The sequence below is a fragment of the Dendrobates tinctorius genome, unplaced genomic scaffold (assembly GCF_039654945.1).
Source record: "Dendrobates tinctorius isolate UK_male_01 unplaced genomic scaffold, ASM3965494v1 ptg000064l, whole genome shotgun sequence".
NCBI lineage: Eukaryota > Metazoa > Chordata > Amphibia > Anura > Dendrobatidae > Dendrobates > Dendrobates tinctorius.
In genome coordinates, this window is record NW_027361732.1 from 1553329 (window position 1) to 1625417 (window position 72089).

Sequence of the window (72089 nt, forward strand, 5' to 3'; positions counted from 1 at the left end):
ACACAGGCCAGCACTGTAACATGGGCATGCAGGAATTTAGGAGTGTCCTGTCACTGAACACCAGCATATGGAGTGCGCTCTAACAGTGTCTGTGTGTGTTGTACGGAGTGAAAAGTTACCTTTATGAGCTCTATACAGAGGGCTCAGCTGGTGGAAGATGTGGCACCGAGAGCTGAAGCCTGAGAAAACAGCTCATGTGAACTGTACACCACTCACGCCAAGAGCAGCACAGGGTCATCTCAGGACAGGACGCCCATTACTTTCTTGAAAAACATTCAGAGACGCCTTGAATAACCCTTTGATTTAGCACACCTATAACCCAGGTTACCGCTATCAAGACCAAGACTAAATCCTGCTGTAAATACTGAGAGCTCCTATTCGAGGCGAGAAGGTTAACCCTTTGTGGGCTTGTTCTGGTATATTAGAGACTTGTATTACACATCCCTGTTCTACATCAAACTCTTAATAGGGCATGCATTCTGTCCATGTGAACAGCAGAGAGGCTCACGCACTTGTAAAGGAGGACTCCACTTAGACAAGAGCGGAGGGAAATGCCTACAGATCTATAGCTGCTCTCTATTTAATGATCTCTTCCCCACTGTTAAAAGACACGAATTGTAAATTAGAATTAATATAGAGAAATGGTCATAAGTAAAGTTGAGCAAACTTTTCAAAATTCGGTGCCGATTACCATCGGCGGCGAATATTGTATTTGCAATATTCACCGAATGTCAATGGAGTCAATGGGAGTAGAAATGAACTAATGTTTGGAATCGATCGTCAAACAAATTCGGCACAAATAGGGTACCAATATGGCAAATTCAGATTTGGCGACAGATTCCGAACATATTCACTCAACTCTAGTTATAAGGAATTCATTTTTTTTTTTTTTAAAGTTGATTTTTTTTTAGAAATCTAAAGTCTGAAAGGTATTCTACAAACCTCCAAAAAAAAGCCCGACATCTGGAAATTATAGTAGTTCGCACACCACTACTGAAACCAGCTAGGATGTCCAATATTCTGTAAAGCCCAACTTGGTAACAAATCAGCACACGCTCTAGTTTCTGTGGACAATTCGGAGACATAAGGAGTTTCCAGAGATGAAAGAATCTGTTCTGAACAACTTTAAACATTTAAAGCCATAAGTGGCCAAACTTGCATTGACCAAATCAGGGTTTCTCAAACTTTTTTTTCTCCTTCCGGTGTCTCACCAGAATACCCTCTTTGTTAGTGGTGGAAGTCCATGCTAAAATTAAAAATTCTGCATAAAGGGGTTTTTGAAAAAGTTCTACCTACAGCCTCAATTTGTTGCAAAAATCAAAACTGCTTTACTAAGACAGCCCAGGTCCAGCGCAGAGTCCCCACAGCTGCCCCGTAGTTTGTTTGCAGTGCTGACGACACGTCGACAGCGCTGCAGCCAGTCACTGCACTGAGCGATTCTCTGGCAGTGTAGATGGCACAAGCCGCTGAGCTCACAGACTGCAATGCCGAAGTCACATCAACCCCACTGCAGCAAAACACACCGCAAGCAGCGGTAGGGGCTCACCGCTGGGCACAGGGAGGGTTAGAATAGCAGTGTCCAATTTGTTTTTTCCAATGGTACCTGGGGAGAATGCTTTTCTGAAACTGGAAAACCTTTTTAAAAAAGGGATGTCCTTTCTAAATGTGTATTGTATCATAGGGCTACAGAGGTCTAAAATAAATTGAGTTATTCACCCTCCCTGGGTCTAGTGCTGCCACTTCTCTGGTTTCTGTTGATCAGCCGCAGAAGTGAGGTTATGGCTTCAACACTCGCAACTGTTGTGGCCACTCAATGGGCTCATCAGCTCTACTGATGTAGACAGCACAAACCACCAAGCTTAGGCTAGTTTCACACTAGCGTACGGAGGAGCTGCAGAGGGATGCAGACTTCCTCCGTGAAGCTCCGCCGACGGCCGCACTTCCTCCGGTCAGCTCCACCTCCGTCAGCATGCGTACCCTATCTTTAGCATTGGGTACGCAGGCCGTGCCGATGCGGATGCCTCCGCATGTGTCGTTTTGACTGTGTAGCAACCTGCGTAGAACGCAACGTGTCGCATTTTGGTGCTGTCGATGCACTGTCAAAACAACGCATGTGGAGGCATCCGCATACATCTGCACGGCCTGTGTACCCAATGCTAAAGATAGTGTGGCCGTGGGCGGAGCTTCACTGATGAAGTCCGCATCCCTCCTCACCTCCTCCATACGCTAGTGTGAAACTAGCCTTAAGGCCCCGTCACACTAAGCGACTTACCAGCGATCCCGACACCGATATCAAGGTGTCACCGATATCAATGTGATCGCTGGTGAGCTGTCACACAGACAGCTTCACCAGCGATCAGCACAGCGATGCCGAGCGCCCGGCATCGCTGGCCATCCTGTAAAAAATAGAATCAAAATAAAAAATATAGTTATTCTCACCTTCCGACGTCCCGTTCAGCCATCTCGCCTCTCTCAACGCTCCGGTCCTAGTGATCCTTTGCACGAATGACCGCGAGATGTCACAGTCTCGCGGGATAACAAAGTCTCGCGGTCATTCGTGCAAAGGATCACTGGGACCGGAGCGTGGAGAGAGGCAGGATGGCTGAACGGGACATCGGAAGGTGAGAATAACTATATTTATTTTTTTTATTATTTTTTTACACCTGATCGCTGGTCTCCCGCCTGTCACACACAGCGATGCGTGCTGGCCAGCGGGAGACCAGCGACCAAAGAAATGTCCAGAGATTTCTTCCAGCGATCCCGGCAGGGGGGCCGCTCACTGTCACACATAGCGATCTCGCTGGTGAGATCGCTGTTACGTCACAAAAGTTGTGACTCAGCAGCGATCTCGCTACCGAGATTGCTTAGTGAGACGGGGCCTTTAGTGATTGGTTGCAGCAGTATAAGGGGGCTGCAGGCATGGCGTCAGAGATCAATAAAGACTGGAGCAGCAGCAGAGAGGTAGTGCTAGACGCAGGGCTGGTGAGTAACAACTCTTAATTCAAACCTCTCTAAACCTATTGTACAAAAAAATTAAAATTACATTTACTTTTTATTTGTGAGCTGAATAAGTACAAAAGTGAATTATGAAGGTAAAATGGAAATGGCTGCAATCAAAGGACTATGAAGCTTAAATATACTCTGTATACACTACCTCCCAAATGTAGCCTCATTAACAAATATAGGTTTTGAAAGATAGATCGATGGGGCCTCCACTTACTGTGCCCCCAAATACACAAGCACTACTGATGCCACCGTAATGAACTTCACAAACATCATTTTTACATCTTCACAGCAGCTCCCTGCAAGGCATGCAATAATGCAGCCGATGAGCAAATATATCAGGGTGTGTAACGGAAAGGCAGAGAGGACATATATAAAATAAGGAGATTTTCACCAATATTTCATGAGCCCAATTTTGAACAAGCATGTAAGTAAAAAGCAGTCCGCAACATTTGTCATCACTAAAGAAAAACTACCACATCCGAAAATTCAATGAGAGCCTTGTGTACAGAGTTAACTCTAAATGCAGGAAATTTACCATATAATGTATCCACAAGTGAGCCCTTCCCAGATCACTACACAATGGGGAGTGTGTTGCATACATAAGATCTGACAGCTTCAGTTACTACACTTTGTGCACGGCAGGTTCCCCCGGCATTTAAGGAGAAGTGGAGCGACTACAGTGTCTCAGCGTTCGTACAAAACAGGACGTTGGACTCTATAATTGCTTTAAACCAGAACAGAATTGCTCTGTGCAGCAGCTTCCTGCTGGCTGTGGTCCTCCGTAGCCTTTGAGGAGCTGAATTCACTAGAACACTTACATTTTTTTTTTCGTTGTAGAGGAAAAACCTAGAATTTGGTACCCAGCTGCTGCCTTTGCAAACATTTTAATGAAAAACAAAAATGGTATAAAGTTTAACAATAAAGTCTAACAAAGAAAATACAAAGCGTTTCACTCTTTTCCAAAACAATAAATAAATAACTTAACTTTTGATATAAAGGGGTGCTAAAGAGGACTGGCCTCCTCTTCTAGTGATCTGTTTAGTCCAGGGATAAACTTCAGAAGTCTCTTTCGAAAACTTTTGTGTTTTTTCCTGGGTAAAGACACAAAGGTACTCTGCTCTTTGGGTTTCTCCCAGTTCGTAGCAGGACTAGTACACTTGACGCTAGAGCTGCGAGTTAGTGACGACTTGTAAGGCTTGATTGTGCTCTTGTTGGGAATGGCGTGAATGTCATCTGTAGAGTCGGAGTTGAAGTAGCAGGTCTGGTACACGGGATCCTCCGTATCCTCTGCTGTGCTCAGGCAACTTGCGCTACTGCATATACTTCCAGTGGCCAGGGAGCTGGGGAGTGGATCTTTGGTACATTGCGGAACTGTTCCATAAATGTATGACCTGACAGATTCCAATGTGTCATAAACGCTGGGGTCCTTTACAACGATGCCTACAAGACAGAATAACTGCATGAGAACATGATGAAACAGAACCACATTATGACAGTTGCTTTACTTGAGCTCCACGTGTCAGCCTTAAACTCAGGTCATGGTATATTAATAAATGTCTTCTGTGGTGGCAAGACATAAATAAGCCTTTTGTGACAACCCAGCCAAGGACGTAGTAAAACAAGTTTTTAACTATTAGAATCTGGTTCAGCTTAGTCTAAAAACATCCCAACACATGGGCGCAATGTATGGACACAAAGTCCATTTGTTTGGAAACCGTAAATAACTGACTTTTACAAACATTCGTCTTCTGCTTACGACAAGAGCTAGAAAATGCTCTCCACTTAATAAGTAAGCCACTGAAAAACTAACAAGTCTTCCAGGCCCATATGTAACCTTTGAACTTGCAATAAAAGTTTTTCTGCATGTGTCTCCTCATGTTGTACAAGTAGAACAGCAACAGATAGACTAGTGTGAAAATCTCCATTAATAGCGGTTGCCCAAATTTCAACGGCATGAGATTCCAGAAGCAAAAGACATTTAAAGGGGTTGTCCGGGCTTTTCACATAATCTCAGTACATATCTGGGCTGCAGAATTATGACAATAAGTAATTTACTTTCTGTCACTAGTTTGCACGGTTTTCTAGATATTCCGAACAGAACGTCCGGGGGGGGGGGGGGGGGGGGGTGTGTTATGGCATTGAAATGAGAACTAGTCGTAACCTCCCACTGTACTCCAAACATGCCCTCTATAGCTACAACCCCACCCTCCATAAGCTACAGGCCCTCCCCATCCACATGAAGAAGCCCTCATCACACAGTAACAAATCCTCCGCAGAGAGCAGCCTCACTGCAGAGAGCAGCCTCACTGCAGAGAGCAGCCTCACTGCAGAGAGCAGCCGCTCCTCCCCCAGACACACTCTGAACAGTGTTCTATGGAAACTGAATCTAGTGAGGAGGGAAAATCCTCCGGTATTCTAATCTGCACAGGGGATGGCAGTCACTGATGTAATCTGTTGTGTGACAAAGCCTCTGCTGTGTGAATGAGACAGCTCTGTGTCACTGATGTCTTCACACAGCAGCAGATTTGGTGCAGTGTATGTGTGAAGCTCCAAACTCCCAGCAAGCTCCAGTGACCAGCACCACTCACTGCCCACTCATTGGCTGGCAGTAAACTGCACCAGCACGCATCTTTATCATCATTCCAGCATTGGAAAGAACACAGCAGTGATCCTGTATTTGTGAAAGCAGCACAATACATACATACACCCCCCAACACTTCACACTGTTACAGCTGCTGATTGGACAGGCTGCTCCCATCAGTATTTGTGTCATTAGAGAGACAGTGCTCACACATACACTGCACCAAATCTGCTGCTGTGTGAAGACATCAGTGACACAGAGCTGTCTCATTCACACAGCAGAGGCTTTGTCACAAAACAGATTACATCAGTGACTGCCATCCCCTGTGCAGATTAGAATACAGGATGATTTTCCCTCCTCCTCACTGGTTTCACTTTCCATAGATATAGATAACTGTGTCTGGGGGAGGAGCAGCTCTCTGCACTGAGGCTGCAGGAGGGGAAGAATTCGTTACTGTGTGATGAGGGCTGCTTCATGTGGACAGGGAGGGCAGGATTGTTGCTACAGGCGGCATGTTTGGAGTAGAGTAGGAGGTTACGACTAGTTCTCATTTCAATGCCATAACACCCCCCCTTGGACGTTCTGTTCAGAATATCTAGAAAACCGTGCAAACTAGTGACAGAAAGTAAATTACATATTGTCATAATTCTGCAGCCCAAATATGTACTGAGATTATGTGAAAAGCCCGGCCAACCCCTTTAAGTTTGGTTAGAATTTTGCATTTCACATTATGAGGATATCTTGGTCTGCAGCTTGTAAACAAGTAGCAACTAATTACTGGTGGGAAAAATTCAATAAATGTGATCCAAATCACTCCTACATAAACAGGAACTTGCAGGGCATTATTTCCCCCCACCCCATCTTCCTGCTCCCCCTAAAAAAAAAAAAGCCATCAGAACCCTGCTAGTTCGGTTCCGGAAGTTTCCAAATGGACCTTAGTGATCAGGCCAATTTTTTTTTTTTTTTAAATCAGACTTGTGTCCCTTCATGTAGTAATAGCTCTGGAATGCTTTAACATATCCCAGTGATTGAGATTTTTTGTGTGACACATTGTACTTTATGACATTGGTAAATTTAGGTTGATATGTTTTGCATTTCTAAAAATACCAAAAATATGACAAAGTTTTAAAAGACGTGCAATTTTCAAACTTTTAATGTCTATCCCTTTAATCCAGATAGTCATACTACAGAAACACATTAATAGTTCCTGCATGTCTGCTTTACATCAGCATCATTTGTAAAAGGTTTTGTTAGCATTTTAGAAAGTTTACAAATGTACCAGTAACACTTCATTTTTATAAGGAAATTTACAAAAAACTCTGAATATGTCCTTATAAAGTTTAGAAGGGACTCTGGGAGTCCTATATATTGGAAACCCCCAAAAGTGATACCATTTTAAAAACTGCACCACTCAACATATTCAAAATCGTTTCAAGTATTTCATTAACCCTTGAGGTGCTTTTCAGGAATTAATGCAAAGTGGCAAAAATGAAAAAAGTTTATTTTTACCATCTAAAATTTTGATAACTAACAGGCCGCTATAGCTGGCAGGCAATAAGGCCGTTATTTGGCCATGAATTGCCATGGCAAAAGTCAGGACCGCGCAATCATGATCTCAGTATGCCAATGGGGTTAAAGGGAGATCCCACACTGTTAACCATTTAGATGCTGTAGTCACTATTCACAGCATCTAAGGGGTGAAATGGCCATGGTCAGTGCCAACACTAATCATGGCTGATGCAGCAAGTTGTCAGCTATAGCGTACAGCTGACAGCTACAGGATTGTCACCCGGAGGAGGATGCTAATCTTATATTGTAGGTCAGTAAATAGACGTATTGGTGGTCATTAAGTGGTTAATAGCCTAATTTGATGAGTCGTTTTACAGAAAATTAGGTTCAATGCCCTTATGCTACATAGCTGTATCCAGTCAAGATTGTGGTCAACCTCTGACTAAAGTTGAGCTTTCCACACTATTCCCATCTATATGGCAAGACTATCTTGGCAGTCGCTACTCCTCCTTGACCAGATGCTACAAATCGGCATTCAGCTTGAGAGGACAATACAACAAAATGTTACATCAAAATGGGGTAGTATGGACAACTTTGTAGACTACAAGAATCAAACTATCCATCACTGATGCTGGATGGAAGGCTGGAAAAAAAATCTGACAGGTTCTCTCAAAGGTTGATAAGGATATTCATAGTGCCAGCTATTAAAACATATTTGGCCACACCCCACTTAATACTTTTATATAATCCATAAAATAGAGCTTTAAAGAAGGTCACTTACCATGTAAGAGCCGCTGCTCCTGCACCATTAGTGAGCGATATTCTTCCCATTTTTCATATAATGTTTGCTACAAGAACAAGTAAGACCCTTCAGTTCAGCGTAATAGTAAAAGAATAAGTAACATGTAAAAGTTAGGCAACAGGGCGCTTCCAGCTGTCCTACTGAATCTATTGCTTTCCTGGATCACGTGTACCTGCAGCTGTAGAATTCACAGCCTCAGGCCACTTCTGACATTAGGTTTATATATAACGGAGATTATAGAAAACTATATACACGTTCATTAAAGCTATTGTTCAGACATACTAAGTCAATATTGGAAGCTCCGCAATGACTGAAAAAAAGGATCGCAATATACAAGAAATTCCCATGGCAGCAACTGACAATCACTGACCTTCAGATACTGTAGCCTGGCCTCCAACTCCGCTCTTCGGATAGCAGAACCATAGACCGTCTCCAGCCTGTCAGACAAAACATGGAAGTGATGACTGTAGCACCACGGTGCCAGAGATTATTTCACACTGATACAAAGAACAAGTTACAAGGCCACCGCAGCAGCCACACAGCACTGAAATCCTGGAAATATCAGAGGGAAATTTCTTCTATTTCACAGACTGGAACATGCAATAGGATCGAGTACATCTCATTACATGAGCAGCAGCGTCTCTCAGTAAGGGTGGTTTCACATTAGCGTTTAAGGCCGCAGCGTAGGCCTGCGCACGGCTGCCGCTAAGCCCCGCCCTTGCCTCGCCTCCGCCGGTAGCTCCGCCTACGGGCGCATGACGCTGCATGCGTCCCCTATCTTTAGCACTGGGGACGCAGGCCGTGCGCAGGTATGAGTTTGGCGGCGCATGCGTCCTTTTGACGAGTGCGCCGACCAGCGCCAAACGTAACCTGTTGCAATTTGGTGCGTTCGGCGCACCGTCAAAAGGACGCATGCGCCGCCAAACGCATACCTGAGCACGGCCTGCGTCCCCAGTGCTAAAGATAGGGGACGCAGGATGCATGCAGCGTCATGCGCCCGTAGGCGGAGCTACCGGCGGAGGTGCGGCAGGGGGCGGGGCTTAGCGGAGCCGTGTACAGGCCAACGCTGTGGCCTTAAACGCTAATGTGAAACCACCCTAAGACCAGCTGTGTAAGGAGACTTATTGGTAATGCTCCATAGAGAAAACATGCAAACTAGCCCTCTCCCACAAGAGATAAATACTTCACTACATCATAGGGACTTGTTGAAAAGCTTTTGTAATGATTGCTACCTCCAATATTACTTGGTATATTCATGAAGCTGGACACCCATCCACAGACAGGCATGGCTAGCTGAAAGTCTCCTTTACTGGGTAGCTACCTTCAATAGCTGTCAATATGTGCCTTGACTGCAAGAATATAGAACTAAGGGCCCCGTTACATGCAACGATATTGTGAATGACATCTTTGCAACGTCACCAGTTTGGTGACTTTGCAGCGATGTTGAAACGACATCGTTGCATGTGACACGTAGCAATGATCAGTTGGCTGATCGTTTTCTATAACGATTGTTAATCGTTGCCTAATGGTCTGGGCCATAAATCTATAGTTGGTCTCCCGCTGGGCAGCACACATCGCTGCGTGAGACAGCGAGAGACCAACGATCAGCGAGCTCCCAGCGCCATACAGCAGACACTGGGAGCTGGTATCCAGGGTAAACAGCAGGTAACTAAGCCGCGTGGCGCTTCGATACCCGTTGTTTACCCTGGATACCAGGGTGCTCACTGGTCCTGATCAGGTATCCAGGGTAAACAGCGGGTATTGAAGCGCCACTTACCCGCCCCGCTCTTTACCCCGGATACCAGCGTGCTCACTGGTCCCGATTGCTGGTGAGTCTCCCTATGTGACAGCTCACCAGCAATCAGCTATGTCCCAGCGATCCCATCCACGTCGGATCGCTGGGACATTGAAGCGTGTAATGGGGCCCTAAGCCTATAGGCCTCCATACACATTAAGAGCTCTCTCAGCCAAATGATACTTTGGCCGATAGCCATCTCAGCCAGCTCCCTCATACACAGGAGTGTTCATTTGGTTGAGAACTCCTGTCATCTCTGCCCATGGCTTATCTCCAGGGGAGAACAAAATGACTGTCAGTCTGAAAAGCAGACACGTCTGATCTACATCTTTCCCGACAGTCAGCTGGCATCTGAATACAATGTCGGCCGAACCAGTCGGTATCAGTTGGTGCAGCCGACATTAGACTAATGTGTATGGGGGTTTTAATAAAGACACTAGTGCGGTGCAGACAAACTACTATATTGTTATAAAAGCATTTGGTTCTGTAACTACACAATGAAATATTCTTACCTAATTTTATTCCCAGACGCTTTTATTAGTTCTACGATCTCCTTGTGCCTTACTCCTTCCATATTGAGGCCATTTACACCAGCAATGATATCACCTAAAAAAGAAATAAAGGTATTGGTACATACACATCAGTCACATTACTTCTTAAATTTGGTAGCATCATCTATAATCCTATCATGTAACCATATACCGTACTAATAACCTACACAAAACAAACAGCACAAAATTTACTGATAGCAGTTGGCGAGACGGCATAATTTCCACCGAGGGGAGACGCAATATAGGACAAGGTTCAAGCAGTAAATGCTAAACCTAGCTACTGAAAGATGGGGGCATAATTAGATTAAGGCTGGTTTCACATTCGCGCTTTTTAAGCGCACGCACGGCCGGGGGTAGCTCCGCCCCCGAGCCGGCTCTCTGCCCGGCGTGCCCGCCCCTTCCTTGTAGCGCCGCCTCCTAGCGCACAGCGGCGCCTGCGATCGGCGCACCCTATCTTTAGCATAGGGTGCGCAGATCGTGCGCAGGCCGTGCGCTAGTTGCGCTTTGACCTGCGCCGCGCACTTTTGACGGTGCGCCGTGCGCGCCAAAATCAAACTTTTCGGATTTTGGCGCGCACGGCGCACCGTCAAAAGTGCGCAGCGCAGGTCAAAGCGCAACTAGCGCACGGCCTGCGCACGATCTGCGCACCCTATGCTAAAGATAGGGTGCGCCGATCGCAGGCGCCGCTGTGCGCTAGGAGGCGGCGCTACAAGGAAGGGGCGGGCACGCCGGGCAGAGAGCCGACTCGGGGGCGGAGCTACCCCCGGCCGTGCGTGCGCTTAAAAAGCGCGAATGTGAAACCAGCCTTATGTAGACTAATTTAAACGTTCGTGTCTGGCCCTTTCCTTTTCTAGGTTGTAGTCAATAACTGTCCCCTGCACTTTTTACAAAACAAATAAATTGGACTGGGAAGCCTGAAATGACCCGTGCACGCTGGGTCATGTTCGCCATCTTTTCTGTGTTTTTTGTGATTGATCTAGGCTGCTGTGCACACTCACGGCAGCCCCGCCCTGCCCCAGGCTTTATTTATTTTTGCATCCATGTCTGAGCCTGCATTGCCCTTCATCTGTGTTTGCTGGTTGGGCAGTGTGTGGAGGTCAAACCTGAGATGTCTGTGTTCAGACCTGGTTGGCCTTAATCTGCACCTGCTCCATCTGGCTGCACGGGAGTGATGCAGATATGCTTCAGGTATGGATTGCATTTGATATGGTCTTGCTTTTAAAACATTTAGGAGGCCGCAATGGCACAGTGAATAAATAAAAATGTAGAGTAGGACCCCCCATATGAGATTGCCTTGGCGTGGCGGGGTGGCTCAATATATTGATCAATATTTTGCTAAATGTCTCATTTTGAATGCAGTAAGATATGTGCATATGCACCTCATGTTATGCGTTCTGACCACTGGCAGTGCTGGCTCTTCTCTTTTTTAATCTGAAATTTATATGGATTCCCCTGAATTTCTGCAAAATTTGGCAGCTCTAATGAGAGCAGGAACAGAAGTAGTGCATGATCTGTCCGTCCTGTGGACACAATTGGAGGCTCCTTTCCAAGTCCTTAGCTCCACTGACTCATTTCCTGCACAGAACATGCTGTATAATATAAAAAAACAAAAGGGACTCAAACAAAAACAGGCAAAGAACAGGAGTTTTACATTAACACACTGCTGCTCAAAGTCACAGAATCATTAGCCAAACACTATGGACGAGGATTCTTAGAAAGCAGGGATTGAAACGGATTTAAGGGAAAATAAAAATTAGAATTCAGTAGAAAAAACAATAGCAAACAATACAGTGGGGGCATATCCATCACATACTTTATGCAGCCATTTACTAGGACTCATCGCTTCAAGGCTATAGAAACATGCAAAAAGTTATAGACTTTGGTCGACCACCAAAAATATGGGCAATGAATTAAGGTCAGAAGACACTCTAATTGGACTTTAAAGATCCTCCACAACTAAAGACCCCATACACATTAGAGAAAAAGTATGCGGAAGCTGACAATTTCAACAGGATTGGCCACCACCTAATGTGTTGGGGCTTTTCGATTATCTAATAAGTCAGGAAACATAAGGATAGGTAGGATGGAATTCAATTGCCCGATCCTTTCGTAGAAAACAAACGTGTACTCACTGAAGGCAGGAGTGTATGGGAGGGGGATCAGAGAGAAAGCCAAATGGTAATTTGGTCACCATCTATGTGATGTGTATAGCCAGCTTTAAGCTTCATTCATGTGCGCAGGTTTCTTTTCCATATGAGCTTGTTTATATGCACCTTTACACAGGCCGATGCAAAGTGTCCAGGGATGAATGATCATTAATATGATGCTTGGTCCTCATACAGTATAAAATGTTGATGGTAACACATCTCCTTTTAAGACGTGGAGACACGCTGCTGACAACAATGATTGCGGCCCAGTTTACAACAGCCAACGATCGGGAACAAGCATTTGTATAAAAGTTCATTTGGACGATTGTCAGTCCATGTAAGAGGGCCTCAAAAAGGTGCCCATAAACATGAGATAAATGCTGGCAGCTGCATATATAATTCTAATAGGAAAAAACTTGCTTGATTGTCCTTCAAGTGTATCATCGTATACCGAGGTGCACCGACATGGGAGATATTGACGGGAGTTCCCAGCTGAACATCCCTTGTGCTATGCAAAAGCATCAAAAGGATAACTGGTGACCCAATATATGCCATTGTTTGTTCCAATAGGATCACCAGAGTTCAGCATTATCATACATATTCAAGGGCAGCACGGTGGCTCAGTGGTTAAGCGCTGCAGCCTTGCAGCGCTGGAGTCCTGGGTTCGAATCCCACCAAGGACAACATCTGCAAGGAGTTTGTATGTTCTCCCCGTGTTTGCGTGGGTTTCCTCCGGGCACTCCGGTTTCCTCCCACACTCCAAAGACATACTAATAGGGAATTTAGATTGTGAGCCCCATCAGGGACAGTGTTGAAAATATGTGCAAACTGTAAAGCGCTGCAGAATATGTTAGCGCTATATAAAAAAAAATAAAAAATAAAGAAAGATATTCCCTAGGGAAATATCAGATACCAAAAAGCTAAAACCTTTGGCATTTCTATTAGTTAGAATCATAGAGTTGGAAGGGACCTCCTGGGCCATCTGGTCCAACCCCCTGCTCAAAGCAGGATTCGCTAAATCATCCCAGTCAGATGTCTGTCCAGCCTCTGTTTGAAGACTTCCATTGAAGGAGAACTCAACTTCTCTTGGCAGCCTGTTCCACTCATTGATCACTCTGTCAAAAAGTTTTTTCTAATATCTAATCTGTGTCTCCTCCCATTCAGTTTCATCCCATTGCTTCTAGTCTTTCCTTGTGCAAATGAGAATAACGATGATCCTTCTACAATGTGACATCCCTTTAGATATTTGTAGACAGCTATTAAGTCTCCTCTCAGTCTTCTCTTTTGCAAACTAAACATTCCCAAATCCTGCAACCTTTCCTCATAAGACAGGGTTTGCAGACCGGTCACCGTTCTGGTCGCTCTTTTCTGAACTTGCTCCAGTTTGTTGATGTCTTTTTTAAAATGTGGTGCCCAAAACTGGACACAATATTCCAGATGAGGTCTGACCAAAGAGGAGTAGAGGGCAATAATGACTTCACGTGATCTAGACTATATGCTTCTGTTAATACATCCTAGAATTGCATTTGCCTTTTTTGCTGCTGCATCACACTGTTGACTCCTATTCAGTCTGTGATCTATTAGTATACCCAAGTCTTTTTCACATGTGCTGTTGCTTAGCCCTATTCCTCCCATTCTGTATATGCTTTTTTCATTGCCCAGATGTAGTACTTTGCATTTTTCCCTGTTTAAAACCATTCTGTTAGTTGCTGCCCACTGCTCCAGTTTATTTATATCTTTTTGAATCCTCTCTCTCTCTTCTCTAGTATTAGCTATCCCACCTAGCTTTGTGTCATCAGCAAATTTAATCAGTTTACCCTCAATTCCTTCATCTAAATCGTTGATAAAGATGTTGAATAATACAGTTGCACTAGAGGACTTGATAGAAAAGTTGGCCAAAGTACAGGCCTGCGCAACATCTGAACAATTCAATCTGACATTACATTAAGCAATAAACTTCCCAACAAATGCGTAATTATACAACAAACTATGCCGGGACCCAGGCTGGTTAGATAAATGACCACAGGTCGCCCGGTCCTGCTGCGGAGTTTTCTGTGTGATAAGTTTTTCCTTTTCCCACTTGCTTAGCACTCTCACCGACATCCAGTACACTGTCTCTTGCCATTCTCTTTCAGAATTATGTCAGATCATATGGTCAAATCCACAACTATTCTATTTTATACAGAGTTATACATAGCCAACTATCACACATTATAGACTTCTACGAGGACTAAAATAATTAATTGCTATCTGATGCTTATTATCAAAGCATCATTAACAGGAAGGTGCAGTTTAGACAGGAAGTCATGTCATCGGTTTCCTAAGCAAAACCACTCGCATTTCTTATAAAAATCAGCAGGATGACGATAACCCGAGGAAATTCAAGATAAAAGTTCACGATCTCACTTTTTTTTTGAGCGGAGTCAACTGTGAAATAACAGATTTATCCAGAGTAAGACCACACTCACCAACTTTCAACCCACACAACATAGCGGGACTTCCTTCGTGGACCCGACAGACGAATGTGAACATCTCCACGGTGTTTCTGTCCTTATGATGTAGTCCATATGTCTAGAGAATAAGGAAAAAGTCTGAGATCAATCACTAGTATCACAAGTTTTGCATTTCCTAAAAGGAAACCTGTTAAACTTTTAACCAACTCTTCTCCCAAACAATTAACATGGCTGTGTAGCCCTATAATAGATTGGGGGTGGGTGAGGTGGGGGGTCATAACATGACTGACCTAAGTGCTGCTTGTGCAGAAAGAAATTGTGATTTGAAGCCCATCTGGAAGTGTATTGCAGTATGACGATGCACTTACAGCGCCGTCGTCTCAGCTATATTCCATAAAGAGCAGCTCCCTCCTTTGGATTGACAGTTCGTTTGCTCTGGTATACGGCCACTGACCTGTCAGCCAGCGGAGGGTTCGGCTAGTTCCAAAGTTCGGCCAAGAAGGTGTTAGTGAATCATCATGCCCCAATGAATTACAAGACCACTTCAAAATGCAACTTTTTGCTGATGAATCACCACTTTTGGATCTTAAAGGGATGAGGTGACTAGTCTTTTAAAGAGCTATATAATCATGATTAGGGATGAGTGAATAGCTTTGGATAAGTGATTATCCAAATAGGTATAGCGCTTTCCGAATAGCTGCATCAGTAACCTGGAGCGCTCCCAATAATCAGCAGTACGGCGCCGCAGCTGCATGTGTCAGTTGTTTCACAGTCACAACAAATGCATTTATAGCCCGTTTGTTGGGCTCTCCATGCATGTGTTGTGACTGTCACATAGTCGCGACACATGCAGCGGCGGCACCGAACAGCTGATTATCGGGAGTGCTCCAGGTATCCGGGTTACCGATGCAGCTATTCGGGAAGCGCTACAGCTATTCGGATAAGCACTTATCCAAAGCTATTCGTTCAACGCTAATCATTAATAGTTTATGAAGAAGGGGTGTTTAAAAAAAAAAAAAAAAAAAGTGTACCTTTCAGACATTAAAGTGTTATTTCATATTATACAAGTTGTGGTGTCCATAGAGAAGGAGCCCAGCAGAGGTGAACACCACAATGGGGTAACAAGTGCATGATCATTTGTTGTAGAACCCAAAAGCTTACACTGCTACTACATTTGGTAATGTCATTAGAGACAAGGATAAGGAAAGATTAAGTAGATGGATGGATAGGTCAATCAACAGAACTAGCTGACCATGGTGCCAGCTTAACTATGTATGTAAGACAGGGAAGAGTGGTTGGAATTCTGCATAAAAATTAGGGATTAAACGAGGATAATCCTTCAGACGTCAAACAGAGCTGTAAATGGCCACACGAATATGGAAAAAATGACAATATGCAAACACTTTGTCTGGACCCTTCCCAGTAACCATGACAGAGGCTGCACATGAATACAGTGCCAGGTGCTCCTGTTTGCTTAGCAGATGACAATCCAGGGACCCAGCTAAGTGACCGGCTATGGTGACTATTAACCACTTGTGTGATCCATCATTACAAGGAGCATTATATAAGACAGTTTACAGATTATATAATATAATATAATATATTATATATATTGGGCATCTATTTAAAAAGGGATGTACAGAAACCGCTTAGAAAAGAGAAAGCATCATCACGCACCATCGACAAGAGGACATAAATGTGACTACGTAAATGAAGCCATTTCACTTAAAGGGTTGTCCAGCCTAGAAAACTCAAATCCGGTTAAGGGCGTGATCACATCTGTGTCACAGATTGTGTTTTTATTTTTCTTTAAATTAGCAGAACACAGACCAGACCCATCGAGTACATCCTTTTCTAATACTCCACATCTGCTCAGAAAAGGACATAAGCGTTTCACCTATTTCAGGCTTGGATCTATGTGAATGGATCTGTGAGACTATGAGTCGGGAGTGCTATCCAATAAAACATTAGTTGAGCACTTATTGCCATGTGTTACAGGTTTGTTCCCAGCAGGGGCAAACCTCGTGATCTGCTAACTAGTGTTGGTGTCCAATTTATTTGCACGTCCCATTCTATCGGCCATGACAATGATCTGTGACAGCTGCATGGGAGGGGAAATACCGCACCTTACCTGCCGGCAACCACAACTCTTGATTAAACCATCCTGAAGTGACGTCACTATTTGCATCGTGACAGGCATGTGATGTCACACCAGGCTGCATAATCAAAAGAAAGTCCATGGATGTCAGTGGTCGGTGGAACGGGACGTGCGAAATTAGGATTTGTCTAGCAGGGAAAGCGCCATTAAAGGGAGTCTGTCACCTATTTTTTCGCATATAAGCTGCAGCCACCGCCATCAGGGGCTTATCTACAGCATTCTGTAATGCTCTAGATAAACCCCCATTGTAACCTGAAAGATAAGAAATACGAGTTAGATTATACTCACCCCTGGGTCCGGTCCGATCTGGCGCCTCCCATCTTCTAGCGATGACGTCCTCCTCCTTACTTCTGCCACAGCTCCTGTGCAGGCGTATTATATGCCCTATTGAGGGCAGAGTAAAGTACTGCAGTGCACAGGCGCCGGACCTCTCTGACCTTTCCCGATGCCTGCGCACTGCAGTACTCTGCTCTGCCCTCAATAGGGCAGATATACACCTGCACAGGAGCCACGGCAAAAGTAAGGAGGAGGACATCATCGCTAGAAGATGGGAGGCGCCGGACCGCAACACCCATCTGACCGGACCCGGACCCCCGGGTGAGTATAATCTAACGTTTTTTCTTATCTTTCAGGTTACATCAACTACATTACAGAATGCTGTAGCTAAGCCCCTGATGGCGGTGGTCGCACCTCATAGGCCAAAAATGAGGTGACAGATTCCCTTTAAGCATTTATCAATTTAAATTATTTAGAAATGAGCCAAACTAGTTGATGGGCACTCATTAGGGGCACTGTTGGCAAAATTAGCATGTTTAGCGAAATATCAATGATTATGAGGACATCCATGATTATTGGCTCTAACTGTATCACATAAATTTGATCACCTACAAAACGTTAGAAATAGGAATGGCAGAAAAGTGCATATATTGGGAATGGCAGAAAAGTGCATATATTTAGAAGTACAGTGCGTGACTCCACACTTCTCACCTGAATCTCAAAACCAAATGTTTCACAATCTTCTTTTTCTAAAGTGACTATTTTCCTAGAGGCGAAAAAAAAAAAGTTATTTTATATCTGTTGAGTTCTTCACCCCCATCCCAAACATCTTCACAGCAGTTTGCCACTAACCAAGACAAAGCATGTGTAGTGTTTCCGGCACAATACAGCCCATTGTTCTTTATAAATGAGGCTCTGAGCTGCACATTTAGAAAGGCACAACACCCACCAATGGTTAAATAGCCCTTTATTCCAGGGTCTCTGCAAAATCTAGAGAATCCTACCACTGACCGAACAGAATACTGTATACCAATATTCTGTACGGGGAAAACTTTGGCTGACAACGATCCTCCATAATAACCCTTAGCAGTGTGCACGACAAGGCCACATCCTATGTGCAACAGAAACTGACAAGCAAACATGAAAAGCGTCTGCCATATGTCGTACCGAAACCAGGAATCAATAAACTGTCACCTCTTGATAACTAAAGCAGCCCAGACAAAGGACCATAATGGGAAAGCAATGCAAACAAGGACTGTGAAATGTTCTTCATAGCAGACACAGAAAATCATCCATGCAACATCGGAAATGGAAGCGACAGAAGCCTTCCTTACCTGTGATGCTCCGCTACCTGGCTTACATTCTTCCAACCCATTGGAGAGCCCTAAATAAAATTAAAAAAAAGTGAATTTATGAATAACACATTTTCATACAATACATATTAAATTTGCAGAAATTAATTTAGGGAAAGCGAGTAGAAAGATAAACAAGCAATCAAAAGGGACACCTCATTTTCTGCACAGGAGGCTGCACGGCGAGATGTAAAGGAGACAAGTCTAATAATGCCAATACTGGGGGGCACATGGGTACTGGAGACCCTTCTTGGACTCCACTGATTCCATGGTAGAATAAGGATGTAACCTTTAAGGCCTCCACACACATCGGACGCAAGTAGTGTATGTGGGGGACGCCAGACTCTCCCCTGAAAGATGAGGTTAGAGAGGATTCTTCACTTTGGATAGCCAAACACTTATCGTTTTGTTGTCCGGGAGGTAAACCACTGCCGGAGTAGTCTAAAAAGGTCAGTTTACATGGACCAACCGGCGGCACAAATGGGCCGTTGACTGGTAAAACTTTACCGATCGGTGGTTGTTTAAAGCAAACAATGTGCATTGATGGACCTGAACTAGACTGCTCAGGGCGCCCAGGCTGCCATATTTCTTGGCAGTGTGAGTCCTGCTTACACAAGACAATGCACCACCGAGTAAGATTTGTTTTTCTGTGCGGAACAAAACATTTCACCCAATGATAATCGTGAAACAAGAAGATTTTTGTAAGAACTCTGCTTCACTTTTATCTTCCGGTGTAAACGCATCTTAAGCCACTAAACCGAACGATCATTTGTAGGGATGAATCAGTACAGATCGTAAACGTCAAAACCGTTCCGCTGACAGCTATCCAAAGCTTTTAAAGGTGCTACCCAGTCCTTAAGCCCCCGTCACACACAGCTATGGAGTCACAAGTTTTGTGACGCAACAGCGATCTCACCTGCGACATCGCTGTTGCCGCGGGCTGCTTAGAAACCCGACGTGTACCTTGGTTACCAGCTCCCTGCACCAGCGCGCTGGTAACTAAGCGACGTGCATCGCTTGTTACCTGCGCGTCGCTGGTGCTGATCGCTGGTGAAGCGGTCTGTGTGACAGCTCACCAGCGATCATGCAGCGACTCACCAGCGATCCTGACACGATCATATTGTTGTCGGGATCGCTAGTGTGTCGCTATGTGGGGCCCTTGGGTCATCAATATCAGATTGGAATCACAGGAGATAAATTTTAACCCCTTAGTGAACAGGCCAAATTTTTTTTTTTTTTTTTTTAAATCTGACCAGTGTCATTTTGTGATAACGCTGAAACGCGTCAACATATCCCAGTGATTTATAGATCGTTTTTTCACGACACATACTTTATAATGGTAAATTTAAATCAATATGTTTTGCGGAAATTTGACAAAAATATAAAAGAAAAAAGAATAGCAACCTTCAAACTCAAAGAATATCTAGTTAATCCAGATCCCTCCCATAGCAGAACATTAATAAATAACATTTCCCTCATGTCTGCTTTACATCAGCACCATTTGTATAATGTTCTTTAAAATTTGTTTGCATTTTAGGTGGTTTAAAAATGTAGCAGCAAATTTTCCTTTTCCCAAGGAAATTAAAATATTTTTTTTAGGGACCTATCCAGGTTTGAAGTGACTTTAGGGGTCCTATATATATATTGGAAACCCCCCCAAAAGTGATAACGTTTTAAAAACACCCCCCCCCCCCCCCCCAGCATATTGAAAACTACTGTCAGGTAGTTTATCAATACTTCAGATGCTGTTCAAGAATGAATTGAGAGTGGCATGACCGGAATGAAAAAAAATGTATTTTTGCCACTTAAATGTCGCTGACTTCTGAACAGGTCACTGTAACCGGCCATTATTTGGTCGTGAATTGCCATGGCAAACATCAGGACCAGACAATCATGATTCTCAGGGTGCTGATGGGGATAAAGAGGAAGCCCCCCACACTGTTAACTATTTATATGATGTAGTCACTATTGACAGCAACATCTAAGGGGTTAAACAGATAAGTACGGTGCCAACACTGATTGTCGCTAATGCAGAAAGTTGTCAGCTGTAGTGGACAGCTGGGGATCCTATTCTCATCTCAGGTCAGTAAAAACGTACTGGCGGTCATTAAGGGGTTAAGTTCCAGAGGTGGCCGGACGGAGCACATTGGTTCTGCAGAACAGCAGTTAACAGAATCTGCACAATGTGCAGTGCAGCGCCATTCAACATGCTTCACATGTGGCTGGTAGGGGAGCTTATGATATAGGATTGTTGGGGTGCTAGATTTTAAGGACTGTGCCAAGGATAGGACATTAATACTTTGCCCCTGGACAACTCCTTTAAAACATATCCATACACATTAGATAGCCATCGACAGAATGTGTGTTCAAAGTCTGCCATCTCCCCTACACCCAAGAACAGCTGCTCTGTTCTTTATGAAAGAGCCGCAGTCAGACTCCGCTGGCAGCAGCTAATTTCCAGGAAGAATTCAGGCTGTCTAGCAGCCAGAAATCATGCAACTACGGGGACACAAACTAAATCTGAGCACGCCCAGAATAGTCGGAGAACACCAGAGCATGCTCGCTCATCACTAGTCTTTAGACTGTAAAGCTGACCTTACAGGTTAGATGAAGGTCAGCCAAATCTGCCTTTTTATTGGGATATTATCCAATGTGTACGTTAGTCGGAGAAATAGGTCATATGACTGCTATCCAAAGTCTATATAAGGTTAGGGTACTTTCTAACAGAGCGGTCACAGAATTACCGCTGCAATGTCCAATCAATGCAGTGAGGAGTTTCTCAAATATGCTTACTGCCCTCTCCCCATTGACAACACATGTGCATGCAGCCGAATCCAGCCAGCAGCAGGCTTACTGAGGAGGGGGTGATGGGTCAGCATTCAACTACCTGAAGTGTATAGAAATAGATTCTGGCATAATTGTTATTAAACAAATGTAACATTGATCAGCTATGAAGGAAACTGTATTGCTACAAATAGCTGAAACAAGTCACTTATTTCCCCAAACGCCATGGCTTGTGCCTCTTTGCGTGGACCCTTGTAAAGCGACGGCTTTGATGGTGTGGTTACTGTTTATGTTACATCAGCATTGATTTAGTCTAAATCGTTTATGATCTGTAAAGAGCGGAGTAAAGCGGCTGAGACTTCCAGCGCTCATACAGCGCCCGCGCATGAATACAGTATTACAGGCAAAAGGTTCCAATCCTTTAAAATAAAGACATTAATTGAAAACGGCACGCCAAATAAGATCATATACTTAGACGGGTAGCAGGACAACAATAAGGAATTCAGTAGGTTAATCTGGGCTTAGACATATTAAATACATTACCTGCAAATGGAAGTTTACAGTCAAATAGTTAATGAGAGGGCAAATTAACACTGAGGCTCCTACTGAGACTGTTAGAAAAGATAATCTCCATCAACCTAAGGAAATGAGACACCGATACAGAACATGAATCTCATTACAAGATGCTATCTGCATCCACGCTCTTATCAATGTTTGCTCTGTTGGTAAATAAATGCCAATTATTGCTACTTACGTGATAGATAACCATCACCTTTTACACTGGCCAAACATGGTACAGCCATAAATGTTGCAAAATGACAGGAAACTGCTGAAATACAATTTCCAGCAAATTCTGCCAGCTAGTGAGTAATGGCCCAGTCTCACATAGCGAGATCATTAGCGAGATCGCTGTTGCGTCACCGATTTTGTGACCCGCCAGCGATCTCGCTACGTGTGACACTGAGGCAACCAGCCCACCGCTGGATGTCGCTGATCGTGCTCAAACGTCCTGGGCCATTTTTTGATCGCTGGTGTCCCGCTGGCCAGCATGCATCGCTGTGTTTGACGCCGACGAGCAACCTCGTTGGCGACGCAGAACTCAGGGACGCAGGCTGGAATAGTTCAGAATAGCTGCTGTGTGACAAGGTACCAACGACCGCTGAGGTCGTTACACGGGTCGCCGGATCGTTGAGTAGATCTGTCCGTTTGACAGCTTACTAGTGACCATATAGCGACGCACCAGCGATCCTTACCAGGTCGTATCGTTGTCGGGATCGCTGGAGCGTCGCTATGTGTAACGGGACCCTAAGGCTATGTGCACACAGTTTAGGGAGGTTTCTTTCCCCACTGTACTTGCTCCAAAATCCTCCTTTATAAAGGGCTTTAAGAACACTGAAAAGGAGTGTTTCTTGAAGTGGTATCCATGTCAAAAAACTGTGTGAACACAGCCCAACACAGAACACATACAATATATAGTTTTTAATAACTTGACTACAGCCAAGTACAATTTGTACATTTCAGACTCTTTTTCCTATTATAAGCGATTTATTTTTGTCCAGAAAGGAGACGAACTAAAATTATCTTCTGGAGCAGCATTATAGGTTCTGCCAAAAACGCTAGAATATAAGAAATATGATGGATGAGGTTACAATAGGTCCCTCAGATGTGGGCTACGATTAAACAGGATGCACCCAATTCGTGACACATGTGAACCTGGCACAATGCACTAATGAGGTTAATTTTCCGGTTGTACACAAAAACGAAGGTCTGGAAAACCTAAAATGATGCGTCATTCACGGTGGTCACACAAAGCACTCCATTTTAAAATCTGAATATTTAAAATCTTATTGAAAATTTCCATATGCATAAAGCAAAAACGAACAAGAAAATTTGCATCTACGTAACATTCGACGTCAGTTGCATTCTTCCACTCGTTCCATATTCCTCCGTAACAAATGTCGCTCATGCCAGCAAATGAGGGGCGCCCTTTGTCCCCCCCAGTACTCGCTCATAAAAGTCTCTTTCACATTGTCTGGGGTAAATTTTAACAAATCGCAATTCATTTCCAAAGACAATTTATGCCATTGTACGACTCGAGGTTGAGAACTCAAAACAAGGGTCATTCTGTAGGGGGAAAAAATGGGCCCATTCCAAGTTCAGTTATTAGATCTGAATAAGAACCTCAATCCTTAAGACTGCGTAGGGGTGAAAACGTGAGAGTATCGGAGCATTAAGCTTCACACAAGCAAGAATGTGAAATATGTATTAGTGTGCAAAGTCAACTTAATATTTGCAGCAAAAGAACAATTGTTGCAGAAACTTGTGGAGCTCACCGAGCCGAGAAACTGATGTGAACTCGCAAACACCCTGTACCAAAACCACTTCTCGCTACATGACTCAGAGCTGGCTTCTGTTTATAGTCCATAAAGCAACAAACTCGCTCAGAATAAAAAAAGAGGAACTGTACAATTCATCTCAAATGTTCAAGAAACTCTTGTAGGGAAGTATTTGTTACACACCTAACCCGTTAAAGAGTTTATAATATTAAGGTTAAATCCGACCCACAAATAGTGGATCTAACGACACTCCAGACAAAGCCAGAACTTGGCTACATGTCAAAAGTGCAGTCAACATATCTGATGCCTTTTTTTCCCCCTCAACCAATCCATTCTGGAGCCCCATTTGTATCTTCCCAATATGGGTGCCACAGTGTGATATCTTCGTAGATGGCATTCTTCAGTCACATTCATGCCACTGCCCTAAATGACATTGTTGGTAGTTATGACCGTCACAGAATTAAATGGATATTACCCATTTTGCTGTCTCCCGGACACCACCATGATCTTCTGATGTATCCGGCTATTTGCTCATGTTTGATTTACAAATGTGGTGTCTCTTGTTGCAACTGGAACATGAAAAAAATTGCTTTGTTGCATTCCCACCCAGTACGGAGCACTGTTCTCATGTTCTGAGGCCTGTTGAGTAAGTGGTCAACTCAATGGGAACGTGCACCCTTCTCTATACACATTCCCATTAGGAGCTGTACTGCCTGGACTTTGCATACTTTATATTATTGGTGGTCTTAGAGGGCAGCAGAGGATGGGGTGGAGGCACGTCTGACTTCCAAGAATGTTCCAGTACGGAGACACAGGCATAGGTGGCCATTATTTGAAAGTGTAGATGGCGTTAATTTGGACATTTAGGCTGAGATTTTCACATTTTTGCTTTAAGTAACTTGACATATTACCCCTATTACCATGCATCACCTTGCTTGGCTTTACTTCATTCTTATCTGTTTTGCATATTTCAGAAATTTTTTTTAAAGGCGTTCATTCCCTGCAACAAGTAGGAGCTTCTGCCGAGAGCAGCATTTGGCTTGGCCAATATATTACCTGGCCGGCCATACATCTGAATACAAAAAAACCCTCATTTCGTTGTGAAGAACATTGGTTTAGCTTCAGTATAAATATGGGTGCCATGAGGAGACATCACCTTTCACAAAACTGTCTAAAAGCATACTGTCTTTTCTGTCCACAGCAACCAATCAGATCTCAGCTTTTATTTCTTAAATTGGTCTAATACAATGAAACCTGCTCTGTAATTGGTTGCTATAGGCAATAGAGTCAGTTTTCCTTTCAGCCAGTTTCATATATTTCCCTAAACTGTGCACCATTCTGGGAGTTACAAGTCCAGCGGTCGCCTGCTTTCAGGTGTGAAAGGGACAACTCGCCTCCAGCCTGGAGAAAATAAACATGCCGGCTTTTAATAGTTTTAGCCACAAAGAAAAACAAAAAGGGACAGAAGTCTAAGTTCAGATTTACTTGCTCTGACCAGTTTTGGAGACTAATGGTTCCTAGGAACACTAGAATCCCCCCCAAGATTGTCTTCCTAATACCCAAAGAACAAGAAGTTTTCTCTGCAGGCAAAAGGATTTTTAAGCTTGCTGAAAAGTTACGTTCTACAGCTTAATGACCACCGATTAACTTCTATACAGTCGATTGTCGGTAGTTTAATGGCCACGGGTTGGCAAGTATAAAACCACTCTTTGGTACTTCCTAATCCTCTAGGTTTATAATATTGTAGGAGGAAGAAAGTACCATCAAGTGATCCAGTCTAACTTCCCTTAGGCCTCCTTCACATGTCTGTTTCCAGTATGTGTGGCATCTGTTTTTTTTCATGTATGACACACGTACCCATTATAACTATGCTGATAGTCTGTAAAAACATGACGTGTGTATGTATCAATACAAAACACATGGTGACACGTCAGCTTTTTTTTTCCAACAGCATGGATGGGATGACAATGGCCAATACAAGTGAATGAAAAACACGTAAAGCACGTTCTTTCATCCATACTGGAAAAACATGGATGGAAACCATTGATGGCACCAACATTGTTTTTCCACGAACATCTGATGGAGGCCTTTTTGTCAAACTTTGTAGACCACAAGTGACATATCTCCAGTTTCTACACACCAACATTATAAAGAAGTGTGAACATAAAAGCCGAAAACCCATAGATACTTCCAGATCACCGTAGGACATAAGGGGGCAACTACACAAGCCACTTCATTATCCAGACTGGTTTGTCTTTAGGACACATCGCTACTGTTTGCTGCGGGGGCCATTACTATAGATACTGCAAAACCAGTTTGGATCATCATAACCAGTCTGACATGTGTCAGTAGTAGACCTAAGAATGAGGAAGATTGTGGTGGAGGAATCTGGTGTGACCATTAAAGCACACAACAGGTGCACTAGACAAAGATCCAAAAGGAGATGAAACTTCCTCAATGTGGAGAGTTAGCTCAATTTTCTTTTACTTTATATTTAGAGAAGAGGGAACTATGATCATATAAATGAGGATCTAATACTGTTTGCGAACTATAAAATAACAGCCATATGGCGACTAGAGAACTTGTAATTGTGGCTTCTGGTTCCTGACCTGGTCATAAAGCTCCACCGTGCATATGTTCAGGAGACCTGCTCCGCTCCTGCCTACCACTATCTAAAGCTCAATCACCTCATTGTCCCCAACTTCATGAACCATCTGTTCCCCCCAAAGGAAATCAGCTCATACAGCTTAAACAAAGCAATAATTAAATGATGGCACTTTAGAGAGACAGGGTGTGACTATTGTGCCACTACTTGCCTGGGAGACCCGAAGCACAAATGGATTATTAAAAAGATGACGGAAAAAAAGCCAGAGACGACAGTATGTTAGGATAATGTCACTGACAAAAGAAAAGCAATTATCGCAAATTGGATGGAAGAGAAACATCAAGCAAATAGACAACGACAGGGGACACAACATATCATTAGCCGATTAGCCACTACGCAAAGCTGGCTAGCACCAAATGTTTTCACAGTGGTCGCTGGCACAGAACACATGCATCAGTCACTCAAATGTAATGAAATGAAAAAAATGTGACCTTTGCCACCACCACACTTGTAAAACCCACACAACCCCTAAATATGGATAACAGGCAGCATTACCCATTAACTCCCTAATTAGAACACACTTCAGTGGAAAGAAATTGCTACACGTGGCAAAGCCTTGGCACCTGCTCAGCATGTGCCACAATGAAGCTTGTGCTCTAACTTATGGTTTTCTGATTTACACAATTGGTATTAGCAAATGTCAATTTACGAAAGCAGCTTCCAGAGAAGTGGTCAATGACGTATGCCCAGACGAGAGAAATCTCTTCCCCATGAGTGACGCAAGTTCACTTCTCATTTCTGACATCTCATGACTAGACTTTCAAGAAAACAAACTTGGAGGTGGTCCCACACGGTAGTGGGGAACGTTCATCAAGCCAAATGCGCCAAAACACTGCAGTAAATGGTCTTTCATGACTTGCACTATATTACGTGTTCTATTAATGATGCACTTTTTTTATATGTTGGCTACAAGCCAAGGAGAAAATATGAAGTGCATTTTTGTTTTGCGCATCTTGAGTCCTTCGTTTTTTTTCCCCAAACCCAGCAAGTTTTAGGTGTATAGTTTTGCAACAAGTTTCTCCATTTTGATAAAAATTTATAATAAATGCTAGAAAAACACTACTATTATGGCCTTCTTTTAGGACGCAGTCAGACGGCAGTATAAATTGGACCGGGATCCGAATGCATTGCATGGACTGGGCGGCTGTTCTCCTGACCCGAGCGAGACCGCTGCACAAAAATAGATGAAGCTGTCACGCTTTGATCGGGAGAGCCACCGGCCAGTCCGTGGCATTGCGGTCCGATTTATATGCCCGTCTGACCGTGCCCTTACAGAAAGACATGGTTATATGCCAATATCATAAAATGTAGACATCCGATATTAAGTAATTTTACCACTGAAAACCAATGACACGGCACTTACCTTAAGACAACTTCCACACATCCATGTGAGTGCTACAATCCGAGAGAAATTTTTCAACAAGTTGAGTTTGGCTGGGTTTTTTTTTTTCTTGATTGCAGATTTTAAGCTGTGGTTTACAGCACCAGTACAGGTTTCTGTACATTCGACCTGAAGAGGTCACTGAATGGACCTCAAAACGCGTTGCCTCTGTATGTACCATAAATAAAGTACTGATATTGGAACCAATTTCTACAATCTACTGGATTTCCTCTATTTGATGGTTGAACTATAGCAGCGCGGGAATCTGGTGTTTTTTTCCCTCTTGGGATCTCCTCTTTGACTAATGGAAGCAGACGCTGTTTGTCTACACCATCCTGCTGCAGCTTCATTGCATGTGACTAAGCGCACACAGTAATGGCTTTACACAACTACTGAGGGTGAGTACTCTGCACAATTTAATTTATATCTAATATATAAAGTGTAAGTGTGTGTGTGTGTGTGTCCGGGTTTGGCATCCGCACCGTCGCAGCTACAGCCACAAAATTTGGCACAGTCACGTCTGGACCCCGAGAGTGTCCTAGGCTATGGTGTGAGGCGAAGTTTTAACCCTGCGCGTTCCAATTCAGCAAACAATTTTGCCCCTAATGGGGAAAAAGTGTGTGTATCAAGCCCCGCCCCTCATTATGATGTCATAAGGTTGCCATGGCGACGCTGATGTCATCATAGGTTGCAAGCCCCGCCACTCATTATGATGTCATAATGGTTGACTATGGGATGGAGGATGTGTGATGGGTATATGGGCACAGGACTATGGGGTGGAGGATGTGTGATGGGTTTATGGGCACGGGACTATGGGATGGAGGATATGTACAGTTGTTGCCAAAAGTATTGACACCCCTGCAATTTTGTCAGATAATACTCAGTTTCTTCCTGAAAATGATTGCAATCACAAATTCTTTGGTATTATCTTCATTTAATTTGTCTTAAATGAAAAAATATGAAAGAGAATGAAGCAAAAAGCAAAACCTTGATCATTTCACACAAAACTCCAAAAATGGGCCAGACAAAAGTATTGGCACCCTCAGCCTACTACTTTGTTGCACAACCTTTAGCCAAAATAACTGCGACCAACCGCTTCCGGTAACATCAATGAGTTTCTTACAATGCTCTGCTGGAATTTTAGACCATTCTTCTTTGGCAAATTGCTCCAGGTCCCTGATATTAGAAGGGTGCCTTCTCCAAACTGCCATTTTTAGATCTCTCCACAGGTGTTCTATAGGATTCAGGTCTGGACTCATTGCTGGCCACCTTAGAAGTCCCAGTGCTTTCTCTCAAACCACTTTCTAGTGCTTTTTGAAGTGTGTTTTGGGTCATTGTCCTGCTGGAAGACCCATGACCTCTGAGGGAGACGCAGCTTTCTCACACTGGGTTCTACATTATGCTGCAAAATTTGTTGGTAGTCTTCTGACTTCATAATGCCATGCACACGGTCAAGCAGTCTAGTGCCAGAGGCAGCAAAGCAACCCCAAAACATCAGGGAACCTCCGCCATGTTTGACTGTAGGGACAGTGTTTTTTTTCTTTGAATGCCTTTTTTTCTCCTGTAAACTCTATGTTGATGCCTTTGCCCAAAAAGCTCTACTTTTGTCTCATCTGACCAGAGAACATTCTTCCAAAACGTTTTAGGCTTTTTCAGGTAAGTTTTGGCAAACGCCAGCCTGGCTTTTTTATGTCTCGGGGTAAGAAGTGGGGTCTTCCTGGGTCTCCTACCATACAGTCCCTTTTCATTCAGACACCGATGGATAGTACGGGTTGACACTGTTGTACCCTCTGACTGCAGGGCAGCTTGAACTTGTTTGGATGTTAGTCGAGATTCTTTATCCAACATCCGCACAATCTTGCGTTGAAATCTCTTGTCAATTTTTCTTTTCCGTCCACATCTAGGGAGGTTAGCCACAGTGCCATGGGCTTTAAACTTCTTGATGACACTGCGCACGGAAGACACAGGAACATTCAGGTCTTTGGAGATGGACTTGTAGCCTTGAGATTGCTCACGCTTCCTCACAATTTGGTTTCTCAAGTCCTCAGACAGTTCTTTGGTCTTCTTTCTTTTCTCCATGCTCAATGTGGTACACACAAGGACACAGGACAGAGGTTGAGTCAACTTTAATCCATGTCAACTGGCTGCAAGTGTGATTTAGTTATTGCCAACACCTGTTAGGTGCCACAGGTAAGTTACAGGTGCTGTTAATTACACAAATTAGAGAAGCATCACATGATTTTTTGAACAGTGCCAATACTTTTGTCCACCCTCTTTTTAGGTTTGGTGTGGAATTATATCCAATTTGGCTTTAGGACAATTCTTTTTGTGTTTTTTCATTTAAGACAAATTAAATGAAGATAATACCAAAGAATTTGTGTTTGCAATCATTTTCAGGAAGAAACTGAGAATTATCTGACAAAATTGCAGGGGTGTCAATACTTTTGGCCACAATTGTATATGGGCATGGGACTATGGGATGGAGGATGTGTGATGGGTATATGGGCACTCGACTATGGGATGGAGGATATGTATGATGGGTATATGGGCACTGGACTATGGGATGGAGGATAATTATAATTTGCTATAACCAACCACAGTTAGTTACTATGCCCGGGCAGCGCCGGGCTCTTCAGCTAGTTCATTATATCTGCACTGGTAAGGCCCTATGGGCGCGCTTTTGTGGTTTCTTTTATCTTTATCTTGTGGAGATGTGAGCATCCGCATAATAAATCTCACTCATACAATGTATTGGATGCGGTAAATCCATATGGTCCAGTGAACTTCAGTAAGTTGCATCTTTTTTTCACGCACTAAGCTTTATTAGCATACACAATATACATAAAAAAAAAAAAAACAGACACAAAAACGCAGTCAGCCTGCAGAAAAACCCGCAGCAAATACGCAACGTGTGAACACAGCCTTAAACGTTAATGTCTTCAGTGTCATCTATTATACACAGATGCCCATAGACTTTAATGGCAGAGTCTGACCTGCAAAATGGATGAGAATAGGACGTGCTCTATGAACAAAGACACATCCCTTTTTAATATTGATGTGTGTATGGGTCAATGTGATCTCTGATACAAAACAGATTGTACTGGGACAGGTCACAAGGATGTGTCAGGGTAGCCTTATGATCGAAACCTTGCAAGTATTAAGACGACGGCATGAATCCCTGCTACGTCTCGTTTCATGAGAACACGTTGTGATAATTGACGTTTCTGCTTAATCAGCCACAAAACTGCTTAGTAGGAAAGGCCAGAGATCTGATGCTGATCTGTCAGAAACAGGTGGAATCTCAGAAGAGAGAAACAGCACAATTAATAAGTCACCAAACGTCCACACTTAATGTTTACTTACAGCTCAGGGATCCTTAGGAGAAGGTAGGAATACAGAAGAACTACAGAATAAAAGGTTGTTCTCCATAGATGCCAAGATACCACTGCAAGGATCAGAAGAACATGCCCCCCCCCTTAATTAAAAGTGGGCATTTTAGTTTTACATGGGTCATTAAAGTTTTGCACAAATATTAACAAATCAGGATTTCATTACACCAGAAGGCCCAAATCTCACAATTGGGAGGAAAATACATTTATGCTGAGCTACAATACATGACTGTTGGCCAATACAAAATGTCTGAAGATGCCGTACATGGCATGCTCCTGCAGTGTCCAAGACAGCCATGGAGCAGCTCAGGACCACACTTCAGGCTGTAAAGGTCTTCTCTGACGATCATTCTGTAACTACACCAGTGACTGACTCCATCCATTCACAGATGTGTAGGCTCTTTTCTTAGCAGATGGTGGAAGCTATTCGCATTAACACTCAAGTTCTATGTGACTACTGATACTAAGCAACACAAAAAAAGAGAAAAGTGAAGAATGCAAAGGAGCATTCCTTCTCCCAGCTGCTTGGGAACTTTATACAGAGACATGACAAGGGAGTGTGATCACAATGTGCTATCCAACTGTACAGATGGATCAACTACAAGAGAATTCATTCCTGGTAGATCCATTACAATACGGAGCAGCTGACCCGCTCACCCACTCCAGGTCCTGCATCATCTGCAGTCGTTGGACACATTAGTAATTTAATGCCACTTTTAACACATCAGTCTAAGGCCTCTTTCACACATCCGTCTGTCACCATCAGTCAAAATCTGCCATTTTGCTAAAAAACGGATACGCCATTTTTCTTGGCGGATCCGTTTTTCCCATTGAGTTGCATTACCGGCGGATCTTGACAGATGGTCATCCGTTGGATCCGTTTTTATACGGATCCGCCAAAATTTTGCCTCTCTCTCGGCACGGTTTTCTTTAAATTTCTGCCTTATCCGGATCTGTCAAAATAACGGTCCGGTGACACCCGTTTGTTTCCATCCGCCAACGGATCCGGATTTCAACTGACCTAAAAAACGGATGTATGAAACAGGCCTAAGCAAACTCAAAATGCTGTAACAGATATACTGTATATTATAAATAGCTGAAGAGCCCCGCGATGCCCGGGCAGTAACTAATTGTGGTTAGGGTATGTGCACACACTGCAGATTTACCTGCGGGTTTTTTCCTGCGGAACCGCAGGTAAAGTGACCTGCGGTTTTACACCTGGACAATAGGAATAGGTGGCAAACCGCAGCAGAATCCGCAGAAACAATTGACATGCTGCGGAAAAAAAAACCGCAGCTTTTCCGCAGGTAAACCGCAGCGTGAGCACTGCGGTTTTGAAAACCCATAGGCTAACATGGTACTGTACCAGGTCTGCGGAACTGCTGCAGTTCTGCAGGGCCAAAACCGCAGCAAAACCGCAGCGTGTGCACATGGCCTTAGTTATAGCAAATTATAATTATCCTCCATCCCATAGTCCCGTGCCCGTATACCCATCATACATACCCCCGATCCCATAGGCCCGTGCCCATATACCCATCATACATATCCGCCATCCCATAGGCCCGTGCCCATATACCCATCATACATATCCGCCATCCCATAGTCCCGTGCCCATATACCCGTCATGCATATCCTCCATCCCAGTCCCATGCCCATATACCCATCACACATCCTCCATCCCATAGTCAACCATTATGACATCATAATGAGTGGCGGGGCTTGCAACCTATGACGACATCAGCGTCACCATGGCAACCATTATGAAATCATAATGAGGGGCGGGGCTTGATACACAATTTTTTTCCCCATTATATAGATAGGGGCAAAATTGTTTGGTGAATTGGAACGCGCAGGGTTAAAATTTCGCCTCACAACATAGCTTAGGACACTCTCTGAGTCCAGACGTGTGTGTGCGGATGCCAATCCCGGACATACACACACTTGAGCTTTATATATTAGATATACATACACGCTTAATTCTGTCGCTTATACAGCACTCTGGCAGATGCCCAGGTCCCCCATTGTGACTTGGCTGACTACACGTCATGCAAATTAGTAAATAATTAGTCCTTCGTTTGATAATAAAATGAGCCCAAAAGAAACCGGCTGGACGCAACGTAAAGTGAAACTTGATTTTCCAGTTTTGTGTTAAGTAAATAGCCAAACGTTTGCATAACTGACAGCTTTTTATCTAGGTGCCAAAGGCTGGATCCAGCCTGAAATAATTACGATCTCTCAGATCAGACTTCGATTTCATTATCTTTCATGATAAGGCACTTACATAGCGGAGTTCTAGACAGTCAGATCTGGATCCAGTTTGGCAAGCTCGCTAACCCAGACTGTGCACAGTTAATGGCACCGTACCCTTAAGGGAGTTTTACACATAGCGATATCGCTAAGGCCTCTTTCACACTTCAGTTTTTTGCATCAGTCAAAATCCGCCAAAAGGACGGATGCTGGATCCGTTTTCGAACTGATGACAACGGATGCCACCCATCCGTTTTTTGACGGATCCACAAAATGAAGAATTTTAAAGGAATCTCAGGAGAGAGAGAGAGAGAGAGAGAGAGAGAGAGAGAGAGAGAGAGAGAGAGAGAGAGAGAGAGAGAATTTTAACCCCGCGCATTCCAGTTCACCAAACAATTTTGCCCCTATCTACATAATGGGGAAAGTGTGTATCAAGCCCCGTCCATCATTATGATGTCATAATGGTTGCCATGGCGCCGCTGATGTCATCATAGGTTGCAAGCCCCGCCGCTCATTATGATGTCATAATGGTTGACTATGAGATGGAGGATGTGTGATGGGTATATGGGCACTGGACTATGGGATGGAGGATACGTATGACGGGTATATGGGCACTGGACTATGGGATGGCAGATATGCATGATGGGTATATGGGCATGGGACTATGGGATGGAGAATATGTATGATGGGTATATGGGCATGGGACTATGGGATGGAGAATATGTATGATGGTACATGGGCATGGGACTATGGGATGGAGAATATGTATGATGGGTATATGGGCATGGGACTATGGGATGGAGGATGTGTGATGGGTATATGGGCATGGGACTGTGGGATCGTGGATATGTATGATGGGTATATGGGCACGGGACTATGGGATGGAGAATATGTATGATGGGTAATTGGGCATGGGACTATGGGATGGAGAATATGTATGATGGGTATATGGGCATGGGACTATGGGATGGAGGATGTGTGATGGGTATATGGGCATGGGACTGTGGGATGGAGGATGTGTGATGGGTATATGGGCACGGGACTATGGGATGGAGGATAATTATAATTTGCTATAACTAACCACAGTTAGTTACTATGCCCGGGCAGCGCCGGACTCTTCAGCTAGTACTTTTATATAACTCATACTGTGCTCGGAGGAGAGCTGGAAATAACAGGACCTGAAGGGTCAGTCATTGGATTCACTACACTGAGCATCAATGACAAGAATGTAACTATAAAGATGTTAGATAACATTACTACTGTGGGACATGTCACCAAAATGAAAAAGGGTTCATGGGTTTTTAAGATTTTCAAAACTTGCCTAAGAGAATGTTACAAAATTAAAAAAAACACATTAATTATTGCATCCCCCTGCAACTCCACACCAGCCATCCCTACTGGCTCTGGAATAATGACTAATAATTCAGGTGACCACTGCAGCACTTACATGTCGTATATGCAAGTGTCCCTGTAGAGGTGGGTAGTTTGCCTTGGTCTCATGAGGAATGTACAGCATATGAACACTGGAAGACACAGGTGCCACTGAATCAGGACTAGCATGGGATACAAAAAAAGATCCCTACTGGTGCCAAGCTTTGTGAAATCCAGCAAAAACTCCTCTAAAAGGTGGTTAAGTCACAAGATATTGATGATCTATCCTCAAGTCATCAAAATCAAACCAGCAGAGGTTTAACAGTCACCCCCACCACCTACCAGCTGCCAGAAACTGTTCGGTAGTACACAGCTGATACCACTACAGGTTGAATGGAGCTCCTCAATGAAGATCCACTTTACCTCCATCCACCAGCAGAGCAGCTAGGTGCTGATTAGTGGTGGTGCCAGACCCCTAGCCATCTAATACTGATGACCTAGGCAGGGTACAGGTAACCAATACTTGAAACCATACAATGGTTCAATGGGTCCTGGAGTCCATGACACTGCTCTGACATGAGTAGTAGACAGGCCGGAGCCAGCAATGGGGTGAAGTGTACAGTCTTTATTCCCTCAATGGCAACCTAAACAAAGGCCATCAAGGAAATTTGCATTCAATGCTGAAAAAAAAATAAATAAAGGCGGCGGCTAAGTTCAGACATTTGCAATGCAGAAGAGTGCAGGAACCGCCTACTACCTTTTACACACACTAGCCATCTGAGGTCTTTGGGGAACTTCGCCTATGTGCACTATATAAAGGCTACAATTGGTCATTGCCGACATGGACAGGAAAAAAAAACCATGTATGAGTGAACGCACTCAAAGTCGAGGTTCAGCCACACAAGCTCTGAACTTTGTGGACGTGTCACACTTGCAAACTGAAGCCATGTCACCGCTTCTACATACAGCGGACAGGTGCAGGAGCCGCTTACGCACTGGAGTAGTCTGCCCCGTAGTCTGCCCCGTAATTGGGAGTAAACTAGCACATGCTGGGATTTTCTGTGAGGTCTTTTTGAAAAATGGACCAATGTCGGCTTATGGCACCGAGGGTGGTCCATCGTACACAGGGACAGCAGAGGGTCCAAAACAAAGTGTTATACTAAGTTTATCCAAGTCAAACTGTGGATGTGACTGAACTACAAAACGTCAAAACTTGTCCGAAGCGTAAAATAACACAGGACATGTGCATATATGGACAGGACACGCTACACGTGCTCAGATTAGGACTTCAAAGCGGCCACGTCTCTGTTGTTCAAGGTTCAGTAGTCTCAGTGTGGCCAATTTATACCGCATTTAGCAAGTAAATCCTTCAAATGCTTCCTGCAATACTCCTTACAATGTCATAGGCCTGAACCACAAGAAAGGAGCCGTCAAATCAATCAGCTACACACCTGCTATTAATAAAGTGTGTCCTATAGTAGGCAGGCGGTCCTGGTCACTGAGCCGACAGTACACAGCAATAAGAACACTTGTACAATAAGACGCAGCTGTGCGCTGCCCACTGGCCGTCAGGTGCCCTCTCTGGACATGTAGGGTCTGAAGGAGCAGGACGGGGACTTCAGGATGGGGCTACAGCTGCATGACAGCAATTCACAAACAAGCTGCAGGACCAAAAGCATTGACACAGATTGTCTGCTGTCCTATGAACACTTACAATTAGAGACAGTCAAACATTTGGAAACATTTGTGACTCCGTTGCAGAGGTTGTAATCAGGGCTGTGGAGTCGGAATCATGGAGTCAGAGGCCATTTTGGTGGAGTCGGAGTCATGGAGTCAGAGGCCATTTTGGTGGAGTCGGAGTCAGAGCCCATTTTGGTGGAGTCGGAGTCATGGAAATTGATGAGTCGGAGGATTGGCTTACCAATGCCACAGCCCTGACAGGACTGTGGAGTTGGGAGTCATGGAGTCAGAGCCCATTTTGGTGGAGTCGGTGTCATGGAAATTGAGGCGTTGGCGTCAGAGGTTTGGCTTACCAACTGCACAGCCCTGGCTGCAATGAGACTACATAGGAAACAATAAGATGGGACGGCATATTGTGACACCACGAAACGTCACTGTGAAGCCCTAGCCTGGCAACAGACAATACACTGTATGAAGTCAGAGGCGGTAAGGTAGAGGCCTCGTACACCTCTACAGCAGCCCTATTCGCTGTACAAAATACACCCATAATTAGACCAAGTGTTTAGCACTTTTATTAGACTAAGGTTGCCAAAACACCAACCATCAGATGGGTATGGTGGCCTCTGAACGCTCCAATTAGATCTGTCTGGAGTACACCAGGTGTTTCTTGCAGCATCTTTCTTCTACCCATGCCTACCTGGGGTGTTTGGTAGAGATAGCCGTCAGCTGAACATGCCGGTGGTATAGTCATCTACAGCCCATAGATTTTATGACTGCACCATTAAAAGACTGTGAGCACAGAATGACTGTTGAAACCAAGTACCGGCACTCTGTGCACCCTTGGCGTGGCCAAACATTATACTAAACTACACCTTTCCATCTATCTCCACCCTTTTCTGGTTCTATGAAGCCAGAGCCATCAAAGAAGGTGTTATGGCGGGAAAACAAGCAGGTGTGAAGGTGTATAAATGATGCACTGAGCTCCTTTTGAACAGTCGCTCTGTGCTCACAGTCCCTTTACGTGTATCGCCACACCTACCTGTTTTACATACACATACCATAAGAGAATATTTTGGCATACTACAAAAGCCTCCAACGGATAAAACTATGTGCCAGCATCCTATTTTTAATCCGCTTTTGTATAATTGGTGCACCTGTGCCAACGCGCCAGCATCATCTGCAGATATTAGGGGTATGTTCATATGTGAGCATCAAAGCTGCTGTAAGGAAGTAGAAAGGGGTGACAGATTCCCTTTAATTCTGCATAAGAAGTAGTGAGGAAATGTCTAGAGACTTAAATGTCAGCCGGCGGACATGCAATCGTCTCAGACACCTACACTCACTTCTGGAGCTGCTGCGGTTAGCGGTGTTTCTCGCTTCCTTCAACCTCATATGCACATTTGGAGAATACTAGATAGAGCGTTCCCCACTGAAACCCAACGTAACGGCATGTCACCAATTCACAGAATTACTAATGCAGAGAACCAGGGACAGCAGCTAGGTATGGTCAGGTGCAGATTATAGACCACCGTTACTTCTATACCGCCATCACATTCCACAGCATTTACCGATCTTGTCAGAGCTCCAGCCATCCACAACGATGGGCACAAAGATGGAGCTGCTGAAGATGAACCAACATAGGCCAGCAAGATAGCAGATCATGTGCCACCTTAGACGGGCACTGTACTAAAAGGACAGCAGATCATGTGCCACCCCGGACATGCACTGTTCTTACAGGACAGCAGCAGATCATGTGCCACCCCAGACAGGCACTGTCCTTACAGGACAGCAGCAGATCATGTGCCACCCCAGACAGGCACTGTCCTTACAGGACAGCAGCAGATCATGTGCCACCCCGGACAGGCACTGTCCTTACAGGACAGCAGCAGATCATGTGCCACCCCAGACAGGCAGTGTTCTAAAAGGACAGCAGCAGATCATGTGCTACCCCGGACAGGCACTGTCCTTACAGGACAGCAGCAGATCATGTGCCATCCCAGACAGGCAGTGTTCTAAAAGGACAGCAGCAGATCATGTGCTACCCCGGACAGGCACTGTCCTTACAGGACAGCAGCAGATCATGTGCCATCCCAGACAGGCACTGTCCTTACAGGACAGCAGCAGATCATGTGCCACCCCGGACAGGCACTGTCCTTACAGGACAGCAGCAGATCATGTGCCACCCCGGACAGGCACTGTTCTTACAGGACAGCAGCAGATCATGTGCCACCCCAGACAGGCACTGTCCTTACAGGACAGCAGCAGATCATGTGCCACCCCGGACAGGCACTGTCCTTACAGGACAGCAGCAGATCATGTGCCACCCCGGACAGGCACTGTCCTTACAGGACAGCAGCAGATCATGTGCCACCCCGGACAGGCACTGTCCTTACAGGACAGCAGCAGATCATGTGCCACCCCAGACAGGCACTGTCCTTACAGGACAGCAGCAGATCATGTGCCACCCCAGACAGGCACTGTCCTTACAGGACAGCAGCAGATCATGTGCCACCCCAGACAGGCACTGTCCTTACAGGACAGCAGCAGATCATGTGCCACCCCGGACAGGCACTGTCCTTACAGGACAGCAGCAGGTCATGTGCCACCCCGGACAGGCACTGTCCTTACAGGACAGCAGCAGATCATGTGCCACCCCGGACAGGCACTGTACTAAAAGGACAGCAGCAGATCATGTGCCACCCCAGACAGGCACTGTCCTTACAGGACAGCAGCAGATCATGTGCCACCCCAGACAGGCACTGTCCTTACAGGACAGCAGCAGATCATGTGCCACCCCGGACAGACACTGTTCTTACAGGACAGCAGCAGATCATGTGCCACCCCAGACAGGCACTGTCCTTACAGGACAGCAGCAGATCATGTGCCACCCCGGACAGGCACTGTACTAAAAGGACAGCAGCAGATCATGTGCCACCCGGACAGGCACTGTTCTTACAGGACAGCAGCAGATCATGTGCCACCCCGGACAGGCACTGTTCTTACAGGACAGCAGCAAATCATGTGCCACCCGGACAGACACTGTTCTTACAGGACAGCAGCAGATCATGTGCCACCCCAGACAGGCACTGTCCTTACAGGACAGCAGCAGATCATGTGCCACCCCGGACAGGCACTGTCCTTACAGGACAGCAGCAGATCATGTGCCACCCCGGACAGGCACTGTACTAAAAGGACAGCAGCAGATCATGTGCCACCCCAGACAGGCACTGTCCTTACAGGACAGCAGCAGATCATGTGCCACCCCAGACAGGCACTGTACTAAAAGGACAGCAGCAGATCATGTGCCACCCCGGACAGGCACTGTACTAAAAGGACAGCAGCAGATCATGTGCCACCCCGGACAGGCACTGTCCTTACAGGACAGCAGCAGATCATGTGCCACCCCAGACAGGCACTGTACTAAAAGGACAGCAGCAGATCATGTGCCACCCCGGACAGGCACTGTACTAAAAGGACAGCAGCAGATCATGTGCCACCCCAGACAGGCACTGTTCTTACAGGACAGCAGCAGATCATGTGCCACCCCAGACAGGCACTGTCCTTACAGGACAGCAGCAGATCATGTGCCACCCCGGACAGGCACTGTTCTTACAGGACAGCAGCAGATCATGTGCCACCCCGGACAGGCACTGTCCTTACAGGACAGCAGCAGATCATGTGCCACCCCGGACAGGCACTGTCCTTACAGGACAGCAGCAGATCATGTGCCACCCCGGACAGGCACTGTCCTTACAGGACAGCAGCAGATCATGTGCCACCCCAGACAGGCACTGTCCTTACAGGACAGCAGCAGATCATGTGCCACCCCAGACAGGCACTGTACTAAAAGGACAGCAGCAGATCATGTGCCACCCCGGACAGGCACTGTACTAAAAGGACAGCAGCAGATCATGTGCCACCCCGGACAGGCACTGTCCTTACAGGACAGCAGCAGATCATGTGCCACCCCAGACAGGCACTGTACTAAAAGGACAGCAGCAGATCATGTGCCACCCCGGACAGGCACTGTACTAAAAGGACAGCAGCAGATCATGTGCCACCCCGGACAGGCACTGTTCTTACAGGACAGCAGCAGATCATGTGCCACCCCAGACAGGCACTGTTCTTACATGATAGCAGCAGATCATGTGCCACCCCAGACAGGCACTGTTCTTACATGATAGCAGCAGATCATGTGCCACCCCAGACAGGCACTGTTCTTACAGGACAGCAGCAAATCATGTGCCACCCCGGACAGGCACTGTACTAAAAGGACAGCAGCAGATCATGTGCCACCCGGACAGGCACTGTTCTTACAGGACAGCAGCAGATCATGTGCCACCCCGGACAGGCACTGTTCTTACAGGACAGCAGCAGATCATGTGCCACCCCGGACAGGCACTGTCCTTACAGGACAGCAGCAGATCATGTGCCACCCCAGACAGGCACTGTCCTTACAGGACAGCAGCAGATCATGTGCCACCCCGGACAGGCACTGTACTAAAAGGACAGCAGCAGATCATGTGCCACCCGGACAGGCACTGTTCTTACAGGACAGCAGCAGATCATGTGCCACCCCGGACAGGCACTGTTCTTACAGGACAGCAGCAAATCATGTGCCACCCGGACAGACACTGTTCTTACAGGACAGCAGCAGATCATGTGCCACCCCAGACAGGCACTGTTCTTACAGGACAGCAGCAGATCATGTGCCACCCCAGACAGGCACTGTTCTTACAGGACAGCAGCAAATCATGTGCCACCCGGACAGGCACTGTTCTTACAGGACAGCAGCAGATCATGTGCCACCCCAGACAGGCACTGTTCTTACAGGACAGCAGCAAATCATGTGCCACCCGGACAGGCACTGTTCTTACAGGACAGCAGCAAATCATGTGCCACCCCAGATGGGCACCGTACTAAAAGGACAGCAGCAGATCATGTGCCACCCCGGACAGGCACTGTACTTACAGGACAGCAGCAGATCATGTGCCACCCCGGACAGGCACTGTACTTACAGGACAGCAGCAGATCATGTGCCACCCCGGACAGGCACTGTTATTACAGGACAGCAGCAGATCATGTGCCACCCTGGACAGGCACTGTTATTACAGGACAGCAGCAGATCATAGAATCATAGAATCGTAGAGTTGGAAGGGACCTCCTGGGCCATCTGGTCCAACCCCCTGCTCAAAGCAGGATTCGCTAAATCATCCCAGTTAGATGTCTGTCCAGCCTCTGTTTGAAGACTTCCATGGAAGGAGAACTCACCACTTCTCGTGGCAGCCTGTTCCACTCATTGATCACTCTAACTGTCAAAAAGTTTTTTCTAATATCTAATCTGTGTCTCCTCCCATTCAGTTTCATCCCATTGCTTCTAGTCTTTCCTTGTGCAAATGAGAATAAAGTTGATCCTTCTACAATGTGACAGCCCTTTAGATATTTGTAGACAGCTATTAAGTGCCACCTGTGCCACCACAGACAGGCACTGTACTAAAAGGACGGCAGATCATGTGCCACCCGGACAGGCACTGTTCTTACAGGACAGCAGCAAATCATGTGCCATCCCAGATGAGCACTTATTACAGGACAGATTGACAACCCGGTGCTATACATACCATAGTGTTACAGCGGCGTGTTTATTACACAGGACATGTTCTTACAGGACAGCAGCAGAATAAGCATCACACAAGACATGGAGTGTTACTACAGGACAGACTATGTACAGCACCAGAAAATGGTTACACAGCAGAAGTTCTTTACAGGACATCACAGAGCAGGGCGATATTACAGGACAGCAGCACAGTCTGCAGCACAGGAGCTCATGTCACTTCAGGCAGCATCATGCAGGTGCACCGTCCTCAGCAGTCACAGGACAGGTGATACACCACAGGCAATGTGAGATATTACAGTCTCACCAGTTTGGCGCACAGGACAGTAAAAGAGAAAAAAAAAAAAAAAAAAAAAAAAACACATTCGTAAAACTGGCACTGTACAGCTATACACAACAGGGATGGCACAGGGCACCGCCATTACCGGACAGCGCCTGCCTCACAGGACGGCACAGGGGCACCGCTATTACCGGACAGCGCCTGCCTCACAGGACGGCACAGGGGCACCGCTATTACCGGACAGCGCCTGCCTCACAGGACGGCACAGGGGCACCGCTATTACCGGACAGCGCCTGCCTCACAGGACGGCACAGGGGCACCGCTATTACCGGACAGCGCCTGCCTCACAGGACGGCACAGGGGCACCGCTATTACCGGACAGCGCCTGCCTCACAGGACGGCACAGGGGCACCGCTATTACCGGACAGCGCCTGCCTCACAGGACGGCACAGGGGCACCGCTATTACCGGACAGCGCCTGCCTCACAGGACGGCACAGGGGCACCGCTATTACCGGACAGCGCCTGCCTCACAGGACGGCACAGGGGCACCGCTATTACCGGACAGCGCCTGCCTCACAGGACGGCACCGCTATTCCTGGACAGTGCCTGCCTCACAGGACGGCACAGGGCACCGCTATTACCGGACAGCGCCTGCCTCACAGGACGGCACAGGGGCACCGCTATTACCGGACAGTGCCTGCCTCACAGGACGGCACCGCTATTGCCGGACAGTGCCTGCCTCACAGGACGGCACCGCTATTACCGGACAGTGCCTGCCTCACAGGACGGCACCGCTATTACCGGACAGTGCCTGCCTCACAGGACGGCACCGCTATTACCGGACAGCGCCTGCCTCACAGGATGGCACCGCTATTACCGGACAGCGCCTGCCTCACAGGATGGCACCGCTATTACCGGACAGCGCCTGCCTCACAGGATGGCACACGGGCACCAGTGTTGCTGGCAGGTACAGACAAGACACTGCAGACAATGGGGCTTCTGAACAATGGGTCACTGCGCCCCTCACCCTGTATAACACTGGCTTGCACGTTAACCCCTGAAGGGCCAAAATAAAGACAAATAGAAAATGCCATGACAACAGGAGCTGGGTCCCCGCCGTGAGTGCAGCAGTGCGGGTCAGCCCCGGCTCGCACCCCTCGCCCTGCAGACATCCCATGCTATTAGCACTGCGCTCTCACCTTCTTAGCCCGGGGCAGGGTCCCGCCGGAGACCACCAGCGCCTTGTACATGTCATCAGTCCTGTACGAGCTCAGCGCCATGTAGGGGTCAGCCTTGTCTCTTTCCCGGTATATGGCCTGATCCGGAGGGGACGTGTAATCCTCCTTCTGGTGCAGCTTCTTGAGGCGTCTGAAAGTCATCGCTGTCCCGGCAGCCGCTGCTGTGGCACCTCCGTCCTCCCGCACAGCACACTGTATCTGTTGGGGGCGGTGCTAGCAGCGGGGATATAACTTATATCGGGGGCGGGGCCAACAATTGGCCCCGCCCCTCCAGCACGTGTCTGCCATCGAGCCTGTGTCCTGTGTGGGATCACAGAGCAGTGACCGGCGTCCTCCCTGCGGCGTGTGATGTGTCCCCTTATAACATGGCTCCAGGGCTCCAGTCACACTTAATTCTGGAGAGATTCATCTCCTTTCCAGCCTTTACATTATGGGTGAAATAATCTTTTCGTTTGATAGAGTGGACTTCGATGAAGCAGCAGTATCAAATATGCTTTTTCATTGTATTTAGTTTTGAATGGGAGAAAGGGGGGGGGGGATTTATATTTTTATTAAATTTGTTTTTAAACTTTTTGTTCGGTTTTAGTCCCCATAGGGGATTCGTAATTGATCGTTCGTTCTGTATATACCACAATACTTCGGCGTTGCAGTGCATAGAAAAGACCACAGGAGAGCCAAGATGGCGACCACCGCGGCTGCCATCACTACTGCTATAGGCGGGTGCTGGCGCTGTTAGGCCATGTGCACACAGTGCGGATCCGCAGCGTTTCAGGCTCTGCAGCAGTTTTCTGCTGCGTTGTACAGTACCATTGTTTTCAATGGAAACCTGAAAAACGCTGGGCACATGCTGCGGATTTTTCCGTGGGTTCAAATCCGCAGCATGTCAATTCTTTGTGCGGATTCCACTGCGGTTTCACACCTTCTCCATCGTAGAGGTGTGGACAGTGGCGGATTAAGTGGAGTATGGGCCCGGGGCTGTTCATAAAACCTGGGCCCCTGTACCCCCCTTCCCACCTGAGCGCTGCGGTCCCCGTGCGGGAATTGACAACCGTACGGACCGCAGCACTTGGTTTGCTGCGGGTCCATACGGAAAACCCGCCACCATTCCACCACGTGTGGACATGGCCTAAAATGACGTTGCACATAAGCTGTAGGCCTACGGCCAATACGCACAAAATCACGCTCCATCACCCCATCACTGCCTGCTCCATCACCCCATCACTGCCTGCTCCATCACCCCATCATTGCCTGCTCCATCACCCCATCACTGCCTGCTCCATCACCCCCATCATTGCCTGCTCCATCACCCCCATCATTGTCTGCTCCATCACCCCATAATTGCCTGCTCCATCACCCCCATCACTCCCATCATTGCCTGCTCCATCACCCCATCACTGCCTGCTCCATCACCCCCATCATTGCCTGCTCCATCACCCCATCATTGTCTGCTCCATCACCCCCATCATTGCCTGCTCCATCACCCCATCACTCCCATCATTGTCTGCTCCATCACTCCCATAATTGTCTGCTCCATCACCCCATCATTGCCTGCCCCATCACCCCCATCATTGCCTGCTCCATCACCCCCATCATTGCCTGCTCCATCACCCCCATTACTCCCCTCATTGCCTGCTCCATCACCGCCTGCTCCATCACCCCATCACTCCCATCATTGTCTGCTCCATCACCCCATCACTGCCTGCTCCATCACCCCCATCATTGCCTGCTCCATCACCCCATCATTGCCTGCTCCATCACCCCATCACTCCCCTCATTGCCTGCTCCATCACCCCATCACTGCCTGCTCCATCACCCCCATCATTGCCTGCTCCATCACCCCATCACTGCCTGCTCCATCACCCCATCACTGCCTGCTCCATCACCCCCATCATTGCCTGCTCCATCACCCCATCATTGCCTGCTCCATCACCCCAACACTCCCCTCATTGCCTGCTCCATCACCCCATCACTGCCTGCTCCATCACCCCATCACTGCCTGCTCCATCACCCCCATCATTGCCTGCTCCATCACCCCATCATTGCCTGCTCCATCACCCCATCACTCCCCTCATTGCCTGCTCCATCACCCCATCACTGCCTGCTCCATCACCCCCATCATTGCCTGCTCCATCACCCCATCATTGTCTGCTCCTTCACCCCATCACTGCCTTCTAGACCATCACTCCCATCATTGCCTGCTCCATCATACACACAGACATACACACACACACACAGACATACATACATACACACAAGACACCACCTCTCTCCTCTCACCTGTCCGCAGCATCGCCCGAGCTTCCTCCCTCACACAGCAGCGGCCGCTGAATGATGACGTCATTCAGCGGCGCTCCTCTGTGTGAAACAGGAAGCGCGGCCTCCGGGCAGGAAGCAGGACGGACCCTTGCCGCTCCGCTCCTGCTATTCACTCTTGCAGGCAGCGGAGCTGCCGTGATCGCATCGCTCCCTGCCCGCCGCTGCACTGCACTGCAGGGTGGAATTGCTGCTGCCGCGCCGCCCCCACACACATGCCGCCTGGGGCGGACCGCCCCCCAGCCCCCCCCACCACACTACGCCAGTGCCCTGGGCCCCCAAAAAACCTTGGGCCCGGGGCGACCGCCCCATCCGCCCCTATTAAGATCCGCCATTGGGTGTGGAACCGCAGGGCTAAACCACAGGTAAACCACAGGTATTTTGACCTGAGATTTTACCTGCGGATTTTTAGAAATCCGCGAGGAAAAATCCGCAGGACCAAAATCTATGTGTGCACATAGCCTAACGCTGTGCGCACCCCGGAGATCTGCACTTGCTACGTGACGGGTATTTATGTAATAGAGCAGGTTAGGAAGTGGTTAACAAAGTTCTCCGCTACTGGACAAACCCTGTTGGGTGCAGAAAACAAAAAAAATGACATATTTACCTGCTGAACTAGCACTGCCCCTGCGATCTCTCAGCGATCACACAGTATTGTTATGTCATGTGACCACTGCAGTCAATCAGTGACTGCTGATCAGCTGCAGCTTTCTCTAGTCTCCTCTGATAGATTACTGAAAGGCTGCAGCCAGTTACCAAACCGCAACCGTGGACAACCTCTTTAAGTTTATCACTTTCCAAAAGTTCTAGAACTGATCAATATTATGTCATAGTGTAGGTTTTCATGAATTCTATAGAGAACCTATACTATCTGTGTGTCTTGCTTTGTTCCCCCTGTATGTAAAATATCCCCCATCCCCCATTTTTCTAGTCACAGACAATTTGGCTTTTGATCCTCCCATGTCAATGACCTCTGCTGCTTCAATTCTTTGCACTCACTGGCCCAGAATTGCTCTTCTCCACTGACCTATTGAAGATTAAAACAAAAAATACGTTCATAGTTTGACCCTTCAGTCGTGTAAACTGCACACCCCTGTACTCTCTTCTGTGTCTGGACAGTATAGAGAAAATGCAGGATGAGACTACACGGTTTGTTTGTAGTCTGTAACCATGGAAACATATAGCTCTGTACAAAGAGGTGTAGGAATAGCAGGAGGTAGGGTCCTGGGTGGCAAGTATGTGGTACTGAGATGGTTTCATGTACTGGATTTTGGTTCTGGGATTTAGGAATGACCAAAAGAGCTGGGGTGGGAAAGGTCGCTCCCATACTCCAGTCCGGGTCTTATTGGCCTAATAAGCTGCACCTGGCCTAGCTCCGGTAGTATTGTGGCTGAGGCTGGAGAAAGGCACAGCAGGTGGATAGTCTGTACTGCAGTCTGAGAGGGTCCTGTAATACCAAGTTGGTGAGTCCGTGTGATTTACTTTCCTTAGGGTTTCACACACTAACAGGACCGAGGTGTGTGTTTTGATATATTTTTATACACCAGTGTTCGAGCCTTTACCCAGAGAAAGGACTGATTTGATATTCATTTTGTGCTGAAGAAAGGACTGCTTTGTTCATTAGTGCTGAAGAAAGGCTGTTTTCATTTTGGAGCTGTAAAGTTTATGAAGGGCAATAAACTATTATTCTGTTTTGATATAAAAACCCTGTTCCTGTGCATTTCCAAGCGGTTACCAGAGAGCTGAAACCAACACAGAGGGTACACATAACATGGCAGGGTAAATGGAATTATCAGTAAATGGTACCAGAAACCCGAACAGTCCTTAGAAAAATTGAGTGCACCCTATATGGATACTATGGTTTTGTCTACCAAGACTTAATAGAATAAAAAATGTCTTGTCCTTTCGAAGGTCTTACAATTAGGTAAATTCAGCAACAATACGACACATTGCATTATAGTTTATTTAAAAAGCAAATATTGTTTAAATTTTACTTCATAAATCAGGTATATGTACATGTAAAAACAAGTGACTTTGTAAAATATCTTTTCAAAGAAATGTTTTTTTTATCTCCTCTTGGACTGATCTTCACTCTCATTCAGGGTCGGACAAACCCACCGGAGAACTGGAGGATTCTCTGGTGGGCCCAGGCACTGACATCTTCTGGCATACAGGATTGGCAGCTGCCTAGAGCCCCCACTGCTTCAGGGGCCCCCATTCATTGACATGTCGCTAATAGTGGCATACCATGCTATGGGGCCCGTGAGTCAGGGGGGCCCACCCGGCGCCAACGGAGCAGCAGCGTTGGAGCAACGGGGGACAGGAGGCAGAAGCCGGCTTCTGCGGCTAAAGCCTGTGCCTGCTGCTACAGAGAAATGAATATTCACTGTTCTCCACGCTCATGGGGGTGGAGAGCAGTGAATATTCATGTAATTTTAATATCGTGCAGTGTTCGCTGCTGCGGCTAAAACTACCCACTATCAAGGCCAGCAGACTAGGGCCCTCCACTCCCCCAGCACATGGGGTTGGTAAGTCAGGGCAATCTGGCCCCAGCTCCGCCCCCCCAGTGCGCATTACATTCAGCTGTATCAACATCAGCAATAATGGAGGAGAGGGCGTCAGATGACACTCCTCCCAACATTCCCCTTTGCTTCTGACACAGCGGGTGCGCGATGACATCACTTCATCTTGTGCTGGGCAGGCGACAGTGCAGCTTCTGATACCGGAGCAGAGTCAGGATCAGCGGGGGAACGAGGAGGAGGAGTATTGTGTTTTGAATCAGTCAGTGAGTCCTGGTGGCCATTAGACTGTGGGGCTGCATTATATTCTGTGGGGGTTGTCTGCAAGATACCCTGTGAGGGGGGCTACATTATATTCAGTGGGGGGGGGGTGCATTATACTGTATGAGGGCTGGATTATATTCTATGAGGGGGCTACTTTATATTTTATAAGAGGGGCTACCCCAATACCCCAACCCCTGCTATATCATGAAAACGGGTACTACCTTATATAATACCATGATATTAGTGTGTTTTACGGCACAGTTGGTAGTCTTGTATTTATTTCTATGTAGCTACATAGTGGGCCCCAAGAATGATTTTCTCTGGTGGGCCCAGGGTGCTCCAGCTGTCATTCTTGGGTAAAATCTGTAGTCAGTGAAGACAGATATTCCAATTACTGAGATAGAAGATGACAGTTAGTGCTTTTAAAAGTCTATGGATGGAGGAGAAAGAGGGAGGAACTAGAGGAAGACACGGAAATTTTGCTGCAAGTTCTCCTGAAATGACAGTTACAGTTCTCCATAGAACTTTATGAGCACCAATTGTCATAGCCTATCTTAGTAATAATAAAATCTGTACACTGAATGCAGATTTTACCCATGAATTGAGAATTTGGAGATTGAATTATCAGTCCAAAGGGAGAAAGAAGCAAATTTCTCTAATTAGCTATATAATAAAGGTTCTTATTTTCACATGTAATCAGTTTATGGAAAAAATAAAACACGGTAACACTTTAACAAAAACTAGAACAGAGTGCCAAAACCATGGTGGTAAAATGAAGCACAAACTTACTGCTTCTGTAGTAATTATGAGGGTAAGTAGCAGCTAAGAGCTGTTAATTAAATTCCATTGAAAACTGAAGTTTTGACACTTTGCTAATGTGGAGCACACAGAAGTGTGTCAACACAATGCAGTGGAGGAAAGACACCAGGAATGACTCTAAAGAAGCAATTATTGCTGCCCATCAATTTGGGAAGGGCTATGAGTAGTGATTGGCGAGAGTGCTACTGACATTACTGTGATTGGCTAGCCGCATAGTGTCATTGGGTCTATATAAATAACTAAAGACTGACTGGCACATCCAAGCTCCATATGCAATATACAAAAAAAAGGTTGCACTTTATCGTGCTAAAGCATGTCAGTGTGAAATATATGAAATATGATTAGCAATACGGCTTCTGAATGCTAGAAAGAAATGAGACGCTTTGCACACAATTTGGCCAAATCATGCCTGCCCATCAACCAATGTCAAGGTGGTCTCAAAAACTGATGGGTCCCTACAATGTGAATACCTACCTGTGGCGCCCCTGAGGGTTCAGTCGCAACAGAGGTACTGCACCTCCTCCTGAGGTGTAGTATCCCACTTCCCAGGTGAGATGGTAACACCTGACCAGACTCCAGCACCTACATCCAGCACAGACACCTTAAAACAGCAGAGCACTCTTTATGGCAGTTGCTTTGGTTCATGAAGGGTGCTGGGTGGTGGGTGGAGCTTAGAAATATTAGAGGGGAAAGCTGACAGGAAGTTAGTCAGAGAATCCCTGGAGGGGGATGGAGAGAGGACATGTTTGCAGCAGCTCCCTGTGAGCTGGAGGCAAGGAAAGAGGAAGAGAGAAGGATCAGTTGTTCAGAAGGAAGATAGATAAGAATGGAACGTGAGGAGGAGAGAGACTGGGGACGAGGACTAGTGCAAAGCCCTTTCCTAAGTTCAATGCGCCAAGGCCGGGCGCCGGTATCCGAGGCTGTGTGTGATACCAATGATCCTACAGCAGAAACCGGAGGAATAGAAGTTGTGACCACTTTATTCCCACCTAAGACTCGAAGACACAGCAGCAACATGTGTGAGCCGGGACATGATTGTAAGGAGTCCCCGAAGCAGGCTACAGCTGCCTGTCATGCGAGTGGAGTTCTAAGTAACATCAAGAAGGAGGAACTTGAGTGTAATTCAGAACTACAAGTACTTCATATTAGTGCTAGAAAGGAGACGTTCAGAACAGGCACACGAAAGGGAGTGGTGGAAGGGTTAATTCCATCTGCCTGGAAGTTGGCTGAGTCCCTGACCTGGAGGCTGCGGCATTGAAGCGGGCACCTGTCTGTACCAGAACTGTGAGTAAAAGAATTGGAACTGCACTCAGCTATGTCATTGCCTTCTTCCTGCGCCAACCCATCAGCACTGCTACATCTCTGTGCCTAACACTACACCATCTACCTCAACACCATCTATCACTGCCCTGGGACTACAGCTCTACCTGTGGAGAGCTATTTCATCTTTGCTGCCTTATACCATCTGTCCCAGAGGATCTGCACCGCAGTGTCGGCTTAACACCTTCATTGCCGAGTACCACAGGTGGCATCACAAATTATCTACCTATAAACTTTATTCAGCTTCATTCCACCGATTTTACATGGACACCCAGGGCCGCGGACCGGGTCACTGCCACCGAGACACTTCCCCTTTAAGACGCCGGCCCGGTACCGAGTGATCCTCACACCACCTGCCCTGGGGGCGCTCCATACCCATAAATGCAGGCTTTACTGAGAGACGTGTCCACATTCACCCAGGAATTCAGACATTAGCCTAAGGCCGGGGTCACGCGAGAAACTCACACAAGTCTCGTGTCTAAATAGCCAGCACTGCCGCCGGCACTCGGACCAGGGCGCTCAGCTGCATAGAAATACATGCAGTCGCACACTCCGGTCCCAAGTGTCGGCGGCAGTGCCGGGTATTGAGACACGAGACTCGTGCGAGTTTCCCGCAAGTGTGACCCCGGCCTTAGGCTGATGTCTGAATTCCTGGGTGAATGTGGACTCCTTTCTCAGTAAAGCCTGCATTTATGGTTAAGTAAGAACCTGCTGTAATTAAAATCACCATATGGTGAAGGGCGGAGTGCTCGGTCAGTAAGCTAACATAGAAACAACAACAACTGACTGCCACATCCAAGCTAGTGTGAATAGGTGCATACCAGGAGCAGCTACCACCATATACAATATACAAAAAAAAGGTTGCACTCTATCGTTCTAAAGCATGTCAGTGTGAAATATATGAAATATGAATAGTAATATGGCTTCTGAATATTAGGAAAAAATGAGACGTTTTGCACTCAATTTGGCCAAATCGTATTAGGTTCTTTTTTTTTTAAGTGGACAAAAAAATCCAAAGTTTTTTTTTTTTTTTTAAATTACGCCATTTTCCAAGACTCGTAGCGTCTTCATTTTTCAGGATCTGGTGCTGGATGAGGGCTTATTTTTTGTGCACCGAGCTGATGTTTTTATTGATATCATTTTGGTGTAGACACAATGTTTTTATCGCTTATATTTACATTTTAATGCAATGTTGCCGCGACAAAAAAACCCGTAATTCTGGAGTTTTTACTTTTCTCATTACGTCGTTTACCAATCAGATTAATTATTTTATATATTGATCGGGCGGTTCTGAATTTTTTAAAATTGTTTTATTTTGAATGGTGGTGATTTAAACTTTTATATTTAATATTTTCAAAACTTTTTTTTTCACTTGCTTCAATAGTCTTCATGGGAGACTAGAAGCTGCAATCATCCGATCACTTGTGCTACACAGAACAGGGTATCAGCCATGTTCTGTGCAGCAGAAATGCTCACTTGCTATGAGCGCCGACTGTTGGGCGGCGCACATAGCTATCCGGCAATGACAACCAGAGAGGTCTCCTGTAGACCCCAGATTGTCCTGCCAACCCATCGGCAACTGGCAGTCATGTGACACGGGCACCGATGGGTGGGATTAGTGACGTGCTTCCAGTGCGATCATGCTAAATGCCGCTGTCAGAGATTGACAGCGGCATTTAACAGGTTAACAGCCGCAGGTGGATCGCGATTCCACCTGTGGCTGTTAGGGGCACATGTCAACTCAGCTATCGAAATCAGCTGACGTGTGCCGGAAAAGATGTGGGCTCAGCGCTGGAGCTCACATCAAAAGGGGAGACCTGACAAGCGCCGTACATATACGGCACATATCTGGAAGGGGTTAAGCGCATTGCCCAGGGATCTTCCAGGTGTGCCAAGCCCCGTGAAGCAGCAGGAGAAGGAGAACGTGAGTTAGTCGACGCCGACGCTATAGTTTGATTGCATTACAGATTTCTTTCAAAATCAATAATGAGTAGGAATTTTCTGGCACATCAGTTTATGGAGAAGGGAGAGAGTGTCTTAAAGGTTCAGGATTCAGGATTATTATTACCTTAATGTGCTGTACTGTATAGTAAAACCAAAAGTTCTTATCACTGTTACATGTATTGTATTCTATTTCCTATTAATACTGATGTTAGCTGCATTTAGTTTAGGGATAGGTGCCAGAGGAGGAATAGTTTTGAAGTATAGGAGGAGTAAACGAAATATAATAAACCACAAACCGTATACCCTTTTGGAGGTGGGAAGGAATGCATGGGAATACACACCCCAAAAAAGCAACATCTAACCCTTGGCCTAGGAACTTGCCGTGTGTGGGTACTATGGGGAACAGTTGGCTGGCTTCTCTCTCTAGACCCCCCCACTGCCTCTCCTTACCTGTTGCGGTGCTGCTGATCCCGCCACCTCTGCACTGCATGACACCTCTACAGGTTGCGTGAGTAACTTCATCGTCCACCACCTCATCTTCCAATTCCGTAATCTAGTCCACCTCCTAATTTTTGACTTAACAACAACATCACTTGTCATCTGTGTCTCCTCATCATCATTAACCTCTTGAGACCCTAGTTGACATAGTGCACCGTTGTCTTTTTCTGACAGTGGCTCCACAAATATTTTAAGACATTTAACAAAAAGCCAGTGAAGCAGATAATTTAGAATAATTGCAACGCTGTCAACTGATCTGCCCAAAAATGATTCCTGCAGTAATTGCAGCTTTTTTAAATAAAAAAAAAGGCCACCTGATTGGCCTCTCGAATGTATGGTAGAGGACCGCCTAACTGCCCTCCCAAATTTAATGGTAGATGGCCGCCTGAAGGCCCCCACAAATTTATGGTAGAGGGTCGCCTCAGGGCCCTCCTGTCAGAAACACCGCACTGCACTTGATAACTGAGCCAGTGCGCATGTCCTGAGTACAAAAACTGTGCACAAAGATACCTGTGGAGTAACGATAGCCAAGCCAGGAGGACAGAACCGGAGAAGACAATAGTACCAAAATGAGAGACGGAGTACAGAGTGAGGGGACAGACCGAGTCATACACGGGAAGCAAACAAGCAATGCAGTATACACGCACACCAGGGGGGTCAGACACACAGCCAGAACAACAGTATAGCTGACAGAGAACCCTGGTAGAGAGTGAGTATAAATACCCCTCCCAGATCCAGAAAGAAGCCACGTATACTTAACCCTGTGAGTGCAGGGCAAGAACCCTGTTCAAACCATGACAGTACCCCCCTCTTAACGGGGGGCCACTGGACCCCCAGGCTTGTCTGGGTATCTGGCGTGGAAAGCCCGCACCAGACAATCGGCATGCACTGAACTGGCTGGAACCCATGACCGATCCTCCAGAGAGTACCCCTGCCAGTGTATCAGATACTAGAGTCTCCGGCGCACCCACCGGGAGTCAACAATGCGCCCTACTTCATACTCCAGCTGCCCCTCTACCAGCACTGGCGGAGCATTTGATGAGGGATCCTCTCTCACCGTCCCCACAGGCTTTAACAGGGACCTGTGGAAGACATCAGAAATTTTAAAGGAGGTGGGCAGCTGCAGTCGGTAGGCTACTGGGTTAACAACCTCCACAACTTTGTATGGGCCATTAAACTTGGGGCCCAGCTTTCTAGATGGTATCTTAAGCTTGATATTGCAGGTGGATAGTCACACCTTCTCCCCTACTGCAAATGCTGGACCTGACCCCCTCCTCCTATCAGCAAACCGCTTATAGCTTTCCTGGGCCTTGGAAATAATCCTCTGAACCTCCCTCCAAAGAATTCTAAGACGTTGTGTCGCACCCTCAGCTCCAGGACAGCCTGAATCCATGCGGGAAAACTCTCCAAAATGTGGGTTAAACCCATAGTTGATCTGAAAGGGAGACTTCCCAGTAGATTGATTCACACGACCGTTGAACGCAAACTCTGCCATGGGCAATACCTCACACCAGTCCTCCTGCCTGGAAGAGGCCAAGCATCTCAGAATCTGCTCCAACGATTGGTTCGTGCGCTCAGTCTGTCCATTAGACTCTGGGTGGTAGGCAGAGGAGAAGGACAACGAAATCCCCAGCTTTTTGCAAAAAGCCCTCCAGAAACTGGCCACAAACTGTACCCCTCTGTCTGACACCACATTCATAGGCACTCCATGCAACCGAATTATATGCTGAATAAATAAACGGGCCAGAGTTTCAGCAGATGGTAACGCGGGGAGAGGTACAAAGTGGGCTTGTTTTGAAAACCTATCCACCACCACCCATATCACCGAGTTGCCCCTGGAAGGAGGAAGATTTGTGATAAAATCCATGGACAAATGTGTCCATGGACTATCCGGAATTGGCAAAGGCACCAACTCCCCGGCAGGCCGGACCTGAGAACTTTTAGAATGAGTGCACACCCCACATGCAGTCACAAACTTTTTAATATCTGTTACCATAGAGGGCCACCAGAAACCCCTCGCAATTGCCCCCCGGGTAGCTGCAATCCCAGGATGAGCACTCAACATAGAATCGTGAAATTCCTGCATAAGTCCTAGATGGAAACGTTCCGGTACAAACAATTTACCCGGGGGTTTACCACCCGGAGCCCGAGCCTGGGCCTCCAAAATCCCTCTCTGTAACTCAGATGAGATTTCGGCCACCACTACTCCTGGCTGAAGAATGGAGGAGGGAGGTTCTGGAGGGGACACCGAATCAAAGCTTGGGGATAAGGCATCAGCCTTGATGTTTTTAGATCCCGGGTGGAATGTGATGGTAAACTGAGATCGAGAAAAAAAATGCGCCCACCGAGCCTGTCTGGGGGTCAATCTCTTGGCAGACTCGATATAGGCCAAATTTTTGTGATCAGTAGATGACTGCAATGGGATGAACGGCCCCCTCCAGGAAATGCCTCCATTCTTCAAAAGCCAACTTTACCGCCAACAACTCTCTATTGCCGACACCGTAATTTCTCTCGGCAGAGGAAAATTTTTTAGAGAAGAAGGCGCAAGGCCTCAGATTAGTAAGGGTAGGAGGGCCCTGAGACAAAACTGCCCCCACCCCTACTTCCGAGGCATCAACCTCCACGACAAAAGGTCTTGACGGGTCGTGTTGTACCAATACAGGAGCTGAAGAAAAGCACTTTTTTAATGTCATGAAAGATTTTTTTGCAGCTACAGACCAATTTTTTTACATCAGCTCCCTTGAGAGTGAGGTCCGTTAGAGGCTTTACCACTTGCGAGAAGCCCTTAATAAATTTCCAATAAAAGTTAGCGAAGACCAAAAATCGCTGCAATCCTTTCAAGTCATGAGGCTGCACCCAAACTGTGATGACTCCTGGAGTGGACCCTCTGGGTCGTGGCACCAACCCTCCCAGGGCGAGCTGGCCTAGTGAGGACCACCCCCTATACAGGGAGTGTCAGGAGCAAGCCCCCACGCGTGAGTGTGTCTGCAGGGAGGTGCAGGGTGTACTCGGGAACACAGGGTGTGTACACGGGCGTGCGCTAGATACAGGATAGTGCAAGATGGGTACACGAGAGCACGTATGGCATGCAGCGACTAGTACGTCCGGGGTTGAGCAAAATAGGATGCGTGCAAGGAGCACATCAGAGTACTGAGTGGGGCAGCCGGTGTGCCAGGAGGTGTAGCAGAGTACAGGAACAGAGTATGTGCCAGGAGTCACAACTGAGTACAAAGCAGAGAGCGGATTCAGAGCGCGTGCCAAGAGGCACAATAGAGTCCAAGACAGAGTGTAGGTTCAGAGCGAGTACCAAGAGGCACGGCTGAGAATAGGACAGGGCCTGAATACAGCACGTAGCCAGGCAGGGACACACCAGACCAAGCCAGGAAGCACAACAATAATCAGGCACCTCCCATAGGGGGAGGTAGCCTGATATAGCACATGACCACTAAAGCTTCCGGGTCATGTCCTCCATTACCATAGAGAGGACGGACCTGGAAACTGAACTGACAAGAGCGCGGAAGCGCATACCCAACATGGAGGAGGTGGGAGCCTGGTTACGAGAAGTGCGCGTGCGCACCCGACGGGACCCCTGGAGCGACCTCGGCTCCAGAAGAGATGACGTCGGGACCAAAGTCCCGCCTCCAGATGAGCGCGGCGTGAAGGTCCCACCTCCAGGTGAGCGCGGCGTGACAGTACCCCCCTTTACGCCCCTTCTTTCTAGGGCTGGAAAACCGCACATTGTCATTAGGAGAGGAATCCAGGCGTCTCTTATCTGCATGTGGTTTTATTCGATCCAGAACTTCTCCAAGAGAAAATTTGGTCTCCTGCCATACCCTAGAGAACTCCACGGACAGAGAGTCAGGGACAGGTACGCCCGAGACAGGACGTACCGGTAGAGGCACACTGAGATGCTTGGAGGGCAAAGCGCTGGTGCGGTTATAGAATACCAACTCAGCCCGAGGAAGCAAGCTGCCGGAGGATGGTTGCTTGGGTACTTCGTTCTTGGCACAGGACGGACAAGAAGCCACAAAGTCTTTGACATCCTGAGAGATAGACAGCCACCAATAGTAATGGGATAAACGGGAGAGAGTCTTCTTGACACCAAGATGGCCGGCAACCTGAGATGAATGTCCCCAGCATAACACTCGTTTTCGGTTATTCTCAGCCACAATGGTCTCTCCCGGAAGCTGGGACGTCAAGTTGACGGAAGCCACGGTAATTACCTTGGACCGGTTGCTTGATTGAAGTAGAGACTGACTCTTAGCCCCCTTCTTGACAATGTCATTAGTCATAGACCGGTTGCTTGATTGAAGTAGAGACTGACTCTCAGCCCCCTTCTTGACAATGTCATTAGTCATAGACCGGTAAGCTGACGGCGGACCTGTAGGCGCAGAAGACGGACAAGCAGAGTTCATCGGATGAACAAACAGTAAGCACCTTTTCTGGCAGAACGGTCCACAACGGAGTACATCGCCGAATCGCCAGTCCAGAGTCGGCCCATGAGTCCGTAACCAAGGAAGACCAAGAAGAAGCGTATGAGACGAAGTCGGCAATACGTGGAAGGAGATCTTCTCCCAATGACCTGTGCCAATCTGCAGCTCTACTTCTTCAGTGACCTGGATAACGGTATCCTGTAAGGGCTTACCGTCAACCGGAACTACCAGCCTAGGAGCCTCCAGGGATCTGGCAGGAATCCGAAACTTTTTAACTGCCTCGATACTAATAAAGTTACCCGCTCCACAATAGCCTCCACAGAAAAACTCTTGAAACCAAGATTCAGCGAAACGGACATGGACAGGGGAAGAGAGGAATCACATACACCTGAGGAGACCTCTCCTACCAGTCCCAGGCGGAGGAGCTTCCCCGGCCTCCTGGGACATGAGCGAAGAAAGTGGGAGGCATTCCCACAGTAAAAAAGAGAGTCCTTGTGCCAGCCTCTTCTCACGATGCCGTTGAGCTATCTCGAGAAGATCCACCTGCATAGGCTCAGGTACGGGATCTACAGAAGATAACTCGGGTAACGGATGAGAAGAACTGCGAGTGGATGAGGAGAGGCGAGAGGGCCCTCTCTCTCTGGCTGACTCACGGGTGCGATCCTGGAAGCGCAAATCAATGCGTGTCGCGAGAGAGATGAGGTCCTCTAAAATGGTAGGGGTATCCCGGCCCGCCAGTTCATCTTTGATCCGACCGGACAGGCCATGCCAAAAGGCCCCTACGAGGTCATCATTATTCCAACCAAGTTCGGAGGACAAGGTGCGAAAACATATCACATATTGTCCAACCGATAAAGTACCTTGACGGAGATTAAAGAGGGACTCGGTGGTGGAAGCAAGGCGACCCGGCTCATCGAACACCTTGCGGAAGGTGTCCAAAAAGATGAAAATCTGAGAGACGAGTGGATCATCACGCTCCCAAAGGGGATTCACCCACGCAAGCGCCTTCCCCTCTAGGTGGGAAACTATAAAGGCTATATTAGTGCGATTGGTGGGGTAATGCTGCGGCAGAAACTCAAAATGCAAACGGCACTGATTCAAAAATCTGCGACACAACTCAGGGTCACCACTACATCGTGGTGGCTTGCATAAGCGTAGCAGCGATTGCGGGACCAAGGCCTGGGCTGAAACGTATTGTATGGAAAGGAGCCGATTATCTACCGACGTCATATAGTTGAGGATCTGAGCCTGGGAGTCGAGTTGCTGCGCGAGTTCCTGCTGGAGGCTAGCCAGCTAGGAAGCATTTTCAGGATCAGCGGACTGTAAGGCAGATAAACAGGACTCCATAGACTTGAGAAATAACATAATCCTTGTTTGGTTTTCCCGGAGGTACACCAGCTCCTTTTGGACGGAAGCCGCAGTACCAGCGGGGTCCATGGCCTGATTATACTGTGATGACTCCTGGAGTGGACCCTCTGGGTCGTGGCACCAACCCTCCCAGGGCGAGCTGGCCTAGTGAGGACCACCCCCTATACAGGGAGTGTCAGGAGCAAGCCCCAGGGGATAAGGTACCACGACTGCTGGCACCAGGCGACCGGCTCACAGGAGACACGCGTGAGTGTGCCTGCAGGGAGGTGCAGGGTGTACTCGGGAACACAGGGTGTGTACAAGGGAGTGCGCTAGATACAGGATAGTGCAAGACGGGTACACGAGAGCACGTATGACGTGCAGCGACTAGTACGTCCGGGGGTGAGCAAAACAGGACGCGTGCAAGGAGCACGTCAGAGTACTGACTGGGGCAGCCGGTGTGCCAGGAGGTGTAACAGAGTACTGGGACAGAGTGTGTGCCAGGAGGCACAACTGAGTACAAAGCAGAGAGCGGATTCAGAGCGTGTGCCAAGAGGCACAATAGAGTCCAAGACAGAGTGCAGGTTCAGAGCGAGTACCAAGAGGCACGGCTGAGTATAGGACAGGGCCTGAATACAGCGTGCAGCCAGGCAGGGACACACCAGACCAAGCCAGGAAGCACAACAATAATCAGGCACCTCCCATAGGGGGAGGTAGCCTGATATAGCACGGACCTGGAGACTGAACTGACAAGAGCACGGAAGCGCATACCCAACATGGAGGAGGTGGGAGCCTGGGTACTAGAAGTGCGCGTGCGTACCCGACAGGACCCCTGGAGCGACCGCGGCTCCGGAAGAGATGACGTCGGGACCAAAGTCCCGCCTCCAGATGAGCGCGGCGTGAAGGTCCCCCCTCCAGGTGAGCACGGCGTCACACAATCCGTAACAGCCTGGACCTTCTTAGGATCCATGCGGAACCCCTCCCCTGACACAATCAAACCCAGAAAGGCTACTTCTTGCATGAAGAATGAGCATTTTTCCAACTTGGCATACAAATGATTCTCCCTCAGTCTCATGAGAACCATCCGCAAATGGTGTAAATGAGATTGACTGTCCATCGAGTACACCAGAATGTCATCCAAATAGATAACCACAAAACGACCAATTAAATCAGAGAAAATTACATTAATAAAATTCTGAAAACAGCAGGAGCGTTGGTGAGACCAAAGAGCATAACCAAGTTTTTGAACAGACCTTCAGTCGTCAGGAATGCTGTTTTCCATTCGTCCCCTTCCCGGACTCTTATAAGGTTATATGCCCCACGTAAATCCAGTTTAGAGAACCACTTGTGACTCTTCAGATTTTGTATTAGTCTAGTCTGAAGAAGAGACCGGAGTAGTCTCGACTTCTTGCAATGTGTTACCATCTTTTCAGTTAGCCATTAAAAGGTATCAACCACTGAGGACTCTCAATTCGGAATATTTTTCTATCTACTGGCTAACACGGTACAAAGATTTACATCTTTCCTGTATCACTTGGCCCCGGTGAGTTGGTTACATAGATCTGGAATTAGGGGGAGAGGGTATGTATTTTTTACAGTAATTTTGCTTAATTCCCGAAAGTCGAGGCACGGCCGCAAACCACCATCTTTTTACTTAACAAAAAAGAAGCCCGCCGCCACAGGTGAAACAGAAGGCCTAATATGCCCTTTGCGGAGACTCTCGGTAATGTATTCCTTCATGGCTAGACGTTCGGGCCCAGACAAATTGAACAGGCGAGCCTTGGGTAACTTGTCTCTAGGGACTAGATTATTGGCACAATCAAAGGGTCTATGTGGTGGTAGCGCCTCAGCCTCATTTTCGGAAAATACGTCTTCAAAATCTTTCAGGTACTCCGGAATACCTTCCAGATCGACAGACGACACTGGCATAGATTTACAGGGGTGACAAGAGTTGTCAAGTTACAACATAGACCGTTAGCCATACAACCCCACTGAATGATCTCCTCCGTGACCCAGTCAATAGTAGGATTGTGGCGTTGAAGCCAAGGCATACCCAGTACCAGTCCAGCCAGCAGATTATTTAGAACAAAACACCTTAATTTTTCCACGTGAGTGGAACCCACTTTCAGAGAAAAGGTATCAGTCATGAAACAAATTCGCTCCCAGGTGATAGGAGAAGAATCAATTGCCACGATTTTAACAGGATCTTTTAACCTGACTGTCCCTATCTTATGAAAAGTCACAACTTTGGCATCGATCAGATTAATAGAAGAACCACAGTCAACAAAGGCGGTAGTCACAACCGGACCGCCTGTAAGTTCTAGTTCCACCGGAAGCAGAATTTTAGTAAGCAAGGAAAAAGGTACCTGGGAGTCTGGGCAACCTCCTCGATTGTTACCCACACTCAGGTGTTTTCCTGACGGCTTCACTGAAGAAGGGCAAGAAGGACAGTTCCTTCTCCAATGTCCAGCGGATCCACAGTAAAAGCACAGTTGGTTGTTTGTTGTGGGTTCATTTTTCCCTTCAACATTGAGGTCTGATGAACTCCCTCCTCTGGTGAAGGAAGGTAGTGAGACTGATTACCAAACACCTGGGCAGCTAGATGATAACTGGGTGGCTGGAATTGAGGACTGGATATAAGGCTGCCAACGCCCTTCTTCCTGGCTGGTGATTTTCCTGCTGGATTCTTGGAGACCAGTCTGATTCCTACGTCTCAAAGCTAAGTTTTTCTGCTCTGCTTTGTACTCTTCAGTTTTGTTTTTGTTTTGCCTTGTTTTTTGAGAGTTCTGCCATCCCCGGCCGGGGGTGAGCTGAATTCCATTTTTGTCTCTGATCTGTTGATCTTTTGCTCTGTCTTCAGAATATACCTGAGTGCTGATATAGTCTTTTGAAGCCTAGCAACTTCAGGGCCTATTTTTCCTATCAGTCGGTTGGCTCATTTTGATAGGGTTTTTGCGGATGGCAGACAGCAGCTTTCCTATCCTGTCCTATGTAGTTAGCTTGGGCCCCATCATTTGCTCAACCTATCTTTCTATCTGTGTTAGTGTTTTCATCTTGCTTCACCGTCATTATATGTTGGGGGCTGCCTATTGCTTTGGGGTCTGCTCTGGGGCAGTTTAGTTTTCCCCTTTCTGTCTTTAGGCTATGTAGCTCTCTGGCTGTGATCGAGGGGTCTAGGGCACCGTAGGAACCCCCCACGGCTACTGCTAGTTGTTGTGGATAGGTTCAGGGGTCTGCAATCCGATAGCTGCCAACCTCTCTGGTTTTTCTGGACTTAGCTGGTATTTCGTTTTTTCCTCCTTCTGTGACTCATCATAACAGTTGTTTTTACGGCGTCTCCTCTCTTTTTCCTTCAATGACGTGGCACCAACCTCCATGGGCTCGGGATTAGATGCAGAGTCTCTCAGATTGGAGAATAAAGGGGTCTCCTGCAGCATGACCCCTCTCGCCCGCAGCCTACGGTCCATGTGGACAGCCTGGACCATAGCGTCCTCCAAAGAATCCGGTGGAGGATGAAGGGCTAGGGCATCTTTCAAATGCTCGGACAAACGCTACAGACCAAACCCCGGAGGGCAGCATCATCCCAGGAGACCTCTGCTGCCAAGCGTCTGAACTTAGAGCAGAACCACTCGGCCGAGTGTTTCCCCTGGCACACACTCATCACCATATCCTCGGCTAGACTCACACGATCGGGTTCATCATAGATGTGCCCGAGGGCCTCGAAGAATGCATTCACTGACATTCTCTCAGGGGAGCTGGGGAAAGGGAAAAAGCTCAAGCCTGAGGGGAGCCCCTTAACAAAGACATAATGACTCCAACCCTCTGACTCTCATCCCCAGAGGAGCGTGGCTTAAACGAGAAGAAGAGTTTGCACCCATCCTTAAAAACCTTAAATGTTTTTTTATCCCCAGAGAAAAAGTCAGGCAATTTAACAGGTGATTCAGGGGAGATTAAGGAAACATCTGGGGTACCCTCACCCCGGGCCCCAGAAGGAAAAGAACCCAGCATGGCATCAGCAACCTCCCTCTGAACCTGTTGCGACTGAGCCAGGGTTCGCTGCTCCACAGACAGGTTTTGCATCATTTGAGTGAGGCTATTCACTTGCTCAGAGAGAGCATGCAGCGGATCCATGACTCAAGGAAAAAAAGTGCAAACCTCTTTTAAATGTTTTGGTCAGCTATAATGTCAGGAACACCGCACTGCACTTGCTCACTGAGCCAGTGCGCGTGTCCTGAGTACAAAAACTGTGCAAAAAGATACAGTACCTGTGGAGCGGGGCAGCAGTGGTGACGATGCATACTCCAGGCTCACAGGACCTGAAGCACGTGACTGCTGGGGGTGTGGTCTAAACTCCAGAGAGCTAGGAGCTGAGGAAAACTCCTAAAAGGGTAACTACTGGACAATGTTACCAGGGGGCACAGACAGAGACAGAAACCAGATCAAGCCGAGGTCAAAGCATGACAGTACCAAAGGGTTAAAACATGTAAATCAACAGCCGCGGAGACACCATCACATGTTTCTCAACGCAAGCAATGACTAGCCAGGTCTTTCACCGGGAAGGAACAACCACGGGAAGGGCAGTCTCCAATGAAGGAAACCACCTATGCCAAAACATGGTATCCATCCACAGACAGCTGTTTCGGGGTATTGCCCCTCATCAGTGTGGAGTAGGAAACTGGCTAGTAGGAGCAATGCCTAGTAAAAAGACTGCGAAAATGAGGATGAGTGACCTCATGGAGATCAACATCCAACACTGCGGAGACATCATCACGTTTCTCAACGCAGTGATTCTAGAGCAATGCCCCCATCCCTTATGGGAAATATGCAAAAACATGTAAATCAACAGCCGCGGAGACACCATCACATGTTTCTCAACGCAAGCAATGACTAGCCAGGTCTTTCACCGGTAAGGAACAACCACGGGAAGGGCAGTCTCCAATGAAGGAAACCACCTATGCCAAAACATGGTATCCATCCACAGACAGCTGTTTTGGGGTATTGCCCCTCATCAGTGTGGAGTAGGAAACTGGCTAGTAGGAGCAATGCCTAGTAAAAAGACTGCGAAAATGAGGATGAGTGACCTCATGGAGATCAACATCCAACACTGCGGAGACACCATCACATGTTTCTCAACGCAGTGATTCTAGAGCAATGCCCCCATCCCTTATGGGAAATATGCAAAAACATGTAAATCAACAGCCGCGGAGACACCATCACATGTTTCTCAATGCAAGCAATGACTAGCCAGGTCTTTCACCGGGAAGGAACAACTACGGGAAGGGCAGTCTCCAATGAAGGAAACCACCTATGCCAAAACATGGTATCCATCCACAGACAGCTGTTTCGGGGTATTGCCCCTCATCAGTGTGGAGTAGGAAACTGGCTAGTAGGAGCAATGCCTAGTAAAAAGACTGCGAAAATGAGGATGAGTGACCTCATGGAGATCAACATCCAACACTGCGGAGACACCATCACATGTTTCTCAACGCAGTGATTCTAGAGCAATGCCCCCATCCCTTATGGGAAATATGCAAAAACATGTAAATCAACAGCCGCGGAGACACCATCACATGTTTCTCAACGCAAGCAATGACTAGCCAGGTCTTTCACCGGGAAGGAACAACCACGGGAAGGGCAGTCTCCAATGAAGGAAACCACCTATGCCAAAACATGGCATCCATCCACAGACAGCTGTTTCGGGGTATTGCCCCTCATCAGTGTGGAGTAGGAAACTGGCTAGTAGGAGCAATGCCTAGTAAAAAGACTGCAAAAGGGTTAGACAGAATGGATAGTCAGGACGTAGCAATAGATCAGAAACCAGAAAGGGCAAAAGACGGTACAATAGGGACAAACTGTAACGGAGTAACGATAGCCAAGCCAGGAGGTCAGAACCGGAGAAGACAATAGTACCAAAATGAGAGACGGAGTACAGAGTGAGGGGACAGACTGGGTCATACACGGGAAGCAAACAAGCAATGCAGTATACAGGCACACCAGGGGGGTCAGACACACAGCCAGAACAACAGTATAGCTGACAGAGAACCCTGTTAAAGAGTGAGTATAGATACCCCTCCCAGATCCAGAAAGAAGCCACGTACACTTAACCCTGTGAGTGCAGGGCAAGAGCCCTGTTCAAACCATGACACCTCCCAAATGTAAGAGTGAGAACCGCCTGATGGCCCTCTAAAAATTCTGGTTGAGGGCCGCCTCCCAAATTTATGGCCCAGCCAATGTTCAGTGAGGGCGCCATTGCGTAATATTAGGGTGTCATTCTTCATGGTCAAGCAGGAACCAATCAGGGTCAGGCTTAAGGCCCCGTCACACACAGCGATCTCACTAGCGAGATCGCTGAATTTGTGACGCACCAGCGAGATCACTGTGTGTGGCGGGGATCAGCGACCGCCCCCCCTGCCGGTTATCGCTGATCGTGCTCGATCAGCCTGGGCCGTTTTTCGATCGCTGGTCTCCCGCTGGCCGGCGCGCATCGCTTCGTGTGGCAGTGAGAGACCAGCGATCAGTGACGCTGGTTTCTAAGGTAAACAGCAGGTATCCAGGAGCCGCGCGGCTCTTAGATACTCGATGTTTACATTAGAAACCAGCGTGTACGCCGGTTTCCAAGGTAAACAGCGGGTATCCAGGAGCAGCGGCTCCTGGATACCCGATGTTTACATTTGAAACCAGCATCCAGTGTCGCTGGTCCTGATCGCTGGAGGGGCTGTCTTGTGACAGCTCACCAGCGATTAGCCTAACAATGTCCCAGCGATCCCAGCATGTCGGATCGTTGGTGGGATCGCTGGGACATCGTTATGTGTAACTGGGGCTTTAGGCAACTCTTAGCCTGTTTAGGGTCCTTTGATTATATGTCCCCTGCCTTGCCCATCATTGTGTGTATAAAGATGCAGTTGTATAAGAAACATAGCATCCCTGGCCACAAGCATTTATCCACATGTCGGTTGTTAGGTGGACATTTACAGTAACTGCATTGGTTAGGGCACCGGTGTTATGAGACACGTACTGGTGTAAGGCAGGGGTGGAACACCACGAAAAATAGTGGTGGATGGGGAGCGAGTAGCGTGGGACGGGTGCCACCATGAGGCTGCGTGAAGCCACAGTTTCCACAAGCATAAATGGCAAGATTTCCAGGCAAGCAGTCTGAAACTGTGACTGTTTAGTGAGAGGTATTTTCTTTGCATTTCAAGGCCTGGGGTAAGGACAGCTAAATGCTGGGCTGGGACAAAATTTGGACAACGTTGCTGATGGTGATTGCGAATGTGCAATGACAGGTGAGGGCGAGAAGCATTCGTGGCTGCGTCCCGCACATGGGGATTGGCAACTGAGTAGCACCCTGTATACTTTCTTCCTCCATCTCCACCTGGTCCACATGTAAACCTTCCTTTTATAATTGTGAGCAGAGAACATTTGAGTAGATACAGAAGTGAGATGGTTAGGCCCAGGGGTGTATTAAGGGTAGCCAGGGCCCCAGGCTGTTCAAACTCTGTGGGCCCCCCGGTCATGTGACGGGGTTGGGAAGTCACTAGTTTCCATGATGCATACGGTGCGTCAAGGGCGGGAAGGGGTAAAATACTGAGGTAAAAAAAACTGCAAATACGCAACGTGTGCACGAGGCCCTCACAAATACTGAGGTAAAAAACACCAAATGCTCAGCGTGTCCATGAGGCCTTACAAATACTGAGTGAAAAACTCACCAAATACTCAGCGTGTGCACGAGGCCTTATAAATACTGAGGTGAAAACTCACCAAATACTCAGCGTGTGCACGAGGCCTTATAAATACTGAGGTAAAAACTCACCAAATACTCAGCGTGTGCACGAGGCCTTACAAATACTGGAAGGCTGCCACCCAACATCTAGTCCTGACTCACCTGTACCTAACATTGAAACCAGCTAATAGTCTGCAATCACCTGCTGACCTGGACCCATGACCTGTCAGACAAGTTACTTCACATGAGTCACACAGAGGCTTCTGCTTCATGAACTTCCCCAGATAGAAGAAGCAGCCTCCGATGTGCAGCCTGTGGTCGGATACACAGGAAGAGACGCTCTTCTTCACAGGCTGTGCCCAACATGTCAGCAGAGGTGTTAACGCCACAGACAAGTCGCCGTCTTCTCACACACTGGACACGACGCTGCATCTGGCGATGAACAAGCGCACATTGCGCAATGTTAGTCATGTCTCAGATGTTCAGCATGTGGAGGACCAAGGGGGGACCAAAAAAGACCCCAGGATTGGAACAGGAGCATGGGAAAGTGGACGGCGGTCGGAGGGGCAGGGTTTATATAGGGGTCAGAGTAAGTAAATATATATATATATATATGCGGACGGCGCACACATGCACAATCCTCAGGTTGTATAACTTTCAACTAGTCAAAACATTTCTCTCAGTATGCCAAGAAAGAAATGTGGCAGGAATAAAATACACCTCATAGTAACTTATGTGTGAGGCAGAGGTGACAAGACCCGCCATCTCATGCCCACCTTACTAGAGGTGCCCACTGCCCACATATAACAAAGTTGATGGAAACAGATGACTTCCACTATGATGATTGGTTACCGGCCGCCCAACCACACCCATTTCACAACTAGTCACACCCATGTCCACACTCCAACCACACCCATTTAGCACTGCTGATTACACTGACTGGTACTGAGGGCACAGTGGCTGGTACTGTGGGCACACTGACTGGTACTGAGGAAAAGAAAGAAAGAACAGAGAGAGAAAAAAGAGAGAGAAAGAAAGAGAAACAGAGAGATAAAGCAAGAAAGAACAGAGAGAAAGAAAGAGGGGACAGAAAAAAGAACAGAGAGAAAAAAAGAAAGAGGGGAAAGAAAGAAAGAAAGAACAGAGAGGGAGAGAGAAAGAAAGAACAGAGAGAAAGAAAGAGGGGAAAGAAAGAACAGAGCGAAAGAAAGAGGGGACAGAAAAAAAGAACAGAGGGAGAAAAGAAGAAAGAGGGGAAAGAAAGAAAGAACAGAGAGGGAGAGAGAAAGAAAGAGGGGAAAGAAGAAAGTGGAAAGAAAGAAAGAACAGAGAGGGAGAGAGAAAGAAAGAGGGGAAATAAGGAACAAAGAGAAAGAAAGAGGTGAAAGAAAGAACAAAGAGAGAAAAAAAAAGGGAAAATAAAGAACAGAGAGGGAGAGAGAAAGAGAGGAAAGAAAGAACAGAAAGTGAAAGAAAGAAAGAAAGAAAGAAAGAACTGAGAGAAAGAAAGACAAGGAAAGAGGGGAAAGAAAGAAAGATTCTATAAAGATACTATACCAGCCCGGCTCACATTGTAGTGCCCACCTGAGCCTCCTGGTGCAGGACATATCATGATCCACTCACATGGCCGACATCCCCGAGTCCAAGGCGATCCCGCTGTCGGAGGAGGACATAGGACATGGTAACATAGTAACATAGTTATTAAGGTTGAAGGGAGACTTTAAGTCCATTTAGTTCAACCCATATCCTGTCCTAACCTGCCCTAACATGTTGATCCAGAGGAAGGCAAAAAAAACCCATGTGGCAAACAGTAAGCTTCACATTGGGGAAAAAAATTCCTTCCCGACTCCACATACGGCAATCAGACTAGCTCCCTGGATCAACACAATATTAAGGAAACTAGTGTATATACCCTGTAATATTATACTTTTCAAGAAAGGCATCCAGTCCCTTCTTAAATTTTAGTAGGGAATCACTCATTACAACATCATATGGCAGAGAGTTCCATAGTCTCACTGCTCTTACAGTAAAGAATCCGCATCTGTGAGTATGCTTAAACCTTCTTTCCTCCAGACGTAGAGGATGCCCCCTTGTCCCCGTCACAGGTCTAAGAGTAAAAAGATCATTAGAAAGGTCTTTGTACTGTCCCCGCATATATTTATACATTGTAATAAGATCACCCCTAAGCCTTCGATTCTCCAAACTAAATAACCCCAAGTGTAATAACCTGTCTTGGTATTGCAGACCCCCTAGTTCCCTAATAACCTTGGTCGCTCTTCTCTACACCCGCTCCAGTTCAGCTATGTCTTTCTTATACACCGGAGACCAGAACTGTACACAGTATTCTAAGTGTGGTCGCACTAGTGACTTATATAGAGGTAAAATTATGTTCTCCTCATGAGCATCTATGCCTCTTTTAATGCATCCCATTATTTTATTTGTCTTTGCAGCAGCTGCCTGACACTGGTCACTAAATGTGAGTTTGTCGTCCACCCATACACCCAGGTCTTTTTCAGTGACAGTTTTGCCCAGTGTTTTACAATTAAGCACATAATTATACATCTTACTCGTTCTACCCAAGTGCATGACTGTTGTGAGTTCATTTTCCCCTTCACCATTGAGGTCTGATGAACTCCCTCTTCTGGTGAAGGAAGGTAGTGAGGCTGATTACAAAGCACCTGAGCAGAATGATGATGACTGGGTGACTGGAATTGCTGACTGGATATAAGGCAGCCGACGCCCTTCTGCCTTGCGGGTGATTTCTCTGAGGGATTCTTGGAGACCAGTCTGATTCCTGGTCCTCAAAAGCTAAGTTTTTCTGCTCTGCTTTTTGCATTTGTGTTTTGGTTTTGTTTTGCCTTGTTTTTCTGATTTCTGCCTTTCCCTGCTGGGTGAGCTGAATTCCTTTTTGCTCTGTCTTCAGAAAATACCTGAGTACTGATATAGTCTTTTTGAAGCCTAGCTTCTTCAGGGCTTTTTTCCCTATCAGTCTGTTGGCTCTTGTTTTTGAGAGGGTTTTGGCGGATTGCAGACAGCAGCTTTTCTATCCTGTCCTATATAGTTAGCTTGGGCCCCATCATTTGCTCAGCCTTTCTTTCTATATGTGTGAGTGTTTTTTCATCTTGCTTCACCGTCATTATATGTTGGGGGCTGCCTATTGCTTTGGGGTCTGCTCTGGGGCAGTTTAGATTTCCCTTTCTGTCTTTAGGCTATGTAGTTCTCCGGCTGTGATCGAGGGGTCTAGGGAACCCCCACGGCTACTGCTAGTTGTTGTTGTTAGGTTCAGGGGTCTGCAATCCAATAGCTGCCAACTTCTCTGGTTTTCTGGACTTAGCTAGTATTTCTGTTTTTGCCTCCTACGGTGACTCATTCATAACAGAATCACCCGCCATACCGCAGATCCTAGGGTACTCAATAGCAGGAAAGAATTGTAAAAAAAAAAAAAAAGTGTGTATATTTTTTCCTCTATATCTCTGAGGCCGTAGGGGGAATTTTTTTTTCTCTCAATGGAGATAAAGCAATTGTCTGATCGTGTGGAGCAGCTCGCTGCGGAAGTGCGGGGAATTTCCGCCTACCTTGCTCGTTCGCATGCTGTTGAACCAAAGATCCCTACACCTGATGTATTTTTTGGGGATCGGTCTAAATTTTTGAATTTCAAAAATAATTGTAAATTATTTTTTGCCTTGAAGCCTAACTCGTCAGGGAGCTCTGCGCAGCAGGTTAAAATTGTCATCTCTTTGCTGCGTGGTGATCCCCAGGATTGGGTGTTTTCTTTGAAACCAGATGATCCTATTCTGACTAATGTGAATGCATTTTTTCAAGCCTTGGGGTTGTTGTATGACGAACCTAATGCTATTGATCTGGCTGAAAAGACCCTGTTGGCATTCAGCCAGGGTCGAGATTCTGCAGAATTGTACTGTCAAAAATTCCGAAAGTGGGCGGTCCTTACTACCTGGAATGATAATGCCTTGGCAGCTCTCTTTCGGAAGGGTTTGTCAGAAGCCGTAAAAGATACGGATTTCCTGTTCCCTCTGGTCTTGACGATTCTATGTCATTAGCCATTCAGGTTGATCGGCGTTTACGTGAACGCAGGACTGCAAGTGAGGTGTTGCCACCTGTTGAACAAGTGTCTGAACCTATGCAATGTGATAGAGTTTTGTCCAGGGAGCAACGTCAGGAGTTCAGAAGGCATAATAAGCTGTGTTTTTTGTGGAGATGCCTCGCATATTATTTCTGTCTGTCCTAAATGAGAGAAACGTTTTGCACACACGTTTTCTGTGGGTGGTGTTCAACCTAAGTTTCTTCTGGCAATTACTCTGATCTGCTCCCTGTCCACATTTTCCGCCAAGGCTTTTGTGGATTCGGGAGCAGCCCTGAACCTAATGGACTTGGATTTTGCTAAATGTTGTGGATTTCCGATGACACCTCTGCGGACAGCTATCCCTTTGAAGGGGAATGATGCTACTCCTTTGGCGAGAAATAAACCTCAGTTTTGGACCCAGGTGGTAATGCGGGTCGCCCCAGACAATCAAGAAAATTGCATATTTTTGGTGTTGCATAATTTGCATGATACCATTGTTCTGGGGTTTCCCTAGTTGCAAATTCATAATCCAGTTTTGGATTGGAAATCTGTGTCTGTGGTGAGTTGGGGTTGTCGGTGTGCCCTTAGCGAGGCTCCGTTTTTTTCCACCTCTCCTCAGTCGCATGATATTCCTGACCATTTGGCAGACTTTTATGATGTATTTAGTGAGAATGAGTCTGTGTCTTTGCCTCCTCATAGGAGTTATGACTGTGCAATTGAACTGAGCCGGGGTGTAAATTTCCCAAAGGTCGGCTCTTCAATTTATCTGTACCCGAGCACGAGGCTATGCGATCCTATATTAAGGAGGCGTTGGAGAAGGGTCATATTAGACCATCCTCTTCACCCTTAGGTGCCGGGTTTTTTTTCGTGGCCAAAAAGGATGGTTCATTAAGGTCTTGTATTGATTATCGTGCCCTCAACAAAATTACTATTAAATATCAGTATCCGTTACCCCTGATTTCGGATCTATTCTCCAGAGTTAAAGGTGCTTGCTGGTTTACCAAGCTTGACCTCAGGGGGGCGTATAATCTTATCCGCATTAAGCGTGGGGATGAATGGAAGACAGCGTTTAATACTCCGGAGGGACATTTTGAGTACCTGGTGATGCCTTTTGGGCTCACTAATGCCCCTTCTGTCTTCCAGTGCTTCATGAACGATATTTTCCGAGACTTTGTGGATACATTTTTGATTATCTATCTGGATGATATTTTGATCTTC

The 72089-nt window shown here is 46.7% G+C and overlaps 1 protein-coding gene across 1 annotated transcript; it reads right to left on the minus strand.

Annotated features, from left to right (window-relative positions):
• Nucleotides 1-3874: 3874 nt before the first annotated feature.
• TAMALIN (trafficking regulator and scaffold protein tamalin) lies at nt 3875-43817 on the minus strand. Its single transcript, XM_073580233.1, has 8 exons — nt 43575-43817; nt 18613-18662; nt 17990-18044; nt 14860-14962; nt 10206-10299; nt 8269-8335; nt 7878-7944; nt 3875-4446 (listed from the first exon to the last, which is right to left on the minus strand). Exons 1-8 carry the CDS (start codon nt 43752-43754, stop codon nt 4010-4012), a joined length of 1053 nt encoding a protein of 350 aa, XP_073436334.1. The 5' UTR covers nt 43755-43817; the 3' UTR covers nt 3875-4009.
• Between the last annotated feature and the right edge of the window lie 28272 nt (nt 43818-72089).

Bases quoted from the DNA above. Each gene is read 5' to 3' on its own strand.
- TAMALIN (XM_073580233.1), bottom strand. From the start codon at position 43,754: ATGACTTTCAGACGCCTCAAGAAGCTGCACCAGAAGGAGGATTACACG. The intron at 18,663-43,574 runs GTGAGAGCGCAG...AATTTTATTTAG, and splicing joins CCCTGCCCCGGGCTAAGAAG to GGCTCTCCAATGGGTTGGAA. The intron at 18,045-18,612 runs GTAAGGAAGGCT...TTTCGCCTCTAG, and splicing joins CAGGTAGCGGAGCATCACAG to GAAAATAGTCACTTTAGAAA.